The sequence below is a fragment of the Lolium perenne genome, chromosome 4 (assembly GCF_019359855.2).
Source record: "Lolium perenne isolate Kyuss_39 chromosome 4, Kyuss_2.0, whole genome shotgun sequence".
NCBI classification, from domain to species: Eukaryota; Viridiplantae; Streptophyta; class Magnoliopsida; order Poales; family Poaceae; genus Lolium; species Lolium perenne.
In genome coordinates this window covers 69,448,565-69,514,592 of record NC_067247.2, presented here as the reverse complement: position 1 = coordinate 69,514,592, position 66,028 = coordinate 69,448,565, and the positions used below count along the sequence as shown (strand labels likewise).

General features: G+C 44.8%; 2 protein-coding genes, 1 long non-coding RNA gene and 1 pseudogene across 3 annotated transcripts; 1 reads left to right on the top strand and 3 right to left on the bottom strand.

Moving 5' to 3' along the window:
• Positions 1-6,865: 6,865 nt before the first annotated feature.
• Positions 6,866-9,300, top strand: LOC127292906 (uncharacterized; annotated as a pseudogene).
• Positions 9,301-12,263: 2,963 nt separating this feature from the next.
• Positions 12,264-16,408, bottom strand: LOC127292904 (asparagine synthetase [glutamine-hydrolyzing] 2). Its single transcript, XM_051322431.2, has 4 exons — positions 16,094-16,408; positions 13,044-13,284; positions 12,838-12,958; positions 12,264-12,724 (listed from the first exon to the last, which is right to left on the bottom strand). Exons 1-4 carry the CDS (start codon positions 16,294-16,296, stop codon positions 12,537-12,539), a joined length of 753 nt encoding a protein of 250 aa, XP_051178391.1. The 5' UTR covers positions 16,297-16,408; the 3' UTR covers positions 12,264-12,536.
• A 16,044-nt stretch (positions 16,409-32,452) lies between these two features.
• On the bottom strand, positions 32,453-34,606 carry LOC139838987 (uncharacterized). Its single transcript, XM_071829007.1, has 2 exons — positions 34,045-34,606; positions 32,453-32,463 (listed from the first exon to the last, which is right to left on the bottom strand). The coding sequence occupies exons 1-2, from the start codon at positions 34,604-34,606 to the stop codon at positions 32,453-32,455; spliced, it is 573 nt and encodes a 190-aa protein (XP_071685108.1).
• Positions 34,607-35,287: 681 nt separating this feature from the next.
• On the bottom strand, positions 35,288-36,124 carry LOC127348424 (uncharacterized). The gene is made up of 2 exons (XR_007879781.2): positions 35,608-36,124; positions 35,288-35,508 (listed from the first exon to the last, which is right to left on the bottom strand). It is a non-coding gene; the product is annotated as an uncharacterized lncRNA (long non-coding RNA).
• Between the last annotated feature and the right edge of the window lie 29,904 nt (positions 36,125-66,028).

Here is a 66,028-nt window from a genome sequence, read left to right as displayed (position 1 = left end):
CGTACCGGTGGCTCCTCTCCCATGATCCGTGGGCCAAAACATTTTGGGCCAGGAGGACCCTCAGATTCGATCATTTCGGAAAGATGTACTCTGTCCAGCCTGTGCCTCGCATCCTGGTCTGGCAAACATCTTTCCCTGTGCGATCTCCCAAGGGGTTCCGGTAGACTCTTGTTCGCTCTACCTCGGAATCTCCCTCTCCGTATCTTTCCGGTTCCGCGGCTCTTGCCTGCCGGTACCTTGGTGGTGGCATCTCCTCATACGCTGCCCTTGCAGCTCTATAATTTTGCCCGGTCTCATGTCTACCGGCATGATTGTTTCCGGCATAGCCTCCTCTGGCGTAGCCTCGTTCTGCCCCTTGGCTTTTTCTACCGGCATCGTGTTGCCCGGCTTGTTGTTTTCCGGCAAGAACCGGATCGTACACAGTCATCTCGTCGTGCGTTCATCTCTTTTTCTCTTCTTCTGTCCGGATGGGGGGACGATGCCTGCCCATGGGACTTGCTTCCGGCATTCTTTGTTGAACGCGCGGATTTTGAGGCCGCGGCCTTGTTCAGCTTAGCCAGTTGCTCAGCATTCTGCTGCTCAATAGTTTCTAGCAGCTCTCTAACACGCTCTTGCTGTTTTGCCAAAGCATCTCCGGAAAGCGATTCACACAGCTCTACTGCAGCTTTAGCAACTTTTATAGTTTTATCCGGGCTGCTGTACTTAGGTTTTTCCACGATGCTAACAGATGCAGAGGTACTTTTGCCGGCAAGAATTTCTTTGCGCAAATCCTGATCTAGGTTGCGAGCTTTTAGCCGGTTCTCCGGTATCCTAGCAGCATGCGCGCTAACAGAAGGAAATCCATGGGCAGCGTTATACTCACGTAGGGTTAGGTTCAGCTCGCGCTGCGCCCGGACGATGTCCTTGCCGCTCTCGAGCACCTTCTGGCGTTGCGCCTCCAGCTCCGCCTGAGCCGCTGCCGGGTCGATGTTCTGCGCGATGGGGGTGGCGAGGACGTTCATCGCCGCTTGGAGCGGTGTTTCCAGTGGCGCGGATGACGCTCCCGCTGCGCCTGCGTCGCGCTCCAGCGGTGGCTTGGCCGCACGGGTCGAAGCCGCACGACCAGCACCTTCACCCACAACCTCTTTTCCTGCACCAACCACGCCGGTCATCATTACCTCGACGCTGCCGGCGGCGCGGCCAGCACAGAGCCATCTTGGCGGGTCCGGTGCCACCAGCACCGGCGAGAGGCGCTGGCGCACAGGGACGGTACCGAAGTAGACGCGGTGGCTGCCAAACTCGATGATGCGGCCGTTCTTGGGGAAGATGCCGCCGTTGGCGAAGCAGCCCGCGTTGTCGTTGATGAAGTCCATGGCGTAGATGCGCTGCACGAGCGCGGACACCGTACGCTCGCCGGAGATCTCGAGGATGCCCGCCCGAATGTGAACTCCTTCAAGCGCCACTTCATGCCCCACGGTGGGCGCCAACTGTCATCGTGGCGAACGAGCAGATGCCATAGGATGGCTTAGATTGGGGCCGAATGGACGCTAGAGGATTCGGGGGAGGGTTTGCGACTAGATGGGATGAACTTCCGGATGCTTTCCTCAAGAACGCAACCAAAGGCCGGTATGCAAGAAGAGAGACAAGAGGAAGAACTCTTTACTAGTTTGCAAGCTTCATTGATCTCAACATGGTTACAGGTGCTTGAATACAAGTTCCATCGTCTAATCCCTTCTGTGGACACGCGCCTGTATGAGGCAGTACCCCCTCTCCTTATATAGGGGAGAGGGTGGCTTACAGAACAAGGAAACCTAATGGCATCTTTGACTGGACAAACTACTTTACAAAGCTACTTTAACCACAGATGACGTTGGGGTCCTCTTTAATCAGGAACGCTGACGTCCTCCGGCTTCTTTCAGCGTCATCTCTCTCTTTGGCGCCAGGGCTCTGATTAAAGCCACTTTGCTTAGCTCATCCTTGTCGTCTTGCTCTGAAGAGAATCTTTGACCAGTCCTGCCGACAGGCCCTTCTCTCCGGTATCTTCTTTACCGGGTTCCGGCATACCCCCTTGGGGTTGCCGGCTTAGCTTCACTTAGCCCAAACTCCTACCTTTGTTTCCGGTAAGAACATTAAACCGGTATCTCGATGGCTCAAACCATCCGGTTTGGCATGCCTTTGGCATACCGGGGGTTATCCCCCCAACAGGGCTTATGTTATTTTTCCATTTTTTGTTCCTGCAAATGCACAATGTGTGTTGTAGCTTCTCCACTTGACACAGCAAAATGACATGACAGTAGACTAATGGTTTTGGATGGTATTGCAAAATGACATGCCAATTTTTACTATTTTATGCGATATGATCAATGCAATCTACTTTGTCGTAGCTTCACCGAGTAAGTATATCCTGCCACAACATGCAGTTTTCATATGCATACTTGTGCTGGTACTGCCAGTATGGCAATACTTTATTGTGGAGTATTGCTGATAAATGATACTACTTTGAAAGAGGGGAGAGAATCAAACAGGATGGCTTATCACAGAGCTCCTTTTGTCTGTTTGATGTTCTTAGGGAGAATCGAGATAATTATTATGTTCTCCCTTGATTTGATTTGATTGGCATCAGAATTCTCGAGCTTAGCGCTGTCAGATTTTGTTGGGATTTTAACTTGTATGGCAAGCTGTAGCATGTATTAGCCTTCTTTCTTTCCAAAGTTGCATCAATCACTTTGGCTTATATGGTACTTTTTCATCTCTGTTTTTACAGTCATTCAATACTTGGAAAGATCATTTGGAGCAGCTATTACAGTGAACCACAGTGAAATTACTAGCACAGTTCAGAAGCAAACTGCTCAACTGAAATCTCCTGCAAGAAGTAGCACGCCTCCAGATTCTGATTCAAATACTTGTGCAGCTGGATCTGAGATTCTTTCAGTTGGAAGTTTCTCAGATGATACACTGGAGTTTGAATCTTTTTACTCTACTCTGGATAGTGGAAATCACTTGGGTAGACCTATATCTTCTAAGAGCTCTAAGCTCCCAGGGTTCTGTTGGCCTGTGGTTGATCGTGATGTGTCGCACTGTGGTACGTACGTGCGAGGCGGTTGCTTGTCTGCCTGGAGTGGTGCAAGCTGGAGGTCGGTTTGCTCCTGAGCTTTGACTTACGAGGTCCCCAAACACAAACAGCCAACCCATTCTTATTTCCCCCAGTTTCGCCACTAGCCAGTCCGATCAACCTCCCGCAAGGTTGGGGACGCGGTGCCCTGCCAACCTGCCGGCGGCGCGCCCGATCCTCCGCTGCTCCGACTTCCAGTCTCAGCCCACGTCCCTACACCAAGACCCGGCCCCGAGCTTCCAGTGGCGCGTCCCTGGCCAGGAACTACAGCACGGCACCTCGCAGCCCCCATCGTCGGCAGGAGCACCACTAACGTTGTCTCCTCACTGGAGCTGCAGGTTAATCTCTTCATGTCTCATAATCTCTCCCTCTCACAGCATATCTGTTGACCCCACTTTTCCTCCCATTTTTCCTTGTTGCACACCGTAGTTGTTTGATGGAATGCTCCAAAGTACTTGCAGGCTTTAACAGTTCAACATCAATTGTGTTCTGAAAAAATACAAACTGTTTCAGAAGCAGTAAATGTTCTTCCACTTCAACAAAGTTAATTGAAGGAGATTTCCAACGAGTGATCAGTGTATTGTGTTGACAACTTAATATGATTATAAGTTGCAACAGACCAATAGAGGGACTAATGTGGAATGTAGGTAATTTTGTTTTTCACCCATGGTCTATGTTTGTCAGTCCACTACAATGAACCAGCATGTGTGGTACTGTAACCTGATTGCTATTTTAAAAAGGCTCAGAAACCCCAATGGTTTTGACCCAAATCTGCACATTCATAAAGAAAGAACATCTAGCTGACTGTAATAACTACACTCGAGACATACAAAATGAACTTGATGGAAAATTTTCACCAAATTGATTGAAATTTATCTATTTGTAACCTGATGGCGTATGGGCTGAGATGTCATTAGCAAAATAACAGTCCTTTTGTACTTTCTTTTAACTTAGTTTCACATATGCCGTAAATTATTCATTTAACCACAGTAATATTATTTGCAAAAACTATTCCTATTACAAACCGTTGCAGTTGGAAGATAATGTTGTAAACCAAGTTCTTCCTGCTATGTCAGAGCGATACCCAGTCCAGAATGGTCCTCCTTGAAACAAAGTTAAGGCCATGATTATTGAAACCCAACTAATTATATATAGCCCATATTTAGCTGCTAGAATATTGTTTACCATAATTTCATTGGTGGGATGGTGTTGATTTTGGGACGGCTTCGTTCCCGCTGGGGTTTTCAGATTAGGGAATGGTATCCGTTCTCCATGCACACAGAAGAGAAACCAGTCTCTTGGATAGGGTTTGTGTGTGCCAACGACGGCTAGAAATCGACTTGCCAACCGCTTCGACTACACTCTATCGGCAGGTCTTCGTCCCTTGGCCCAAGCCTAAACCCGCTATTGAGGTCTCAAGCTTGGATCCATCCAACACCGGGCCGCCACAAACCTACAGCAGGAGTCGGACCTCCTGTAGCACATCAGGAGGCTACACTAATCCGGCGAACCTGGAGGATGATGCAGTAGAAACCTGTGTGTATCTATTGCCATTTCTTCAGATCTACCTGTATGTGTAAGCATACCTGTAGCTTTATATACATATATATGCTTCGTAATGCGCATGCTCCCTTTTACAAATGTACAGATGCGTGGTGTTAGAATTAGGATTGATGATGCATGTTGGTAATTGCAGATGTATATTATGTGCATCAGTTGTATGCGGGATTGCAGGTATGTCTTCCTATGTGTGTGTATTTGGACCAGTTATTGTTGTTGTTTTATTCACTCTCATTCCTGTTGTGCATCGTCAATATTCCCGTTACATGGATTATATATTATATTATCCTGTAGCTTTCATGTATATGAAGCATGATCATGCTGCTTGCATATATGATCTATTTTCACGATATGATTTGCTAGATGTGAACAAGGTTGCATACATTGTAGGTATCCAAATATCGTTAGGAAAATATAGTCCCGTCTGATTAGGTGATAATTACTATTTGACATATGTACCATCGACACAAGTTATTTGGCATGGAGAAGACTTTGTACTTGTTTCACCTGTACAGTTCAAAGGTGAAAATGACAAGAATCGAGGAAGGAACTAGGGAGGCCGGCAATGGACATGAGCAGCATCGATGTGGTTGACAGCCTAGGCAATGGATTGATGGTCCTTTATGTTTATTGAACCTTTTGTGCCGTGTATGGTTTGATTGGGATTTACTTAGTCAGTTAATTTGCAATTCGTAGCAATTAGGCAGCAAACTTAATTAACTACAAGTTAGCACAAAGCAACGACATAGAAATGTTGAATCAAACCTTATGTTAGCTGACCAGCGGGCCGAAAGGTTATGAAGAACTTAAGTTCATTGAGAGGAAACTGATTAGTTTCATTTTTTAGTGTGTGGATTGAGCATACATGTGGCATTTGTTCACCGGTCTCTCTCATATATCCACAGGTTATTGAGTGGGAGGAACTGAATGGGCACTACGGTGCAGATGCATTTGTCATCTGACACATTGTTGGTGATGCCATACCAATTTACGTATATGGCATTTCATGGTGCCCCCTTCACCTTGGTATCTCTTTCTCGCACTACACTTCCTCATGTTGAGTTTGGCATGCTTTTTCTTCCCATTTATTAATTTATGGTGCTTACATGTGACCAGTAAATATCAAAAATGAATATTGTTGTTCTCTTTATCGATAGGATTAAAGAAGATTTCTTGATTAGAGGAAAGGTAAAAAAGAGGTTGTTGCTTCTCTTTGGTAAATGGTTGAGCCTGTTTGTAGGATTAGTACTGCCGGCGGTCACCGCCTGCTCGCAAACCCTAGCTAGGGTTTGCTTTTTTTTTAGTTTAAAGTCCATATAGGGCTTTCTTTTGTGTAAAATTTGCCCAAAATAGGGCTAAGTTTAATGACCAACTAGTTTAAATTTATGTTTTGTTGTTTTCCTTTTTTATTTTGATTTTTTGTTTATTTATTACATATGCGCTGCGTCCGTGCGTTGGGCGCAGCGCGCGACCCAAACGGACACACGGACGCGGGCCGTTGTCCGCGTGTCCGCTCGGCCACCCAAACGGCCCAAAACGGATGGCCCAGCGCGTCCGTTTGGGTCGCGCGGTTGGAGATGCCCTAAGGCACCTTTCTTGATTAGGGAAAAATAACTCATTTTCTCTCTTTGGTAAAATAGTAACACTAAGAGAAGTCCGAATTTTGAAAATGTTTCCTTGGATGAAAGTACATCAAAAGGCTTCAATAAGATTTATTACTGCAATAAACCCACCAAACTTGGAAAATTGATCAACCCTTAATAAAACTGCATAATAATTGCAGTACGAATGTAAACTGAGATCATTTTAAAGACCTTATTAATGTGTTTCTGCAGAAATAGAATTGCGCCAGTTTTAATTTACTTTGTGATATTACTTCCTCACAACAGAAATACAAATGTTCTGCCCTCAAATTTTTGAACCGGGAACCTCCTCACCATGCAGAAATCGTCCCCCACTTTGTATGTACCATGAAAAGGGAAATAGTTAGCTTGTCGCTGCATACTTCTGACTTTTGTATGGCATATTCGAGCCTTTCTGAAGATACGGCATGCAGTGCATCGGCTTCCATTGCTGGGCACCCGAGGTACATTTGGTTTTACTATACCCAACAATAGAAGAACATTTCTTAGAGCCTAACAAAAATTGGAGTATCTTTAAAGCATGCGATGCTATTGTTTATTGGCTAGCGGAGTATTTTGTATAGACATCTTTTGTTGATTCTATGTCGAGCGGCGCAGCAAAGCGTGCTGATCCATCTAACCAAAGGAAAAGACTTTTCAACGAATGGCGCACCTCACGACAGATAGCGCTACATTAGACACGTCGGCCACCGACATCGTTCACCACAGGAAAATCCTATTAGCCAGAGGTGTAGCAACGAAAAATTTAAACGACAATAGCAAAGAACGGCGCAGCAAAGCGCGCTGGGTCCATCTAGTATTAAATGAGTTCCACAGGCCATCAGCTGATCTTGCTGCCACTGCTGCTGATTTGAAAGTTAGACTACAGATTTACAAGGTCCAGCTTTTACTTCTCACAAGAAACATGAAGGTTGCCAAGAGAGAACTCAAAGTTCTAATGAACATGGCACCTGGTAGGGATTCTTCAACAAAGCTTCTCTTGAAGTCCCAGCTGGAGTATGGAGGAAATTATTGGAAGGCTGTGAAGCTGTTGAGCACACCCATTAATTGGACTGAACCAGTGATGCTAGCCATGTTCTACAACAATCTTGGTTGTATAACTCCACCAGCAGAGATCCTACCATACCTCAATATTGTTCTTCAGCAAAGCACTAAAGTATAGCTTAGTTCTTCGTTTGGAGAAACCATTGAAGCTGTCTGCATCATCACAAGACAAATCTTGTCTTGTTCATACAACTGTGGCATCCAGCATTTGATGTGTGGCAAACCACTGTTAGCAGCTCGTTGTTTTCATGAAGCCCTGCCACTCTTGCACCATCGACCCCTCTTTTGGCTCCGTTTTGCCTAGTGTAGCCTGTTTGCTCTAGAAAAGGGCCTCCTTACTGCAAGAGGTGCTACATCATGTAATGATGAGATTGAAATTCATGTTGTGGGGTCAGGGAAATGGCGACATTTAGTTATCAATCCGGTGAACTCAGCAAGTCATTATTCAGATTCTGGAAGTTCATATGAACATGGAAATTTGATATCACTTAGATTTGCTCGACAGTGTCTACTCAACACCCAACTATTAATGGAGCAGAAAAAAAATGGTGATTGCATCAGATGCAGAGGATTGCAACCAAGGAGTACAATGCCAGAAAAGTTCAGGCCAGAAGAACACAATCAGTGTGGAATCCAAAGTACCTTCTGGTCCAACAGCTAATGCAAATGGAGAACAAAAGGGAGCGGCGATCCTGAATGGCACTATGCAGATCTCTCTTGCTATGTATGATGATATCTGTAGGAAAGAGAACCTCAAAATTCGTCAAGCCATCCTGGGGGACCTGGCGTTCATCGAACTATGTCTTGAGAACTCCTTGAAAGCTTTGTCTACCTGATGCAGCTTCCAGCATGCTCGAGAATGTACCTATTCTTTGGCCATGTATATGCAGCTGAAGCATTGTGCGCGCTGAATATGCCAAAGGAGGCTGCTGAGCAGTTGACTGTTTATTTGAGAGATGGCAATGCTGTATTGATGTTGCGTTGCCCTACAGTCTTCAGAATCATGAAGGCATGTCCAATGGTATGCCCCAACTTACTTCCTCATAGGTCCAACTAGGATCGGGATGCCACCGTGCAGGCCAAAAGATGGTTCGGTTGAGGCAGTCGCTTCTTGCAGAGGAGGCATGATCCTCAAGAAAAAGGGAGGAGAAAAGAATGAGATTGATAGGAAAAGCGGGAGGGTGAAGGAAAAAGCTTGAACCAGATTGGACAGGCGTAGACAGCCGTGTACTGTATGCTCGCGTCACCAAGCTACTGCTGCTTTGGGCAGTGGTGATTCCGAGCGATGGCCTCAAAGGTTTGTACTGATGTGGCTGTACTGGAGCAACCGCTTGAGGTTGCTTCCTTTGTACGTGCCCTGAGAAGGCCCCTGTTGAGAAAGACAGAGATGGTGAAACACAGTCACTCCTACTGTCAGAAGACTCACCTCAAAAGAAACTCAGCATTCAGAGTCTCTCAAGCCCGAGGAAGCGTGTGGTATTGTGCATGTTGACCTAGGCATGACTGCCGCAGTGAGGGAGAGCTTGAGCAAGCCAGCTACATGGTGAGCCGTGGTTTCGCATTGTTGCCCAACAACCCTAGGGCATAGCTAGCATCCGTTTATGTGGACCTTCTGCAAGGGAAAGCGCAAGAAGCTATCGTCAAGCTGAGACGGTATAGAAACGTGAGATTTAGGACCGGTAGTGTTGCAACCAACAGAAGACTTAGCCTCCTTTCGCTGAATTTTCTATAGTTGATAATGGCCATTTCTTCAGTCGGGCCTTGACCCCATGTGGATGATCATCATGAAAGATCGTACTAATGTTCTTCCTGTGTACCATACATAAGAAAAAAAAAAGACTGTAGATCTCCCCCCGCTTCCCCATCATTATCTTTTCCAGGTTCACAGGCTGTAATTTGTTGAGGTTACTCCAGTTTTACTTTGCCGCTCTTTCCACCGAAGAGAGGTGAACTGATGGCATACCTTCCGATATTCGTTTATATTCAGAAAAAAAGGTTACAAATTTAGAATCTGAGACCTTCAGTATATTGAAGTATCAGTTGAACGCAGCTGTGTTTCCTGTTTCTGTCGAGATGGACATCGTTATATATATGGAGATTTATCTTCATCAACTCTAAATGGGCAAGCTACGGTGCGGTAAGAGGCGTATATGCTTTCAAATCTCTTGCAATATCTGAACGGGAGACGCATCCTTGTGGTATGTGTAGTGTTTACCGATGATGTCCGCTAATAAAGACACAATTTACTTTTGATTCAACACATTTACAGATCCTGCTACCTCCTCTGGAACCATAATAGTCTTAAGAGCTACTACCTCCTTTTCGATAAATAAAGCGCACACGTATTTGAACACGAACTTTGAAAAAGAAAAAATGAGCAACAAAATCTTGATTATATTGTATGTAATTAGTTTCATTTTCGTGTTGAAAAATATTTCCTAATGATATTAATTTTATACCAGCAGTTTTTATCTATTTTGGAGTATTTTTGGTAAAAGAAAAAACAAGGGAGACTTATTCATTTGAACAGAGGGAGTATAAACACGACGTCAACTTCTGCGCACACTGACGTGTGATGGGTGCCCCGTATCGAGTCGAGATAGGCCTGGGAGACAAAAATGGGCTGACGCCTGAGGATGCCTACCAGGCTTCCATCGTTGTGGCCCACGCGCCCTTCAAAGCATCTTAGGGCCGGGTCACAAGGGAAAAGTTGAATTGGCCATTTCCGACATGCCAGGTATCCCAGGGAACTCGCTGAGCACGCCCTAAATGTTGACCCGACAGCCAAACCAGTACAGCAATCAATGCGACGATTTTCTGAACCAAAGAGAAGAGCAATTGGCGAAGAAGTTAATCGACTCCGCAAGGCAGGATTTATTCGAGAGCTTAAGGAATCTGAGTGGGTGGCCAATCCCGTCATGGTGCCGAAGAAGGACACAACCGCCCTCCGCATGTGCATCGATTACACCAGCCTTAACAAGCACTGCCCGAAAGATCATTTCCCACTGCCTCGAATAGACTAGATAGTCGACTCCACGGCCGGGTGCGACCGTCTCTCTTTCCTCGATGCATACTCCGGGTACAATCAGATTAAGCCGAAGAAGGAAGATCAGGAGCTAACCGCGTTCATCACTCCACACGGTGTTTTTTGTTACAACGTCATGACCTTCGGGTTGAAAAATGCAGGAGCTACTTACCAACGCTGCATGCAAGCCTGCCTTGCGGAGCAGATTGGAAGAAACATTGAAGTTTGCATGCAAAGTCATGATATTCGTTTATATTCAGAAAAAAAGGTTACAAATTTAGAATCTGAGACCTTCATTATATTGAAGTATCAGTTGAACGCAGCTGTGTTTCCTGTTTCTGTCGAGATGGACATCGTTATATATATGGAGATTTATCTTCATCAACTCTAAATGGGCAAGCTACGGTGCGGTAAGAGGCGTATATGCTTTCAAATCTCTTGCAATATCTGAACGGGAGACGCATCCTTGTGGTATGTGTAGTGTTTACCGATGATGTCCGCTAATAAAGACACAATTTACTTTTGATTCAACACATTTACAGATCCTGCTACCTCCTCTGGAACCATAATAGTCTTAAGAGCTACTACCTCCTTTTCGATAAATAAAGCGCACACGTATTTGAACACGAACTTTGAAAAAGAAAAAATGAGCAACAAAATCTTGATTATATTGTATGTAATTAGTTTCATTTTCATGTTGAAAAATATTTCCTAATGATATTAATTTTATACCAGCAGTTTTTATCTATTTTGGAGTATTTTTGGTAAAAGAAAAAACAAGGGAGACTTATTCATTTGAACAGAGGGAGTATAAACACGACGTCAACTTCTGCGCACACTGACGTGTGATGGGTGGCCCGTATCGAGTCGAGATAGGCCTGGGAGACAAAAATGGGCTGACGCCTGAGGATGCCTACCAGGCTTCCATCGTTGTGGCCCACGCGCCCTTCAAAGCATCTTAGGGCCGGGTCACGAGGGAAAAGTTGAATTGGCCATTTCCGACGAGCCGCCCCAATACGTGTATTTTGGACAACACCGCTTGCGAGCCGGCACAAGATCTGGCGGTGCATAGAAAATGCGGCAGGAGAATTTCCGTCATTGGCAACAACCCGTCTAAAATTGCCTTCCTATTTAGCTCTACTCTCAATGCTGAGTTTCAAATCCACCATTTCCCCCGGTTCGAGGTCTTCCCACTTTCGAGATCCATGGCGATGGTGGGCGCTGCTTCACTAGCTTGACCAGGAGCTCGGTGGCGGTCTTCGCCTACGTGCCTTCTCCATCTTCTCCGAGTTGTGTTCTTTGAATACTCTTGATGTATGTAAGAAAGCTCTAACCCTGGATGTGGTAGATTAAATCCGTAAGCATGGATGTGCGTAGATCTGTAGTGATTGACTGATTTAGTTTATATGCAACCCTTCTAATGCTTACATAGGATGGATTTGTCTACTGCTTGATTGAGTTAGGTTCTAGCACTCCTTTTTCATGCTTAACATAGGATGGATTCATGATGGCCATGTAGGGCTTCAGTTCCATGGTTACAGTGTTGACAAATTTATAGGTTTTGAAAGTTTGCACCCTTCATTACTATAGGTGCCAGGTTTTGTTATTTTGGCACAGCCCTGATCTCGAGTTGAAATTTAGCACATTGATAGAACACAACATTATCTACATCTAGATTTATTTTTCAAACTTAAAAACGCTGTTTTTCAAAAAGATTAAAAAAACGAGCTACATATCTACATCTAGATTTATTTTTCAAACTTAAAAACGCTGTTTTTCAAAAAGATATAAAGAAAACGAGCTACATGTAGCTGGGGCTACATTTGTGGTTTCCGGTGTTGAACAACTCTATAAAACAGTAGCTGCAAGCCACCAATGCGACATGAAAAATAAACTGAACTAGTACCAAATGGAGCCGTCACTGAACTTTATTTACTGAAACATATATGTGGGACAGATAAATCTATACCACCCAGGTAGGATCAGAGTTTGTTCGAGTATCAGAAAACTTACAGCAGTATCATTACTCATCTGACCATACATTTATTGAAACAGCATTGTGTAAAGCGTCCGTAAACTGCTTAAAATAAAACGCCGTGAGGTCGCAGCAATTCAGTCTCAAGATTGACAGTTTACAACCAGGGAATGATAACAATGCAATTGGGTCATCGAACTAGTAGTGGTTAGACCAATCAGCGGCGCTGCCGACGCGAGGGATCCCCGAATCCTTCTTGGCCTCGCTGTCGACCTTGAAGGTGGAGCCGCACATCTGCCCCTGGCTGTCCACCCTTGGCACCGCTTTCAGCTCGTTTAGCGGGTGCTCGAAGCTCTGCAGCCCTCCAGAGGTGGTGTAGAAGCAGCCTGATGATCAATGAATCAAGGGGTCAAGATGCGGAGTACCTCAGCAAAATTCAGGAGATAAAAATAACAAACGAGATGAGCAATATGTTGCAGCTCTGTTCTTTGTGCTATACCTTTGGGGAATGGCGCGAATGAGTTCCCGCAGCCTGCCTTAAGAAGCTCAGTGTCATCAGAGAACACAAGGTGGTTTTCAGAGTCAACGCCCCAGAAGAAGGGGATACTGCCGTCAGCATCCTACATTCAAAATAACATTGCAACTCAAAACCATATTCTATAGGTTAAAAATTGCATCCTAGGAGATGAGAGATTATTTACTCACAGCAGCAACAAAGGTGGATTTCGACAGCGTGTCGTACAGGATGAAAGCGAACTTTCCACTGAGATCTCTCACGACCTGGCTTGCTGGGAGTGGGCCCCTGTCCCTGAGGGTTCTGTAGGCCTCGATCAGGATGGTAACCTCATTTGCTGTCTTGCTCAGACCATAGTGTTGCTTCAGGTTGCCAATGTTCTCAACATGTCCTTGGAACAGGCAAAATATGTCATTCACAGAACCGAACATCCTGGATACAAGCACAGAGCCAAACATACAGAGCCAGGTTAATATAATTCAGGTAACCAGATAGAAAAATAATTCTCAGGATCACTAATCAGGTAGAACAGAAATTAGATGTTACTGCCATTTGTTCGAGTTACCAAATGCCTAAAAAAACCCACACCATCATATAAAACACTTCTTCAAATACAACAAAATAATTTTGTTGGCGTGACAGCAATGTTCATTATGTTTTGGTCGCTCAGGATATCTTGTGCCGGGCTGGCTGGCAGCATATTAGCGTGCGTTTGGTTCCAGACCTAAGAAGGGATGGGATGGGATGATCCTAATTATGGATGCGTTTGGTTGTAAATGAAGAGGGATGGTACCATCCACGTAACAGAATATACTCCAAATATGCTGACTCAAGTGATCCCCTCAAATTGGCCGAACCTCCTCGTCCACGTTTTTTCTAATTTGTGGATGACTCCTAATCTCTCCCTAGCGCTAATCCGAGCTCATCGCCGCTGCCCCATCGGAGCTCTCCCTCGTCGACCCATCGGAGCTCACCGTCGTCGCCCCATCGGAGATCTCCCTTGTCGAGGCCGACCAGTAGCGCTCGTGGGAGAAGCAACTAGCGCCGGCCCCTTTCGTGGCGGCGTGGGAAGGCCTCCCTCCGGCGAGGCCCGCCAACTCGCGCGTCGTGGCGGCGTGGGTAGGCCGCCGTCGAGGCTCTCCATTCGCCTTGATTCCAGCATGGCGTAGGCCGCCGTCGAGGCCCTCCAAGTCTAACCTCCAGTCGTCAGGCCGCCACTCGCCGAACCACCGCCTCAAGCTCACTCGCCCGCCTCAACTCCGTGCCCGCCGGCTGATTTTATGGGAGCCCCGGCGGGCCGAGACCAGGGAGCCGACGGCGGCCGGGAATAGGAGAGCCGCCACGGGAAGCCGCAGGCCTCAAGCTCGCTCGCTCGCCTCAACTCCGTGCCCGCCGGCTGATTTTATGGGAGCCGCGGCGGGCCGAAACCAGGGAGCCGACGGCGGCCGGGAATAGGAGAGCCGCCACGGGAAGCCGCAGGCCTCAAGCTCGCCAGCCTGCCTCAACGTCTGCGGCAGCCGGCCGATTTGCGGGAGTCGTGGCCGGCCGAGAACAGGGAGCCGGCGGTGGCCAAGCCGCCACGAGAAGCCGCCGCTCCATATGCTTGTCCTTGCCCTCACCTTTCCTGCGTCTCTACGGTGTTGTTAGGTTTGTTGTTAACCATCTAAGCTGATTGCAGCTCGTCCTAACCGCGTCCTTGTTCTTCCGAACCAAACAAAAGCTGAAAACTGGACCATCCAAGATTCCTATCCTCGAAGTGTGGATGATCCCATCCCATCCCTACCAAGCCATCAACCAAACACACGCTTAGTCGACTAGAGGATGCTTAGTCGATTCATGTTGTTCTCCTTTTTTCGCTGGTTGATTCTTGTATCGACTTTACGCGATCCTTGAGATGTAATAAGTACTGAACAAAGACTACTGTTTTCTCAATAAAAGGCTGTGTGCATCACCACGATGCAGAAGCCGGGTTTTTCCCTTTTCAAAAAAAAAAAAAAGTATACTGTCAGCACGCATGACATTCAATTAAAAAGTTTGCTTCCTATCGAAAGAAAACTTGATCTTCACTTTGAGTTAGTTTAATGATGCTCAACTCCCAAGTTGGTCTATGCATTCATTGCACATGACATGTTACTTTCGAATTAAAAAGAACGTTGATCACCACCATCCCCGGGTTGGCATGTCCCCGGTATCAGATACTTCAATACCACTCTTTCTTTTCCTGTTGAATATCTAGACACGGATGCAAACATAGTGGGGGTAAAATAATGCTTCATCTAGACAACTGGTTTCACACAAGCCTCGCTCATAGCAAACTCCAGCTCCTCGCAAGAATTGGTTGACATTAGACGGCATAGTGCGGTGAAGTTTCAGCACTCGAGAAACAACACTAAGAACTCAGAAGAACTTGCAACTTAGAGCTAGAGGTAAGCTGCTAAAGCAAAATTGCAGTGAATGTGGGAACTCGTCATATGCCTTTGTCTAACTGAAAATATGCATTTCGCTGAACTGTTTTCTCTTGGTACCAGTAAACCCAGTTAAGATTAAATGAACCTACTAAAGTAGGAGTACTAATAATAGTTGCTCCAAGTTAGCCTGCTAGGTAGTCAAATGATCAAATAAAACTATCTTGTGACCATGAACAATATGCATCGAATGAAGGAAACACGTTCAAATAGTCGATGGCTAATTTCTGGCAGGATCTGAACAAAGGAAGTAGTAATTATTAACTCAGCGATCCATTCCGCTCATCATAGGCTCATAGCCGTCCTGTGTCGGAACATCTGTTACAGATCTGAGCATCTGGATCGAACAGTTTTAGCTAACATTTACGCCCACAAAAGCTCCGAATTAACTTCGTAGTAGGGTAGAGAATCTTGAGATTACGCCGCATAAAACGCATGGAAACAGCACGCAAAGCACCATTTGAGCATAAGCCGTACACACATCCATTTCCTGCTTACCGACGGAGGAAAGTGAATTTCCCCACGAATCGGAGCAACGGAAAGCGCCAAAACCAGTAGGCTCCTGAAAGCAACATCTCTGGCTGGGGCTGGCCCCGATCGAGAGACCAACCGAAGGGGCAGATCTTCCAACCGGAAACCTCCAAAGCCCCCAACCAAGCGATCGCGTCACCGCATCTCGCGCCGTATAGCCCGAACGCGTTACGACTTACGGACTAGTACAAGCAACGATGCGGCAGCAGAGCGGAGCACTAAGCTAGTCGAGAACGGAGCGTCACCTGGGGACGAGGGGGTTCTTGTTGGCCGAGGAGTAGGCGAGGGCGCCGGCGGAGCCGAGGCTGACGGTGACCGCGGCGTCGTTGGCGTCGGCGAAGCCCTTCATCAGCGCGCCCGCGCCGCCTCCCGCTGCTCCCCCGGCCGTCGGCGGGCTGCGGAGGCCCTCCGGGCACTTGGCCACCGCCTGGTCGAACACGGCCAGCATCTCGCCGCCGATCTCTCGCCTCTCTTTCCGCTGCTGCTGCTGTCCCCGTCTTCTTTGTCTGCGTGCTGTAGCTGCGATCTCAAGGTCACGGCAGGCGCTGAATGGCCACAAGCCCACGCAGGTCAACAGATATAGGCAGCTTTTCCGCGTTCCCGTTTTGCCCTTTGGTCGGTTGGTGCGAAGAATTTCAATGCTTTTTTTTTTTTGTGGTCACGGCTATTTTTGCCACTTTATCCAAAAGACAAAATTGAACTTTATCCATTTTCTCATGCGATGTAAACCACGGAAATTCAGGGGAAATCGGATAGGAGATTAATATGTCGCTGCCAACAGCTGCCATTTATCTGTAGATTATTTAGCTGTATTTTGGGCTACTTTGGTATGGATATATATACATCCTAGTCCCCGTGATCTTATCCGGTTTTGCGTTCATGGGCTGACGTGGAAAGCGTTGATGGTTTTGCCGGCTATCCCGCGGATCGGATTAGATTAATAAGTGAGAGGCAGTTAAGCTAACCAAGGAAGATTTGATTAGATTGAGTAAGGTAGAGCCATCCTTTTCATCAAAGATATAAAACACACGTCAGCGTGCACATTGCCAGATTCATCATCGTGGAGGACATCATCCTTTCATCGTGCTCTCGGGCCAGCAGGGTTGCCTAGATGCCCCACGCACTACGGACGTGGACTTTGGAGCAAAAATGATATATTCCCTCCGTTTCAAATGATTAACTCCCTCCGCAAACTGATATAAACTACTACAAAATTCCCGATACCTATTATGAATCAGAGGAAGTAGCTTTTTATATAGGCATAAATAGGCGAACTTACACGTATCTAAACTAAATCTCATCAACTAGAATAGTTGCGCAGCTGTCTTATTGCAAAAGTGCCAAATCACTTTGTTTCAATCCCACAAGTGGCATCGTGGGAGGACCAAATTCGCCAAAATGCATAACCCTGGTGCCATTCCCCATCCTCTCTTACATGATTCAATTTTCGATGTGGGACGTGAGTCCCCGTTGGGATTTTTTTTGTCACGGTGAACTATTGAAAGTGCCATGTGTGATTTTGGTAATTAATGATAATCTCTATGGACTAATGTTTGCATTGAGTTATATTTGTACGAGTTGTCCATAGGCAATGCTTGAACCATATGTTGGCTTCAAGGTTGCAATAAGAAGAAAATTGATGAAGGATATCAAGTGTCAAGTATGTCTTGAAGATGAAGTGAGCACTCAAAGTTAACTTCAAGACATCAACGAAATGAACTGCAAGTTCAAGATGAGCCAACTCGAAGAGATCATATGTTTGAAACTTGCCATGAAGAAATGAAGTGCAAGTTCAAGATGAGCCAACTCAAAGAGATCATATGCTTGAAGCTTGCCATCGATATGGTGATCATGGATATGTGAAGATGCGCGAAGAAGAAGCTCTCCCATAGTGGAGTATGGGGGAACATTTTGCATGACTTCATCAAGCAAGCACAATCAAGAAAGACGTTCCATCTTGTTGCGGTCAAGACCGTCATCATCAAGCTCAAGTGGAATGCACAAGGTTAAGGTTTGCTCTTGATAGGGTTTCTTTCTCACCGGTCTCATGGTGTAGTTGGATTAGTCGCGGTACTATCAAGAGGGCTCTCGAGTAAGTAACTCGATCGTATCCTTCGGAGAGCTCAAACCTTTGCATCCTTGCATCATCTTCCTTGGTTGTTATTTGGATCTTATCCATGTGATGTTTTAGAGTTTGTGCTTATTCTCATGACAAGATCTAGTTCATCGAAAATGGATTTCGCATAGATCACTTGTTGCGTTTTCGAGTTTGGTGATTTTCTCGGTTTCTCATATTGAGGAGTTGCACCTCTAAAAATAATAGAAAATCACCCCCACTAGTTTCCATATTTTCACTTTTTGTTGGGTAGCTCTTGTCGTCCTCTTTCCAACAAAATTGGTTTCACTCTATTCGGAGCTACCAATCTTAAGTTTTGGATTTTACAAGGAAGCAGGACAATTCTACCAGGCCGGATAATACGGGCCAGATATTTGCAAAATATCCGGCCCCTAAAAATCGGCTAAGGACTTTTTGGCGAGGCTCTCAGTACTCCCCTGGATCCAGGCCGGATTTTTGGCCGGACTTTTCCTGAGGGCCGGATAATCCGGGGTGGTCGGATAATCCGGCCCTTACTTAGGCCGGATTATCCACCCCCAAATATCCTCCAACGGCTCGTTTTTGGAGGGGGGTATAAATACCCCCTTCTTCCTCCTTGGGCAGAAGCTCCTCATACTCTCTCTCTCCTCCATTGTTGATCTTGAGAAGCTTGCCCTATCTCTCTATCCCTCCATGATTCTTGGCCCCTTTTGAGGGAAAAGAGAAAGGAGATCTAGATCCACACTTTGACCAAACCATATCATCTCTTTGTGAGTGAATCTTTGGGATCTAGATCTTGGAGAATTTTGTGTTCTCCTCTTTGTTCTTCCTCTCTTATTCCCCCAATAGTTTTTGTAACTTTTTTGGAATTTGAGAGAGAATGACTTGAGCATCTTTGTGGTGTTCTTGCCATTGCATTTGGTGCATAGGTTTGAGTTTTCCACGGTGGTTCGTGGAAGTGAAAGCAAGAAGGTTGTTACTCTTGGGTTCTTGGAACCCTAGAAGGATTCTAGGCCTTTGTGGCGATCTCTTGGGTGCCTCCAATTAAGTTGTGGATGTGTGCCCCAAGCTTTGTGTAAGGCCCGGTTTCCGCCTCGAAGGAAATTACTTAGTGGAACCGTGACCTAGACCTTTATGGCGAGGGTCACCGGAGAATAAGGTGAGGAGCCTTCGTGGCGCTCGGTGTGTGGTGTGACTCCCACATCTTGGGGTGAGGCCTTTGTGTCGTTGGTGTGCATCGAGCAACCACACCTCAAGGTGAGGCCATTTGTGGCGTTCAGGAGAGCTAAGCCATCGCACCTCTCCAACGGAGATTAGCACTCGCAAGAGTGTGAACTTCGGATTAAATCATCGTCTCCCGCGTGCCTCGGTTATCTCTATACCCGAGCTCTTTACTTATGCATTTTACTTTGTGATAGCCATCATGCTTGAAGTTATATATCTTGCTATCACATAGTTGCTTGTATTGCTTAGCATAAGTTGTTGGTGCACATAGGTGAACCATAGTATATAGGCTTTGGGCTTGACAAAGTAAACGCTAGTTTTATTTCGCATTTGTTAAGCCCATCTCGTAAAAGTTTTAAACCGCCTATTCACCCCCCACTCTAGACGATATCCGTGTCCTTTTACTATGTTTGATACAGCGTGGCCTTCATACACTTGAAAATAATATATATGCTTGGCCTATTCTGATGACATTATTTGTGGACATTTGATCTCCATCGTATATCCGCACATGTGTGTCTTCATCATACACTTCGGATCATGTTTGTTCTTGTCAATTCATAAATGAAATGATCAACATAAAAAAGTTAATGTAAGAATGCACCTGATACATATGAATGTGTACGCTACCTGGTATCATAGTAAAATGATATACAGTTAGATGATTTGAGACCCACAAAGACCTTTTTCCACTAATGGTTGTTAATATCTAATTGGAACACCCCTTGCTTCTTATGTGTAACCAAGATCTCTCTGTCTTCACATGCGTAGAGTATGTTGTGCAGACATCTTTCATCATCTGATCAAGGTGTATCGAACACTTAAATAGATGAGCACTTGTTGTTTAGCGACTCTGCGGCCTCCTAGTGACAGTAGAGATATCAAAGAGAAATGAACACAACTCGAGGGGCACGAGGAACCATTAACCTTAATGCATATATCATTGTGGTCTCACGACCTTAATTATTTATTTGGCCATGTTTCTATGGTAATAGGTGATAAGATAATAGTACCACTGATGTGGGCTAAGCCCCACGAATTTCGGTGGAATTTGTGAGGGGAGGTGGATGAACACGATGAATTCAATGAACACGGGGTGAAAATTAGGGATACACATAGACACACACACACACTTCCGATTGTCCTCGTTGGCCAGAAATATCAACTCGACGGAGTTTGAGGTAAAAGGCCTTACAGTAGAGTTCCCGCCAAAGAGATCGCCAAACCGAAGATAGAATCCTAGAATGGAGAAGAGACTTCCCAATTTATAGAACTACAAGCAAAATACCAAAAATGTAGAATTGCAAACAAAAGATCAACCAAGAAGTAGAGTTCTCCAAAGAGGAAAGATCCTTGATAGGGAGGGGTCTTGGATACAATAGATTCATAGATCTAATGGTGACAGGGTTTCCCTCAAGGGGGCAAGATCATAGCTCAAGTCAAATCTCAAATAAGGTCTAATCTCAGATCTGGACGACCATGGGGTATTTATAGTGATAGAGGGGCAAAGGGGTAAATTACATGGCAAAGAGCCAACTCGGCACAAGATTCGGGCCATTCCGGCGGTAAAACCGGCAACACCATCTGTGGGGTCGATATGATCTTCTTGTTCTGGCGCCAGAACCGGCAAGCCGGACTTGTCGATTCGGTGGACACCGGCGTGTGGCCCAGCGTGTCGGTTTACTTCCGTTAGGCTTTCCCGCAGCATCACGCATTTGGCCGCTTTTCCCTTTTCATTCCGGCACCAGGCCTGACATTAACGCGGCGTACCATTTCAACGATTCCATCAACATCTTCGGCGTTAGACATTTCTGCGCTTGGAGGTTCTTCTTCTTCGAAGGCTTGGCTTCCATTCTGTGCTTCTTGTGTGATGTACCTAATTACACAAAGTGTATTTGCCTGAGGTAGCAATCCATCCAAAGGATTATCAAGATCACACAAGGAGAGGAACAAATTCACATCTTGTTGTATTTCATTGGCTTGGGCTCGACTCATCGGTCCACTTGGGAGGACTTGGGTCTTGAGGTGGAGGATCACAAAGACCACCCCCGTATCATCTCCCCCCGAGGAACAAATTCACATCTTGTTGTATTTCATTGGCTTGGGCTCGACTCATCGGTCCACTTGGGAGGACTTGGGTCTTGAGGTGGAGGAGCACAAAGACCACCCCCGTATCATCTCCTCCCTCCTCCTTGGGAAAGAGTCTTCCTCGACTCTAAGTTCGCTTCATCTCCATGATAGGATGAGAGATCTGACACATTGAATGTGTTGCTCACCAAGTACTTTGAAGTTGGCACGTCGATGACATATGCGTTGTTTTTGATGCACTTGAGGAATTTCAAGGGATTGTTGCCACACGGCTTGAGCTTTGAGTTTTGTTCTTGCTGGAACTGGTCCTTGCGAAGGTGTATCCACAATAGGTCTCCTTCTCCAAAGATCATCGCCTTTTTCTTGGTGTTGATTCCGGTAACTTGGTGAAGTACTTGTTGCTCGATGGTTGCTCTTGTATCTCACGTAGTATCTTCATGTATTGGCTCGTTTTTCGATGTTAATGTTTACTTGCTCGTGTAGTGGAAGTGGTGGTATGGCAATCGCCGTTGGCGGTTCGAAACCATAGATGACCATAATAGGGCTTCTAAAAGTTGTGGAGTTCCTGGCGCAGTTGTAGGCGAACTCCGCATGCGGAATGCAACCTTCCCAAGACCTCAAGTTCTTCTTAACAAGGACTCGGGGTAGCTCGGATAAGCTTTGGTTGACGACCTTCGTTTGTCCATTTGTTTAAGGATCTGATGAAGATGAAAACAATAGCTTGACGCCAAACTTGGCCACGAGGGTCTTCCAAAGGTAACTTATGAATTTGACATCTCGATCCGAGACAATGCTTCTTGGTACACCATGGAGTCTCAGAATTTCCCTAAAAAACAACGTATGAACATGTGAAGCATCATTGACTCAACATATCAATAAGGATTTTAGTACAATAAATTACAAAGTTCATGTATGCACATCAGTTGTTGCTCTTGTTCATCAAGTACTTCTGGTTCAGGGAGAATACGCTCTTGTTCTCTATCACAAAGAAGGTCTTGGTCACGGTGGATACGTTCTTGTTAAAGTCGATGACGTTCTCATTCTTGTTGGAGACGCTCTCTTGTACAAGTCGATGACGTTCTTGCTCCGCTTGTTGAGGTTGTTGTTGAAGAACTTGATCATCCACATTATACTGATATTTGTCTTCATTGGACCAACGAGCTCGGAGCCTTGAACTATGAGAACGTGAAGATCTTGAATGGTGGCTTCGATTGTCTCGCTAGTTGATGGCTTGAATTATGGTGTCCATCTTCTCTTTCAAGTTCTTCAGTATCTCGGCCTTGTTTTTCTGTCGCCTTCAAGTCTTTTTTATTATGTGTCGATTTTTGTTTTCAAGGCTTTTGGTGTCTTGGCCTTGTTTGTCAATCTTTGCATTTATGCGTTGGTGGAATTTCTTGAGTTCTTGTACTTGGACATTGAGGTCCTGACTTTGCACCTGAGCTCCCTCTTCATAACGAATGACGATATCTTCCATCGCCATTGCTTCTAATTTGAACTAGGATGATGGTTTTGATTTTAGGTTCAGTGGGCTGAACAAAGGTGGAAGATCATATATAATGATGAACCGAACCTAAAATTTGTGGGGTGTAGAGAGAAAAGAAATTTGATGTGGACCCGCGGCAACGCATGGGCACTCAACTAGTTCTCTATAAGATTTAACACATAGTGCTTCACAAGCTAAAAAAATTTCGATGATCCGTCGATATTCACATGTTTCAGATCACAATATTAGTTGATTCATATATACTTGCTAATATCTAATAATTTTAAACAACGTTCTCAAACTTCTTGTTCAGTATATCCTACATAATTTTTTTGGGGGCAATTTAACATGAGGAATTCATATTTTTCCTAGTGAAAATGACTATTTATTCCTATAAGGTCATCCCTGCATCGCCAAATTTACTCACAGGGTCTTCAGAGGTCCGGAGGTCTTAACTCCGAGAGTGTTTTGCGCATCATAGTGAGGCTAAGGTGGACAAGAAGATAAGGATCCGAATTAATATGGTGGATTCCTTCGGCACACGCATGGTGGCCTCCATCAACTTAGAAATATTTAATGAAACAACATGTGCCAACACAAGGTAGTTTTGCTAGACTATTATAAATAAATTGATCAATAAATTTACGAAACATAGTATTAGCGTAGACAATCGGTCTAAGAAACTGATGCAACGGATTTTGAGATTGAGGAAGTCACTATATATGTCTCGCTGTCGTTGGAAACGTCTCTTCCCACCGAAAAATATTCCGCATTTATGATACACCAAAGTATCAAACATGTGATCTAAACTATAGTGCGCTAGGGTTATCACTGTCCTGCTAACTATCTAAGCACAAGTTGGTTCTCGATTCCCAAGTTTACATTAACACCATCTTGTCTTTTAGGTGAAGACCGTCATCTCTTGTTGTGCTGCTCGCCGGTTGGCCACTATTTTCATCCATTGTGAAATTTGGGAATGATTGCTACTAGAAGGGTAGTGAAACTATCAATGGTGGGTTCTTGGCTTCTTGCAAATGCAGTCAAGGGCCGGGAACCTTCGGCGTAGCCTGTTTTGGCCGTCAGCGTATAGCTCCTCGGCGACTACCTCCTTCGACGGAGCAACTATTGCCATCGGCATACTAATTAAAAAATTCAAATTTCCTTTTTCCAAAAAGTAAAATAAAATAAAAAAATCGAAGACAAATTTTTTTTTTGATATACCGACGGCAAAACCCTCGGCATAGAGTTTTAAAAAAATTTAAATTTTAATTTGTTTTACACTATTTCTTTTCTTTTCTTTTTTTTACTTGTTTCTCTTTCATCCAATACACTTTTAACTCTAAGTACACTTAATGTTAGGTCAAATTACAATCGTGATTAAACTTCTCAGTCGCTCACCCATTTTCACACTACCCCAGTCTCAGCACGCTTAACTTCTTGGTTCCATGATGAGCTTACATTAAAAAAATTGACACATTGCTAATTATAATAGCATATCAACCCTATTAACCCTTGGACCGTGATGTCACACCTCTTTCTTTTTGAATTCCAAACAATTACTTAAGTAAACAACAATGAATATATAAGTAATAATAATATTGAATTCAAATAGCAATAAAATAATTTTATTTTTTGGTCTTTTTTCTATTTAATATGGAATAATTAATATCTTTAAATCGGAAAATCAAAATTCCACAAATAATATGTCTAAATCGATCAGCAAAATAAGAGAAATCTAAATATAACATCCATATCATCATTAGAACCTAAAAATTAGAGGAATATCCAAATATGACGTCCAGTTTTCCATGTGGCCAAAACAGCCCCCTCGGGAGATGCGAAATGGCCGTACCGGGCGCGCTGGTACACCGTTCGCCAACACGCTAAACAGACAAAATTTAGCACATAAAGTGACGTGTTATAGACCTACGGAATTTATTGAGCGACGGAAAGTGTACCCCTAGTTCAAATCCGGACAGTTTCCAGCGAATTCGGCGGGACACCACAGGAAGCCGCAGGGATTCACAAATAGCTAGCGCGCACATATGGCATGTGATATGTGGTGAGAAGGCGCTGTCCTACCACTACGCGGAGGTCTCGCGTAATACTAAAATGTGTCACATGTAGCTGCTTCAAAAAAACCCGTTTTGGCACCCCGAAAATAAAAAAAAACCATCGCCCATGGGTCGGATTAGAAATCCGCTCCCGGGGCCTTTCTTCCCAGCCCAGGGACCACGGACGTGCCAAATATGGTCTCGTTCCGACAAAATTTGCGGTGTCACAAGCCGTTTCCTACTCATTTCCCCTAAAAGCCATAGAACTCCGGACGTGTGATAACCCACAAGTATTGGGGATCGCAACAGTCTTCGAGGGAAGTAAAACCCAATTTATTGATTCGACACAAGGGGAGCCAAAGAATATTTGTAAGCCTTAACAACGGAGTTGTCAATTCAGCTGCACCTGGAAACAGACTTGCTCGCAAGAGTTTATCAGTAACAACAGTTTTATAGCAGTAGCAGTAGTGAAATATAAGCAGCAGTGTAATAAAGATAGCAGTAGTGATTATAGTAAACAGCAGGATTAAAATACTGTAGGCATAGGGATGTATGAACGGGCGCTGCATGGATAAGAGAACTCATGTAATAATCAAGGCAGGGCATTTGCAGATAATAATAAAACAGTATCCAAGTACTAAACAACCATAGGCATGTGTTCCGTATATAGTCGTACGTGCTCGCAATGAGAAACTTGCACAACATCTTTTGTCCTACCAGCCGGTGGCAGCCGGGCCTCTAGGGAAACTACTGGTAATTAAGGTATTCCTTTTAATAGAGTACCGGAGCAAAGCATTAACACTCCATGAACACATGTGATCCTCATATCACAGCCTTCCCCTCCGGTTGTCCCAATTTCTGTCACTTTGGGGTGTCGGGTTCCAGACAGCAATATGTGTATACAACTTGCAGATAAGATCATAAAACAAAGAATATCATCATGAATCAATGACATGTTCAGATCTGAAATCATGGCACTCGGGTCCTAGTGACCAGCATTAAGCGTAACAAGTTGCAACAATATCATAAAAGTACCAACTACGGATACTAGGCACTATGCCCTAACAATCTTATGGCTATTACATGAACAATCTCATCCAATCCCTACCATCCCCTTCAGCCTACAGCGGGGAAATTACTCATACATGGATGGGGGAAGCATGGATGGTTGATGGAGAGGCGTCGGTGGTGATGATGGCGATGATCTCCTCCAATTCCCCATCCCGGCAGGGTGCCAGAACGGAGTTTCCGATCCCGAGATGGAGTTTCGCGATGGCGGCGGAGTTCTGGATGTCTTCTGGCAAATTGGTCGAACCCCCGTGCGTTTTTAGGTCAAGGGCTTTAAGTAGTCCAGAGGGGAGCGTCAGGGGATAGCCGAGGCGACGCCACCATAGGGCGGCGCGGCCCAGGGGCCCACCGCACCGCCAGGTGGTGTGGGCGCCTCGTGGCCCCCTCCGTCTCGTCTTCTGGCTCCGTAAGTCTTCTGTGAAAATAGACCCATTGCAATTATTTCCGGAGATTTTCCTGAAAGTTGATTTTCTGCACAAAAATAAGACACCAGGGAAATTCTGCTGAAAACAACGTTAATCCGTGTTAGTTGTACCCAGAGTACACAAATTAGAGGCAAAACAATAGCAAAAGTGTTCGGGAAAATGGATACGTTTTGGACGTATCAACTCCCCCCAAGCTTAGCTTATTGCTTGTCCTCAAGCAATTCAGTTAACAATTGAGTGCGATAAAAGAACTTTCACGAACACATTTGCTCATATGATGTAAATATTCTCATTATATGGATGAGTACTTAGGCAATTCATAATAAGATAAATGCAAATAAAGTCATCTAATAGTTATGTCAATCACGCAAAAGATACCAACAAACTAATAATAAGCATCATGAATCGTGTCTATCAGCAGGATTGTAATGTTCATAAAAAGATATGATAAAATGGCATCTCGCTTGCCGTATTTGTACAGCAAAACATAAATGCCCAGGCACCTCTGAATTCCATGGAAAGACTAGAAGTAGAGATTATCAAAGATAAAAGCATCAAAGTTATACCACAGTTAATCATATTCTGGGACAAGCATATTATACTAAGAATGACAATTATGCTCTCAAGAAGATGCTCAAAGAAAGGATGGTGACTCAACATAAAAGTAAAAGATTGACCCTTCGCAGAGGGAAGCAGGGATTAACATGTGCTAGAGCTTTTCATTTTATAAACAGAAGTAAAATTGTTTTGAGAGGTGTTTGTTGTTGTCAACGAATGGTAGTGGGCACTCTAACTACCTCGTCAACCAGACTTTCAAGAGCGGCTCCCATGAAGGACGTTATCTCTACCAGTAAGGTAAATCATCCCTCTTCTCTTTTGTTTACACATGTAGTTTAGTTTCATTATGGATGACACTCCCCCCAACCTTTGCTTACACAAGCCATGGCTAACCGAATCCTCGGGTGCCTTCCAACATTCACATACCATGGAGGAGTGTCTATTTGCAAATTAAGTTGCTTACTGATAAATCAGGGCAAAACATGTGAAGAGAATTATTGATGAAAGTGAATTAATTTGGGGTTGGGCACCCCGTTGCTAGCTCTTTTTGCAAAATTATTGGATAAGCGGATGTGCCACTAGTCCATTGGTGAAAGTCTGCCAGAAGTAAATGACAAGGTTGAAAGATAAAACACCACGTACTTCCTCATGAGCTACAAAACATTGACACAAATTAACAAGTACTTTGAAGGTTTTAAAGGTAGCACATGAAAATTTACTTGGAATGGTTTGAAATGCCATGCATAGGTATTTATGGTGGACACTTTGGAATAACTTGGTTTTCAGGGGTTTGGAAGAACGAGCAGCATTTCCGCTCAGTACAAGTGAAAGCTAGCAATAGACTGGGAAGCGACAATCAAGAGAGCAATAACTGTCATAATCATGCTTGCGACAAAATAAATTAACTGAGGCATAAAAGTGATACAAAAACTCTGAGGCAAAGTAAATTATCGAGGCTTAATTGACTCCTGTCAGTCATATGCATGCGTGAGCATGTGCCAAGTCGATTCAAATGAATTATTCAGAGGAGGACACAACAATATCATACCTATCTATGAATAAAACAATGCAAGCAAATATTTATGACATGCTACTCATATTAATAAATTGGAGCTAAACATGAGAGATCATGAACTACTAGACTTTCATTAAATGACATATACCTCACATGAACCAACTAAGCATGCTCACATGGATGAGTATATGTACAAAAATGAAAACAAATAGAGTTCATACCAGCCTCTCACCACAGTCGAGTTGTCGTAGATCGTCATTATTGCCTTTCACTTGTGTCACTTGAATAATATGGAATGAAAACCGAGCTCCAACCACCGAAGATCTCTGAACTCCATAGTGAACTTTACAAAACCGAAGAAGAACAACAAATATTTTTGGTGTTTTCGAATTGGAAACAAGAACGAAAGTAAAATCTTTTTGGATTTTCTTATAGCAAACCAACAATAGTAAATAAAGCAAAATAGGAACAAGAAACCAAATAAACAAATGGTAAAGAGAAACAACACAAATATTTTTGGTTTTTTTGTGTTTTAGGAAAGAAACAAAACAAAAACAAGAGAATGAAAACTAAAAGAGTCACATAAACACAGAGTAGCAGAAATCCGTCAAACTTGACAACAGTACAATAATCACTAGATGGCACGCGCGCTTCGCCGTGCCGCCTGCTTGGCGTTGTCATATGTGGTAGCTGGTACTGTACATCTCTGGTCTGGTCTAGTTTATGCATTCTCCAAGTTTTGCAGCAATATTATCTCCCATACAAATTATTATGACCAGCCACTCAAGGAGTACATTTACCCACAACAATATACCAGCTATAAAATAGGAAGTTCGTCTCAATGTTTTTGATAAGCGGCTGCAATGAATCACTCACATGACCTGACAATTTTAGAAGAAATGCCAACAGCCGTCGGAGTCAGCCCCAGAGAGTAGTGCAATATATTATGAAATTCGGCTTATCTGATACAAGTTTTTCCACCAAGTGATTGGTCCAACATCAAAGAGTTTGCTGCTAGCTTGACACTGCAGTGCGGAAGCTTGACACTGTCAGCTAAACCAGTCTTAGAACGTGTACCTGACTTTTTTTTTACCAAGAAATTGTACCTGAAATTAGTATAAGAGGCCCGAAAATGGAGCAATTATATAATTATGCTCATATGAAAAAAATTGACCTTATGTTTAAAAAGCAGTTTGACATTTGTTAAAGATAGTTTCCTAGTAGCCTACATACATCTTTGGAAAGCTTGTTGTAAGATCATGCTTTGATATAGTATCATAGACCCAAAAAGAGAAGAAAAGAAGTACTTCTAGAATTATGCTGATATGAACAATTTAACATTTATGTTAACAAAGCAGTTTAACATTCATGATGTGCAAGTGGATATTTGGGAAGCTTAATGTATGATCACATTGTGATCCTAAAAAGAATACAAAATTTGTCTCTATACTCTAGCAAATCTAGATCAATTTCAAAATCTGGTGTAATTAGTAGTGACTTGGTATCAGTGCATCCTTCGATGCATACTGGGGAGACTAAAGATCAAAAAAATGAATTAGGACAACAGATGAGCATGCAACTCATGTAACGATTTGGACCCTAAGGTCCGAAAGAGATAGACATCATTCTTCCCCAATTCTTCGGCATCCAACATTTTATTGAAATTCCTAGGAAAGATATTATCCTTTATGTTAGATCTGAGAGCAGAACAAAGAATAGAATCTAGAAAGCGACATCCTTTGAGTGAAATATAAAGTTCAAACTACATTATCAGAATTGCAAAGAAGAACAGAAGGCATTCAGGGGTTATATAGGTTAATTCTTACCATGCAAATGCACTCCATAACTCTAAATAACTAACCTAGCAATTCAAGTGTCCTAATTAACTGGCTATATTAAGCATCTTACATGTGGATGGCAGAAGAAAATCCCATTGGTAATGTTAATATTGTGTATAAAATTTAAATGGACTGCTATCATGAAGAAGTTGCACTAACTATATACATGTGCACTATCGAAATGGGACTTGGCTGGGATAAGAATGTATAAGATGTCAACAGCTACTACATGAATGATATTCTTTATCCTGTCAAATACATTCAGGAATATAAGATCATAATTTATGCCAGACACAAATACTCAATGGCCCTATACACATAATCAAACCAATAAAATGGCATATTCTTGTTAACTTCAGTACAGTAAGCAACATACATGCCGAAGTAACAAAATATTTGATTACAATAGTGCAGCAAATGTGCTACGTGCAGGAATATGAGAATTTAGACCGTAAGATGTGTCACCATGAACCTGAGCAGAACACATAGATCTATACTCTTTATTCACTCCTTTGCAATATGGATAGTCGAGACCCCGAGAACAAAAAGTAAGAGAGAAATCCTAGAGAGAGAAAAACTAAGATTAATGGAAGACCGTTCAGAACAATGGCTAACACCAAACATACATTCAAGTAAGAAATCTTCTCCAAGATATTCACTCACTCGCTGGACCAGTGTAAGAAAGAAACATTCATGGAAGGAAGAGAATGGACATATTGCTGAATTTCTTGGAGAAGTCTAGACAACGAACATAATTTTTCTAGAAAAAAGCGGAACAAAACAAATTATGTTGTTCCTTGGATAGAAAAATACCTGAACATATGCATCTGATAAAAAAGTAAAACATGTAGGTCGCATATATGTGTCAACAGTAAGAAAAAAATAGCATCCTACTACCTAGCAACCATCTGAGTTTTTTACTTGTCTGTGTTGTCAACCTACACCATTAAAAAAAACCTCACTGTATTCAATAACCAACCAAACAATATATACAATTATACACTAAAAGACTTGTTCACTTGGCAGGTAGCCAGGTACCTACATGATCAACTATGGCAGTTGCATATGATGTGCTGTAAATCATGATTCTGAATTACAAAATGTGTACCACACTGTTAGCACTTGGTACTATTTCTATACAAGTGACTTTGCAGTATTAATATTGACATGTCTTGAGGAAATGGTGGCACCTTGGAGGGTTCGTCTTCTGGATAAACTTCTGGTACTTATTACACGAAGAAGAACTTGCCTCTCCATATGCCAATTCTGCTCCATCGAGAAATAAATATTCGAAATTCCTGAATTCCAACGCCATGAAAATGCGCCACATAAATCCAAATTAAACCAACATGTGAGGAAACAGTGTGTTGTACACAGAATTAACGAACACAAAATCAAGTTCCCTTTCCGATTTCCACTCGCAAGCATCAGACTTAAAATTGTGCCCGTGAAAAAACAAAAACTCAATGCGAAAAGAAGTCAGTTATGCAAGAACGGTCCACAAATTGTTATCTTTATTTCAAGAAAGATAGAAAAAATTAAAGAAGGCACCATTATGAATTTTCTAGCTTAACAGAGCCTACTGCGAATCCAAAAAAAAAATTGTTTTGTGAGGATAAGATCATAAGCAACATATTCGTAAACCCTATTCTAGTTTCCACCAAAATACATAGCTTTTAGAATTCACTCGCAACCTTTAATTCCCTAATTATGAGAGAGGATCTGAACGAACCAGGACATTGTTGCAAGACTCGAAATATTTGTTGTTGAAATACAATTGAATTTCTCAAACCCAGCAAAGAGAGGGTAACATGACTCAAAAATACTAAGTGGGCAGCATTTCTAAGTAGGGCTACATAATTTAAAATTGAATAGAACTATGTACTGAAAACTAACCGAATGATTAGAAACTCTCGTTACATGGAACAAAAATCGGTTAGGATGGTTAAAGTGATGCTGAAATTAGAAGGATCCCTCACATATACCTATGTCACTATGTGCGCAAAATTTATAGACTCAACAATTATTCTATAGATATGAAATGAAGAAATTGCATACATTAGAACTTGGTTTCGTACAAAATGACTGATGTATGTATATACCAGCTCCACTCTCACCTTGGAGCGCCTGGTCTGTCCTCCCTGCGCAGCCCCATCGAGCCGCAGCCCGAGCCACGGCATGCTAGCCAGGGGCTCCCTGCTTAGACCCGGCAGTGGAGGAGTCGAAAATACCAGCCAGTCCACCATGGGAGAGGCTCGGCTCTCCGACTTTCCCACCTTCGTTGTCCCAAGGAGCAAACACCACCAGCACCTTCAAGCAGTAGTGGCGGCAGACAACAACACACCAAGACGCCCGGCGGAATAGCGCCCAGCCCCCGCTCAAAACGGGAGCGACCCAGGATGCCGCCGAAGAAAAAAAAGGAGCCAAAAAAGCAGGAAGAACCTCACCCACCTACCTAAGATCAATTCACGCCGCGGTCATCCAGGGGTCGCAAGCCATCAGAGACACAGTTCTTTCAGGCGCTGCACAAATAACCTGGCTTACGGTTTATCAGGCCTGATGAGAAAGCAATGAACTTAAATCCAAATGTGCATCTTACAAATCATCCTAGACCAAGACAACCACACTGAATTTATCAGGTGCACTCCACATTAAGAGACGCGCCAGCTCTTCAAACAGAACGTAGAGGCTCATCAGCTCACGTTGCAATCTGCTGAATAGCAAACTAATGTACCTTGCGGAGATTTTGTGTAGATCTAGACAAATGCTGTGCAAAAATACTGGGGCTAAATACAGAACAGGAACAACACCAGGAACCAAGAAATCTCTTCTCAGAGACACACCATGCTCATTCACAGCTCAACAACAACAACAACAACAACCAAGTCTTTCAGTCCCAAACAAGTTGGGTAGGCTAGGGTTGAAACCCATAAGATCTCGAAGCCAAGTCATGGTTCCGGAACGTGGATAGCTAACTTCCACGCACCCCTATCCATGGCTAAATCTTTGTCGATATTCCAAACCTTCAGGTCTCTCTTAACGGACTCCTCCCATGTCAAGTTTGGTCTACCACGACCCCTCTTAACATTCTCATCACGCTTTATCCGTCCGCTATGCACTGGCGCTTCCGGAGGCCTCCGTTGGATATGTCCAAACCATCTGAGACGATGTTGGACCAGCTTCTCTTCAATCGGTGCTACCCCAACTCTCTCCCGTATATCGTCGTTCCGTACCCGATCCTTTCTTGTGTGGCCACATATCCATCTCAACATGCGTATCTCTGCTACACTTAACTGTTGGATATGTCGTCTCTTCGTTGGCCAACACTCAGCGCCATACAACATCGCAGGTCGGATAACTGTCCTATAAAACCCGACTTTTAGCTTTTGTGGCACTCTCTTGTCACAGAGTACGCCAGAAGCTTGGCGCCACTTCATCCAACCAGCCTTGATTCGGTGGCCCACATCTTCATCGATATCGCCATCCTTCTGCAACATGGACCCCAAATATCGAAAAGTGTCTCTCTCCGGTACCACCTGCCCATCAAGGCTAACCTCTCCCTCCTCGTGCCTAATAGAACTGAAACTGCACCTCATGTATTCAGTTTTAGTTCTACTAAGCCTAAAACCTTTCGATTCGAGAGTTCGCCTCCACAACTCTAACTTTCTATTAACCCCCGTTCGGCTATCATCGACTAGCACCACATCATCCGCAAAGAGCATACACCATGGGATGTCTCCTTGTATATCCCTTGTGACCTCATCCATCACCAAATCAAAAAGATAAGGGCTCAAAGCTGACCCTTGGTGTAGCCCTATTCTAATTGGAAAGTCATCAGTGTCGCCATCGCTTGTTCGAACACTTGTCACAACATTATCATACATATCCTTGATGAGGGTAATGTACTTTATTGGGACTTTGTGTTTCTCCAAGGCCCACCACATGACACTCCGAGGTATCTTATCATAGGCCTTCTCCAAATCAATGAACACCATATGAAGGTCCTTCTTTTGCTCCCTGTATCTCTCCATCAGCTATCGTACCAAGAAGATGGCTTCCATGGTAGACCTCCCAGGCATGAAACCAAATTGGTTTTTGGTCACGCTTGTCAACCTTCTTAAGCGGTGCTCAATGACTCTCTCCCACAGCTTCATAGTATGGCTCATCAGCTTGATTCCACGGTAATTAGTACAACTTTGAACATCCCCCTTGTTCTTGAAGATTGGTACTAAAATACTCCGCCTCCATTCTTCGGGCATCTTGTTTGACCGAAAAATGAGGTTGAAAAGCTTAGTTAGCCATACTATCGCTACGTCTCCAAGGCCTCTCAACGCCTCGATGGGGATACCATCAGGACCCATCGCCTTGCCGCCTTTCATCCTCCTTAACGCCTCCTTAACCTCAGACTCCTGGATACGTCGCACAAAGCACATGCTGGTATCATCAAAGGAGTCGTCTAGCTCAATGGTAGAGCTCTCAGCCTCTCCATTGTAAAGGTTGTCAAAGTACTCCCGCCATCTACGCTTGATCCCCTCATCCTTCACAAGAAGCTGATCATCTCCGTCCTTGATGGATTTGACTTCGTTGACATCCCTCGTCTTCCTCTCCCTAAACTTGGCCATCTTATAGATGTCCCTTTCGCCTTCCTTCGTGTTTAAACGTTGGTAGAGGTCCTCATACGCCCGACCCCTTGCTTCACTCACCGCCCGCTTTGCAGCCTTCTTCGCCACCTTGTACTTCTCCATGTTAGCTGCACTCCTGTCCAGATATAGGCATCTGAAACAGTCATTTTTCTCCCTAATAACCTTCTGGACCTCATCGTTCCACCACCAGGTATCCTTAGCTTCCCTTCTACTTCCCTTAGTCACCCCAAACTCCTCTACAGCGACCTTCCGCAAGCAGGTCGCCATACTCGTCCACATCATGTTTGCATCGCCTCCTTCCTCCCAAGGGCCCTCCTTAATAACCCTCTCCCTGAAAGCCTGGGATGCCTCACCCTTGAGCTTCCACCACTTTGTTCTAGCGACTTTGGCGTGCTTACCCCGCTGGACACGGATCCTAAAGCAAAAGTCAGCAACCACCAGCTTATGTTGAGGGACAACACTCTCTCCAGGTATCACCTTACAATCAATGCAGGCGCGTCTGTCTTCTCTTCTAGAGAGGACAAAATCAATCTGGCTAGAGTGTAGACCACTACTGAACGTCACTAGATGGGATTCTCTCTTCCTAAAGAGGGTGTTAGCTACGACCATGTCATAGGCTAGAGCGAAGCTTAGGACATCTTCTCCTTCTTGGTTCCTGATGCCATAGCCAAAGCCCCCATGCACCCTTTCAAAACCTGTGTTAGATGTACCCACATGGCCATTGAGGTCTCCTCCTATGAAGAGCTTCTCACCAATAGGTACCCTCCTAACCAAGTCCTCCAGGCCTTCCCAGAACTCCCTCTTGGTGCTCTCATTGTGGCCTACTTGTGGGGCATACGCGCTGATAACATTGAGGACTAAGTCCCCAACAACCAGCTTGAAAAGGATCATCCGGTCCCCTTGCCTCTTGACGTCCACAACTCCATCCCTTGCTCATTCACAGCCTCATGGCACAAAAATCTAGAAGTTCATTGAAGTCTGCCGAAAACTCTGGAAAATGGAAGAACAGACTTCCAAGGGAGAAATTGTTCAAAATCCATCAGAACTCTTGCAAAATCTGTAGCTGAGCTTGGGGAATTGGGGGATTGGCGAGACGGGGGGCCTCCTGCTTGAAATTGCCGGGCCTTGTCATCGTCGGTCATGAGGGTCCGCATCAGGTCGATCATCTCCTGCTCATGGAGACAGGCAACACCACCAGGTCAGAGACCTAGAAGAGGAAAAAGGTAGAGGGGAATCGCGGTTTCTGGAGGGGATCTGAGTTCATTAACCTAACTCAAGGTCGAGGCGGTGCTGGACGTCGGCAAGGGTGTTTCTGGCGGCAAGAAGCGCCACGAACACGCCGTTCACTGCTGCTCGTCATGGCCACTTCCCCGATCTGGCGCAATTTGGTTTGAGCCGCCATTGACGCGACCTCGAGCTTGCGCCACCGTCATGGTCGCGACTGCCTCTCTTGATTTTTCCGGGCGGCGTGGATCTTCACTTCAGGCCGGTGCTACACCAAATCGTACTACGGAAACAACTATGGTTCTCTAGGAAGGCGTTGCAAGCTGTTTGGCGTGAAAGAGGAGGGCCACGAAGAGGAGCGATTACCTGAGCCCTGGGGAAAACCAGCCGGCCGCGCCAGCCGAATGAACATGCGAAGAAGATCCCACCAAAGAAGCAGCCCGTCCAGACCTAAATCGCGGAAACAAAAGACGTGATTAGCACGGGAATAGGCAAGATTCGCCATTAAAAAGAAAGAAAACGGCAGATCGAAGAGCAAAGGCACCGCGAATCGGCCGGAATCGAGACGAAATCTTGCACGCGAAGAGGAATGAACACGGTCGGTCAAACCCCCACCCACGCCGACGGAGAAGATAAACCAGGCCCAAGCATAACACGCGGCAACCATGCACAGAACCGGGCCAGGCCCAAATGGAGGCCATACACCGACAATAGGCCCTACAGCACCGTCCAAACGCTGAGGAAGCTGGGATTGCAACAGCCTTAACTCTTTTTAAAGAATTTTTTACGAAAATCTTTCGCTGTTCAACTCGAAAAGTGCTCAACTAATGAAAGTTAGATAATAACCTGGGGAACACGCACAAAAATTGGCTTCTCAAAATAACATTCTGGCTATTTTTAGGATTTTTTTAGTATCAGTCCAGAATCTGTTTTTAGACAGCACTTCCCCAAATATCATCTTCCTCATATTAGAGGCAACCATAAGAAGCGAAACAAGTATGTACAAATATCCGGCAATTGTAATATGCAATGAATGAGTGATGCCGGCATACCTCCCCCCAAGCTTAGGCTTTTGGCCTAAGTGGAGATCAACCCCAGCGAGGGTCAGGGTTCCACGCTGATGGATCATACATGGCGTGGTTGTAATAGGATCCCTGTGCAGAAGAAAAGGATGAAGGCTCCTCATGCGCAAAATGCTGATGTGAAGAGCTTGCTGCGTCGGATGACAAGTCGAGGGGTTCCTCAGCCTCCTCCAGGCCGTCCCCCGCGTGATGGCTGCACCCCTCTATGTAGGTATCAAGTTCATCTTCTGTGACCGACCAACTTTTCCTGGAATCAAGGTTAAACAAAGCAGGTGCAGGCAATTCAACTAGCCTTTCAGATTTAATTACTCTCCACTTTTTCTTGAAAAAGGTTATCTCATAGGACAGGTTATTCAAATTAGACCAATTAGAAACAAAGTCATGTTTTATCATGGAAACAATATCAAGTATCTCTATAGAGAGCTAAACATCAAGAGAATGAGGTTCTACACCATGCATAGCTAGCAAACGAGAGGCAATGAGACCTCCACAAATTCCTCCTTTATCACGGTTAGTAGCAAGCCTAAAAGCTATCAAAGCACCCAAATTATAAGTTCTATCAAGTTGCAATGCAGCAGCTAAGAAAACCAAGTCATGGATGGATAACTTATTTGCATTCTTTCTAGCAAGAACACACTTTGTGATAAAGTAAGCAAAATAGCGAATAGATGGCAGTTGAATACTACGAATTTTACCACTCTCATCTGAGAAGCTTCTCCCTCGACAGATCATCTCGTATAGATTCAAAAGTTGCCGTGGCAGCCCCCTAATCTTCTCACATGATCCCCATTGTGGCACTTTAATAGCTGCACAAAAATCATCAAAGGGCAAGTTGATAGTTTTATTGTAGATTTTATATCGAACCATGGGGTTAGGTTGGGACCAATGGAATTCAAAATCCTGCACCACTGACATGGTCAGTTTTGCATATTGGTAAGGTTCACCAACAACAAAATCTTCTAACCCTGCATTAGAAATTAGATTTTGAACATCCTGAAAAATTCCTGCACTCTTCATGAAATCGGTGCACGGGTAGTAGGAGGGGTATACTCCCTCTTCACGGTGGACTCTCATAACTTCATGGACCTCCAATTCATGTTGGTTGAGTTGGTGTCTATTCCACTCCATTTTCTGAAATTTTTCAACAATCATTATAAAAGTTGATTTTGAGACATATAAATGAGGGAAACTACTATAAGAACTTGATAGAGTACTAAACATGCATCAAAACTAATTTTTACAACTTAGAACAAGCATGCAAACTCACTTAACATGTCACCTACAGCAGCAAAATACTCAAGATATACTCAACCAAACAAAATTCTATTTGGATAATCGGAGGAGTCACATACCGGAGAACAAATACCCCAAATCTCAGCAGCAAAGATGGGCTGAGCAAGGAAATCGAAAATCTCGAGCAAGAACAGCAAGAAACTCGGGTTTGAACAATGGTGATGTGTTTTCCCGTGAAAGAGAGTGGAGTGGTAGGTGGATGAGTAAGTGGAGGGCCAGGTGGGGCCCTCACCACAGGGTGGCGCGCCCCCCTTGCCGGCCGTGCCGGCACATGGGGTGCAGCCCTGGGGTGCCCCACTGGTCAGCCCCAGACACTCCCAGGTTGCATTTTGAAAAATAGGACCAGCGGTATAATTTTTGTAAATTTTTGAAAACTTCGAAAAATGCACATTTCTGGGTGTTAAAATAACTATTATAGGGCAGAAAAAGATTTTCAAACTTCTAAACAACTAAAGCATCTTGCAAAACAAGTAGTACTACAGAAAGTGAACAAGTGTGGAGAAACAAAGAAATGTTGTTTAGCTCTTCTATGCATATAAAATGTACTTGTTAACAAGGTTGATCAAGTCTTGCCACCAAATAAATTTTACATGACATAAGAAGAAATAAACCTCAAATCAATCATGTTACCTTATATTGTATTGATATGGATCCAATCATAATATTTTGATATCCTTGTTTAGGCTCATGTATAGGACAATCAATAACTCCCACTTTGATAGTTCTCAAATTAGAAATTTTATTAACTCCATATACTTTATCAATCCTCTTGGGAAAATAAACAGTATGCTCCTTGTCATCAACACTGAAAGTAACTTTTCCTTTATTGCAATCAATAACAGCCCCTGCAGTGTTAAGAAAAGGTCTTCCAAGAATAATAGACATATTATCATCTTCAGGCATTTCCAACACAACAAAATCAGTTAATATTAAGCAATCATTAGTAACTTGAACAGGAACATCCTCGCATATACCAACAGGAACAGCAGTAGATTTATCAGCCATTTGCAAAGATATATCAGTTGGTATCAACTTATCTAAATAAAGTCTCTTGTAAAGAGAAAAAGGCATAACACTAACTCCTGCTCCCAAATCACATAGAGCAGTTCTAACATAATTATTCTTGATGGAACAAGGAATAGTCGGTATACCTGGGTCTCCCAGCTTCTTTGGAACCTTGCCATTGAAAGAGTAATTAGCAAGCATAGTGGAAATCTCCTCATTAGGAATCTTCCTTTTATTAGAGACAATATCTTTCATATACTTTGAATAAGGAGGCAATTTAATAGCATCAGTTAAAGGGATTTGCAAGAACAAAGGTTTCATCCAATCACAAAATTTATTATAGTGTTCTTCCTCCTTTGATTTTAGTTTCTTAACAGGAAAAGGCATTTGCTTTTGAACCCAAGGTTCTCTTTCATTACCATGTTTCTTAGAAACAAAATCTTCTTTAGTATACTTTTTATTTTTAGCATGCTTTTCAGGTTCATCTTCAACCTCTTCTTTATCAGAAACATCATTCTTATCATTATCTTTATCATGTTCATTACCACTTTCAGTTTCAGCATCAGAAATAGAAATACTATTAGGATCATTAACAGGCTCAGAGGATTCTACAATAGTGTTATGTTTCTTCTTATTTTTCTTAGAAGGAGCACTAGTTTCTTTAGTTTGTTGAGAATCTTGTTCAACTCTTTTGGGATGCCCCTCGGGATATAGAGGATCCTGAGTAGAAACACCACCTCCAGTTGTTACTTCATAAGCATGTTTTTCTTTAGAAGTATTTTTTAACAAGTCGTTTTGCACTTTAGTGAGTTGATCAATTTGAGTTGAACCATATGAAAATGTTTAACAAGCATCTTAACATCATTGGAGGTTCTCTCCACAATATCATGCAATTTACTAATAGCGTGAGAATTTTCCATTAGATGATTCTCTACTCTCATATTAAAATTATCTTGCTTAACAATATAATTATCAAACTCATCTAAACATTGATCAAGAGGTTTTGAGTAAGGAATACCTTCTTTATCAAAGCGTTGAAGAGAATGTACCTCAATCGTGGATGAAGGGGGAGTTATCTTACAGAAATCTTCTATGGGGGGTAAATTCTTCACATCTTCAGATTTAATACCTTTCTCCTTAAGAGATTTCTTGGCTTCCCTCATATCTTCATCATTTAATTTAATCATACCCCTCTTCTTCAATATTGATGTTGGGGTTGGTTCAGGTGTAGTCCAATCATCATGATTTTGGCTTATTCTAGCCATTAATTCTTCAGCATCGTCTGGAGTTCTTTTCCTGAAAACACAAACATCACAACTATCCAGGTATGCCCTAGACTCAATGGTTAGTCCACTATAAAATATATCAAGTAAGTCATGCTTTTCCAAATCATGTCCAGGCCGAGCTCTAAGAAGAGAGCAAAACCTTGCCCAAGCTTCAGGCAATTTCTCTCCATCTTCCTGGTCAAAACTATAAATTTTCTGCAAAGCAATATGTTGAGCACTAGCAGGAAAATATTTCCGAAAGAATACATCAAGCAAACCATTTGGACTATCAATAGAATCAGGAGGAAAACTATTATACCAAGTTTTAGCATCATCCTTTAATGAGAAAGGAAAAAATTTAGCAACAAAATAAGTACGCTTCTTGATATCATCAAAAAACAAGCTACTCAAAGTAGAAAGCTTATTCATGTGCTCTACAACACTTTCTTTTTCAGTACCACAAAAAAGTTGTTTTCTCAACAATAGATATATGAGATAAATCAAGAGAAAAATCATAATCCTTATCCTTAATGTTTATAGGAGATGTGGCAAATTTAGGATCAGGAGACAGTTTATATCTAATAGCACGTTGTGCAAGAAGCTTTTTAATGTTACTTGCATCAGTAGTAGCATTACATTTATCAATAAAATCATCATCAAGTTCCACATAATCTTCATCAAGATCATCACTAGAGTATTCAACAAACTCAGGTGAATTAACACGTGTAACAGTATTTTCATTAGGAATTTTAGTATTTTCAATTTGTCTAGACCTAGCAATTGTAGCATCTAGAAAAGGACCTAATGAACCATTATCATCAAGCACAGTAGAAGCATCATCAAAATTATAAGAGGAATTTTCAGATTCAGCAGAAGTACCAGCATGTGAAGCTTGTGGTGGTGAAACAAGTTGACTTATCACAGATGGTGAATCAAGAGCAGCAGAGGTACTCAGAGTTGTACCTTTTCTTGTAGTGGATGGTAATATGGCGACTTTAGTATCGCGAGGTTTACCCATGATGGAGGATTTGCAGCGAACAATATCAATTCAGGTGAACTTGCAAATAAAGCTATGCTACCCGACAACGGCGCCAGAAAATAGTCTTGATAACCCACAAGTATAGGGGATCGCAACAGTCTTCGAGGGAAGTAAAATCGAATTTATTGATTCGACACAAGGGGAGCCAAAGAATATTTGTAAGCCTTAACAGCGGAGTTGTCAATTCAGCTGCACCTGGAAACATACTTGCTCGCAAGAGTTTATCAGTAGCAACTGTTTTATAGCAGTAGCAGTAGTGAAATATAAGCGGTAGTGTAATAAAGACAGCAGTAGTGATTATAGTAAACAACAGGATTAAAATACTGTAGGCACAGGGATGGATGAACGGGCGCTGCATGGATAAGAGAACTCATGTAATAATCAAGGCAGGGCATTTGCAGATAATAATAACACAGTATCCAAGTACTAAACAACCATAGGCATGTGTTCCGTATATAGTCGTACGTTCTCGCAATGAGAAACTTGCACAACATCTTTGTCCTACCAGCCGATGGCAGCCGGGCCTCTAGGGAAACTACTGGTAATTAAGGTACTCCTATTAATAGAGTACCGGAGCAAAGCATTAACACTCCGTGAACACATGTGATCCTCATATCACAGCCTTCCCCTCCGGTTGTCCCAATTTCTGTCACTTTGGGGCCTCGGGTTCCGGACAACAATATGTGTATACAACTTGCAGGTAAGATCATAAAACAATGAATATCATCATGAATCAATAACATGTTCAGATCTGAAATCATGGCACTCGGGCCCTAGTGACAAGCATTAAGCATAACAAGTGGCAACAATATCATAAAAGTACCAACTACGGATACTAGGCACTATGCCCTAACAATCTTATGGCTATTACATGAACAATCTCATCCAAGCCCTACCATCCCCTTCAGCCTACAGCAGGGGAATTACTCACACATGGATGGGGGAAGCATGGATGGTTGATGGAGAGGCGTCGGTGGTGATGATGGCGATGATCTCCTCCAATTCCCTGTCCCGGCAGGGTGCCAGAACGGAGTTTCTGATCCCGAGACGGAGTTTCGCGATGGCGGCGGAGTTCTGGATGTCTTCTGGCAAATTGGTCGAACCCCCGTGCGTTTTTAGGTCAAGGGCTTTAAGTAGTCTAGAGGGGAGCGTTGGGGGCTGGCCGAGGCGACGCCACCATAGGGCGGTGCTGTCCAGGTCTGGCGCGTGGTTGACGAGGGAGGAAATCCCTGTTGTGTAGCTTTCTGGTCCCCGGCAACGGCGCCAGAAAATAGCTTGATGTCTACGCGTGCTTCTATTCCTGTAGACAGTGTTGGGCCTCCAAGAGCAGAGGTTTATAGAACAGCAGCAAGTTTCCCTTAAGTGGATCACCCAAGGTTTATCGAACTCAGGGAGGAAGAGGTCAAAGATATCCCTCTCAAGCAACCCTGCAATCACGATACAAGAAGTCTCTTGTGTCGCCAACACACCTAATACACTTGTCAGATGTACAGGTGCACTAGTTCAGCGAAGAGATAGTGAAATACAGGTGGTATGAATGTATATGAGCAGTAGTAACGGCACCAGAAAAGTGCTTGCTGGCGTGCAGTTGATGTGGGAGATATTGCAGGAAGTAGAGATGCAGTAAAACAGTAAACAAGCGATGATTGCAGTATTTGGAAACAAGGCCTAGGGATCATACTTTCACTAGTGGACACTCTCAACATTGATCACATAATAAAACCACTCTACACTCTCTTGTTGGATGATGAACACCACTAATTGTGTAGGGCTACAAGAGCACCTCAATGCCGGAGTTAACAAGCTCCACAACATTCGATATTCATATTTAAATAACCTTAGAGTGCATGATAGATCAACACAATTATACCAAGTACTAACATAGCATGCACACTGTCACTTTCATACTATGAAAGGAGGAATAGATCACATTAATACCATCATAGTAATAGTTAACTTCATAATCTACAAGAGATCACAATCATAAACTACGCCAAGTACTACATGATGCACACACTGTCACCATTACATCATGGAGGAGGAATAGAGTACTTTAATAACATCACTAGAGTAGGACATAGATGAATAGTGATACAAAACTCATATGAATCTCAATCATGTAAGGCAGCTCATGAGATCATTGTATTGAAGTACATAGGAGAGAGATTAACCACATAGCTACCGGTACAACCCTTAGCCTCGATGGAGAACTACTCCCTCCTCATGGGAGACAACAGCGTTGATGGAGATGGCGGTGGTGTCGATGGAGAAGCCTTCCGGGGGCACTTCCCCGTCCCGGTGGCGTGCCGGAACAGAGACTCCTGTCCCCCAGATCTTGGCTTCGCGATGGCGGCGGCTCTGGAAGGTTTCTCGTACCGTGGCTTATTCGTATCGAAGTTTTAGGTCAGGTACCTTTAAATAGGCGAAGATGCAGAGTTGGAGGGCTGACGAGGCGACGACACAATAGGGGGGGCACGGCCCACCCCTTGGCCGCGCCGCCTACATGTGTGGGGCCCACAGGGCCCTCCTCTGGTGACTCTCGGGTGTTCTGGAAGCTTCGTGGAATTCTAAGATGTGGGCGTTGATTTCGTCCAATTCCGAGAATATTTCCTTACTAGGATTTCTGAAACCAAAAACAGCAGAAAACAAGAACTGGCACTTCGGCATCTCGTCAATAGGTTAGTTCCGGAAAATGCATAATAATGACATAAAGTGTGAACAAAACATGTAAGTATTGTCATAAAACAAGCATGGAACATAAGAAATTATCGATACGTCGGAGACGTATCAGCATCCCCAAGCTTAGTTCCTACTCGTCCCGAGTAGGTAAACGATAACAAAGATAATTTCTGAAGTGACATGCTACCAACATAATCTTAATCATACTATTGCAAAGTATATAAGATGAATGCAGCGATTCAAAGCAATGGTAAAGACAATGATTAAACAACTGAATCATATAGCAAAGACTTTTCATGAATAGTACTTTCAAGACAAGCATTAATAAGTCTTGCATAAGAGTTAACTCATAAAGCAATATTTTCAAAGTAAAGCATTGGAGCAACACAAAGGAAGATTAAGTTTCAGCGGTTGCTTTCAACTTGTAACATGTATATCTCATGGATAGTTGTCAACATAAAGTAATATAACAAGTGCAATATGCAAGTATGTAGGAATCAATGCACAGTTAACACAAGTGTTTGCTTCTAAGATGGAAGGAAGTAGGTAAACTGACTCAACATAAAAGTAAAAGAATGGCCCTTCGCAGAGGGAAGCAGGGATAAATCATGTGCTAGAGCTTTTCAAGTTTTAAAATCATATAGAGAGCATAAAAGTAAAATTTTGAGAGGTGTTTGTTGTTGTCAACGAATGGTAGTGGGTACTCTAACCCCTTGCCAGACAGACTTTCAAAGAGCGGCTCCCATGCAGGACGTTATCTCTACCAGCAAGGCAGATCATCCCTCTTCTCTTTTGTTTACACATGTACTTTAGTTTTTATTTATGGGTGACACTCCTCCCAACCTTTGCTTACACAAGCCATGGCTAACCGAATCCTCGGGTGCCTTCCAACAATCTCATACCATGGAGGAGTGTCTATTTGCAAAATTAAGTTGCTTACTGATGAATCAGAGCAAAACATGTGAAGAGAATTATTAATGAAGTTAATTAATTGGGGGCTGGGAACCCCATTGCCAGCTCTCTTTGCAAAATTATTGGATAAGCGGATGAAGCCACTAGTCCATTGGTGAAAGTTGCCCAACAAGATTGAAAGATAAAACACCACATACTTCCTCATGAGCTATAAAACATTGACACAAATTAAGAAGCATTTTGAATTGTTTAAAGGTAGCACACGAAGTATTTACTTGGAATGGCAGAAAATACCATGTAGTAGGTAGGTATGGTGGACACAAATGGCATAGTTTTTGGCTCAAGGATTTTGGATGTACGAGAAGTATTCCCTCTCAGTACAAGGCTTAGGCTAGCAAGGTTATTTGAAGCAAACACAAGTATGAACCGGTAGAGCAAAACTTGCATAAGAGCATATTACAAGCATTATAAGACTCTATACTGTCTTCCTTGTTGTTCAAACACCTTACTAGAAAATATTTAGACTCTAGAGAGACCAGTCAGGCAAACCAAATTTTAACAAGCTCTACAGTGTTTCTTCACTAATAGGTACAAAGTATATGATGCAAGAGCTTAATCATGAGCACAACAATTGCCAAGTATCAAATTATTCAAGACATTATACCATTTACCACATGTAGCATTTTCTGTTTCCAACCATATAACAATGAACGAAGCAGTTTCAACCTTCGCCATGAACATTAAAAGCTAAGAACATATATGTTCATATGAACCAGTGGAGCGTGTCTCTCTCCCAGACAAGCATGCATTTATTCAAACAAAAACAAAAATAGAAACAAACAGACGCTCCAAGTAAAGTACATAAGATGTGACCGAATAAAAATATAGTTTCAAGAGAAGTGACCTGATAAGTTGTTGATGAAGAAGGGGATGCCTTGGGCATCCCCAAGCTTAGACGCTTGAGTCTTCTTGAAATATGCAGGCATGAACCATGGGGGCATCCCCAAGCTTAGACTTTTCACTCTTCTTGATCGTATTATATCATCCTCCTCTCTTGACCCTTGAAAACTTCCTCCACACCAAACTCGAAACAAACTCATTAGAGGGTTAGTGCATAATCAAAAACTCACATGTTCAGAGGTGACACAATTATTTTTAACACTTCTGGACATTGCACAAAGCTACTGGAAGTTAATGGAACAAAGAAATCCATCCAACACAGCAAAAGAGGCAGTGCGAAATAAAAGGCAGAATTTGTCAAAACAGAACAGTCCGTAAAGACGCATTTTTCCGGGGCACCAGACTTGCTCAAATGAGAAAACTCAAAACTAATGAAAGTTGCGTACATATCTGAGGATCACGCACGTAAATTGGCATAATTTGCTGAGTTACCTACAGTGAAGTTTACCCAAATTCGTGACAGCAAGAAATCTGTTTCTGCGCAGTAATCCAAATCTAGTATGAACTTTTGATTAGAGACTTTACTTGGCACAACAATGCAATAAAATAAAGATAAGGAGAGGTTGCTACAGTAGTAACAACTTCCAAGACACAAATATAAAACAAAAGAACTGTAGCAAAATAAACACATGGGTTATCTCTCAAGAAGTTCTTTCTTTATAGCCATTAAGATGGGCTCAGCAGTTTTAATGATGCACTCGCAAGAAATAGTATTTGAAGCAAAAGAGAGCATCAAGAGGCAAATTCAAAACAAATTTAAGCCTAACATGCTTCCTATGAAAGGGAATCTTGTAAATAAATAAGTTATGTAGGCATAATGCAACAAGCATAAAAAGACTAGACAAGTGCAACTTCAAGCTTTTAAGCATATAGAGAGGTGTTTTAGTAACAGGAAAACTTCTACAACCATATTTTCCTCTCTCATAATAATATCCAGTAGTATCATGAGCAAACTCAACAATATAACTATCACATAAAGCATTCTTATCATCAGTCTCATGCATAAAAGTATTACTACTCCCAACATAAGCATAGTCATTCTTATTAATTGTAGTGGGAGCAAATTCAACAAAGTAGCTATCATCAAATATAGGAGGCATATTGTAATCATAATCAAATTTATCCTCCATAGTAGGTGGCACCAAAATACTACTATCATTATAATCATCATAAATAGGAGGCAAAGTATCATCAAAGTAAATTTTCTCCTCAATGCTTGGGGGACTAAAAATATCATGCTCATCAAAACCAGCTTCCCCAAGCTTAGAATTTTCCATATCATTAGCAACAATGGTGTTCAAAGCGTTCATACTAATATCATTACTACTAGCATGCAAATAAGGTTCCATAGGTTTTTTAATTTCCGCATTAAACCATCCATGTCTTAAATGAGGAAATAGAATAAGAAGCTCATTGTTGTCCATTATGCCTAACTAGTGTAAAGAAGAAACAAAAAGATGCAATTGCAGGATCTAAAGGAAATAGCTTCGAGCACTTACAACGGTACCAGAAAAGTGTTTGGTTACCTGGGACCGGAGTGTGAGTTCCTTTTACCTTTCCTCCCCGGCAACGGCGCCAGAAAAGTGCTTGTTGTCCAGGTCTGGCGCGTGGTTGACGAGGGAGGAAATCCCTGTTGTGTAGCTTTCTGGTCCCCGGCAACGGCGCCAGAAAATAGCTTGATGTCTACGCGCGCTTCTATTCCTGTAGACAATGTTGGGCCTCCGAGAGCAGAGATTTGTAGAACAGCAGCAAGTTTCCCTTAAGTAGATCACCCAAGGTTTATCGAACTCAGGGAGAAAGAGGTCAAAGATATCCCTCTCAAGCAACCCTGCAATCACGATACAAGAAGTCTCTTGTGTCCCCAACACACCTAATACACTTGTCAGATGTATGGGTGCACTAGTTCGGCGAAGAGATAGTGAAATACAGGTGGTATGAATGTATATGAGCAGTAGTAACGGCACCAGAAAAGTGCTTGCTGGCGTGCAGTTGATGTGGGAGATATTGCAGGAAGTAGAGATGCAGTAAAACAGTAAACAAGCGACGATTGCAGTATTTGGAAACAAGGCCTAGGGATCATACTTTCACTAGTGGACACTCTCAACATTGATCACATAATAAAACCACTCTACACTCTCTTGTTGGATGATGAACACCACTAATTGTGTAGGGCTACAAGAGCACCTCAATGCCGGAGTTAACAAGCTCCACAACATTCGATATTCATATTTAAATAACCTTAGAGTGCATGATAGATCAACACAATTATACCAAGTACTAACATAGCATGCACACTGTCACCTTGATACTATGAAAGGAGGAATAGATCACATTAATACCATCATAGTAATAGTTAACTTCATAATCTATAAGAGATCACAATCATAAACTACGCCAAGTACTACATGATGCACACACTGTCACCATTACATCATGGAGGAGGAATAGAGTACTTTAATAACTTCACTAGAGTAGCACATAGATGAATAGTGATACAAAACTCATATGAATCTCAATCATGTAAGGCAGCTCATGAGATCATTGTATTGAAGTACATAGGAGAGAGATTAACCACATAGCTACCGGTACAGCCCTTAGTCTCGATGGAGAACTACTCCCTCCTCATGGGAGACAGCAGCGTTGATGGAGATGGCGGTGGTGTCGATGGAGAAGCCTTCCGGGGGCACTTCCCCGTCCCGGCGGCGTGCCGGAACAGAGACTCCTGTCCCCCAGATCTTGGCTTCGCGATGGCGGCGGCTCTGGAAGGTTTCTCGTACCGTGGCTTATTCGTATCGAAGTTTTAGGTCAGGGACCTTTAAATAGGCGAAGAGGCGGAGTCGGAGGGCTGACGAGGCGACGACACAATAGGGGGGCGCGGCCCACCCCTTGGCCGCGCCGCCTACATGTGTGGGGCCCACAGGGCCCTCCTCTGGTGACTCTCGGGTGTTCTGGAAGCTTCGTGGAATTCTAAGATGCTGGGCGTTGATTTCGTCCAATTCCGAGAATATTTCCTTACTAGGATTTCTGAAACCAAAAACAGCAGAAAACAGGAACTGGCACTTCGGCATCTCGTCAATAGGTTAGTTCCGGAAAATGCATAATAATGACATAAAGTGTGAACAAAACATGTAAGTATTGTCATAAAACAAGCATGGAACATAAGAAATTATCGATACGTCGGAGACGTATCAGGCGGCGCGGCCCAGGGGCCCACCGCGCCGCCAGGTGGTGTGGGCGCCTCGTGGCCCCCCTCCGTCTCGTCTTCTGGCTCCGTAAGTCTTCTGTGAAAATAGGCCCATTGCAATTATTTCCGGGAATTTTCCTGAAAGTTGTTTTTCTGCACAAAAATAAGACACCAGGGCAATTCTGCTGAAAACATCGTTAATCCGTGTTAGTTGTATCCAAAGTACACAAATTAGAGGCAAAACAATAGCAAAAGTGTTCGGGAAAGTGGATACGTTTTGGACGTATCAACGTGATAACCCTGTTTGTGAAGGGTTTCCAAAATAATTGCCGTATCCTAATTCCGATTTTTGGAGTGGTTACTAGGACAAATAAAATGACGCCATGCGGCTCCGCGGGATTTTCCGACTTCGTTTAAATTGCCATCTGGCTAAAACGGGCCCCCACGGAGATGCAGTATGGCCGTACCGGGCGCGCTGTTGCACTCGTTCACCATCGCGCTAAACGGAAAATATTTAGTAGACAAAGTGATGTGTCGTAAACCTAAAAAGATTTTCCCGGAATTTATTGAGCGAAGGAAAGTGTAGACCGAGTTTAAATCCGATCAATTTCCAGCTGATTCAGCGGGACACCGCAGGAAGCCACATGGATTCCCAGATAGCTAGGGTGCTCATATGGCATGTGATATGTGGTGCGAAGGCGGTGTCCTACCACTACGCGGAGGTCTCACGCAATACTAAAATGTGCCCCATGTAGCTGCTTCACAAAAAATCCTGTTTTGGCACCCCGAAAATGAAAAACCATCGCCCATGGGTCGGATTGGAAATCCGCTCCTGGAGCCTTGCTTCTCATCCCAGGGACCACGCACGTGCCAAATATGGCCTCATTTCAACAAACTATGCGGTGTCACAGGCCGTTCCTACTCATTTGCCCTAAAATCCATAGAACTCCGGACGTGATAGCCCTGTTTGTGAAGGGTTTTCCAAAATAATTGCCGTATCCTAATCCCGACTTTTGGAGTGATTACTAGGACACATAAAATGCACAATGCAGCTCCGCGGGATTTTCTGACTTCGTTTAAAGTGCCATCTGGCCAAAACGGGCCCCCACAAAGATGCGATATGCCGTACCGGGTGCGCAGGTGCACCCGTTCACCATCACGCTAAATGGAAAACATTTAGCACATAAAGTGATGTGTCGTAGACCTAAAAACATTTTTCCCGGAATTTATTGAGCGACAGAAAGTGTAGCCCTAGTTCAAATCCGGTCAGTTTCCAGTGGATTCGGCGGGACACCGCAGGAAGCCACATGGATTCCAAGATATCTAGCGCGCACATGCATATGGCATGTGATATGTGGTACGAAGGCGGTGTCCTACCACTAAGAGGAGGCCTCGCGCAATACTAGAATGCGCCCATGTAGCTGCTTCACAAAAAAAAACCTGTTTTGGCACCCCGAAAATGAAAAAACCATCGTACATGGGTCGGACTGGAAATCCGCTCCCGGGGCCTTGCTTCCCATCCCAGGGACCACGCACATGCCAAATATGGCCTCGTTTCGACAAACTATGCAGTGTCACGAGCCGTTTCCTACTCATTTCCCCTAAAAGTCATAGAACTCCGGACTTGATAGCCCCGTTCGTGAAGGATTTTCCAAAATAATTGCCGTATCCCAATTTCGTCTTTGGAGTGGTTACTAGGACACATAAAATGACGCCATGCGGCTCTGCGGGATTTTCTGACTTCATTTAAATTGCCATCTGGCCAAAACGGAACCCGATCGAGGACATATAAGAAAGTGTTTGAATTGTTACTATGTTAACATGGTACTGTACATGATTCAAATATGCATGATTTTGATATAAACGGATAGAGGATGTTTTTCGAAATATTTTGATACCTTATACGCATTTTTCTGACATCATATGAATTAGTTAAGATTTTTACAAAATTAGTCAAATTTGAAAAATGGCCTACGCCGAGGGTGGCCGTCGGCGTAGCCCTGTCTACGCCTAGGACCAAAGATATACCGAGGGCTACCATCGTAGACTTGCTACGCCGACGGCAACGCTACGGCGAGGGTCTGACCAGCAGGTTGGCCATACGCTGCCCCGACTTTTGGGAGGCCTCCCATTCCTACTGACCGTACTCACCGCGGTTTTTTTTTTTTTGAAAACATCAGAAGATTTTATTTATCTCAGCAACATTTTACAGATAGAAGTGTGAAAGGATTCACACTAGCCATAGAGAGTACATCTCTGCAGAAACATTGTGTTTTGATGGAGGAGAGACATCTAAATGCTAGAGAAGTAGATTGAAGTCTGAGACCTAGTCTAGCTTGATGATGAGCCTTGAAATTGAAACATCTGGTTATATGGGCTACTCTGCTTGGATGAAAGGCATATGTTGCTAGAATATCAGCCAAAATGGGTCTGATGACCCAATGTCCTGGAGCATTGAGAACTGAGGTAGCTTTTGTTGCTGATTCTAGTGTGGAGCAATCTGTGAAGAATTGTGGTTCTTCAATGTGTAGAAGATCTGCTAATTTGGCGGCTAGCAGTGACATGGGCATACCCTTCGGATACCCATTATTAGTATACCTGGATCGGCTCGGACCAATATGGAGAAGGCCCAACAAGGCAACCCGAAAAAGTAGTCGACTAGGACTCTTGTAAAACCCTAGGCTGGTTGCATATATAAAGCTAGCCAGGGCACCCGAAATAGGAGGGAGAACAGATAGACAGAATATAGACAACATAGCTCCGCTACGGCGGCACCCTGTAAACTTACTTATGGTCTTATACTGGATTGCTAGCAGCACGTAGGGATCCTCCACCGAGGGGACCCGAAGCTGGGTACATCGTGTGCCTAATCTCGTCCCCGGAATCTCCATCGTCGCTCTCTCCCGAAACCCAAGTCTACAATAGGTAGGCATTGGCGAGGTGATCCCTCGTCAATTGGCGCCGTCCGTGGGAAATCGCGGCGACTGGATTTTGTGATCCGGGCGGGATCTCTCATTATCGACAACATCTGGATCACATCTAGTCGGCAGCGTCATCATCAACTATGGCGACCACTTCGTGGAGGCCTCGACAAAAATCGTCGGTTTCACGTAAATTCAGCTTGACTACTCGTGTTGGTTCTTCACTTTAATAGGTAGCAGTTAGCCGCCGGTCAAGCTCCCAAGGTAAATCAAGGAACGACAAGCCAAGGACAGCAGCAACCATCGCGTCGCATCGCGTCACGCATCTGACATGCCCTTCACGCCAAGCAGCATAGCGTGCCTATGATTTAACATCTCTCTATCTCTCTTCATTAAAGAAGCTTGTTGATTAACAATTTTTATTTTAATCTGACCCATGCGTACATGTTACATGTATCTGTTATTTGGAGGATTGATCCAGGAACATGGCCAAACGGTTTGCAGACTGCACTGAAAGGATGGATCATATGTGGAGCTCTTGGCCATTGAATCTGGCATGCAAGGTGCCGACGATATGTAAAAAGCCTGAAAACATCGGATACCAAAGATAGCGAGTCGGGCCGTTAGCCGAATAAAATTCGACTTCGCCATCTGATATAAAAACCAGGTGATATATTTCCAATTACGCAAAATTAATTTTGTCAAATATTCTACGGCTCGTACTATTATTTACGCACAGTTTTTGCGCCGTAATATAACTACAGATCGAAACAAGTTTCGACGACTTTGCCGCGTACAGTCGCATGCTAGGGGGCTCGCCCACCGCGAACTCGACGATTCTCTCCTCTATGCCGACTACTTCCACCGTATCAAATATTTTCGGCTAAATGACGCACGGCTCCGCTGCATCAAGTACATCCGCTTCGTCGACTCCATCTTCCGGACGACCTACTTCCACCTCGACCTCGCCGCATCCAACAATAAAGCTAAGTGTTCATCTTCCAATAGTCAATTATTATTCATTTTTCGCCACACCCGAATACTTGGGGGCTGCAACATTGCATCATTACAGCAAATTTACCCGACATCCGGGGCCGCGCCATTACTTCGTTACCACAAATATACTCGGTTATTTGATTCATCTTATAAGATTCATCTATATGAATATTACCGGCTTACTCTTATACAACATTACCCGAGGCGTTTCGGGTCACTGGATTTATCATCGAGGATTATTACTGGATTTATTTTCTTCGGCGGATTCATCTTCTATATTATTGGATTCTTCGGTTCAATAGATTAATCTTCTATGATTATTACTGGAACTATTTTATTCGGATCAATGGATTCATCCTCTATGATATCGGCGAATTCATCTTCTATGGTTATTACTGGATTTTTCGGGTTAATGGATTCATCCTCTACGATATCGGCGGATTCATCTTCAATATATGCTTCATATTTACTGGCGTAATCTTCAATATGGATTCATCTCAAATACTTCATTCATCTTCATGGACTCATATTATATCATTGACAATGGCTTCATCTTAAATGGCTTCACCTTATATGACGTCGCAACTCCGTCAACTTCTTTCGACATCATGGCTAAACACTCGGGGGCTCGACCATGACTTCGCCTCGGGTCGGAACTGCGACACAACATCTAAGCAACAATCATGATATCACCTCATTAGCGCTTAGGGGCTCGGCTATTTCTCCATCAATAATTTGGTGACATCTACTTTCATTATTTTATGGTTTCTACTTCGGCTCGGTTTTTTCGCTGCACTCGAAGACCTCATCGCGCATCGACTTCGTCGTGTCCAAAAAGCTAAGTGTTCTTTTATTTTGCACAAAGTTGATTATCGTTTACTTTCGCCGCACCCGATACTCGGGGGCTGCGCGGCATATATTCACTTTACATATCATCGAATCTAAGCATCTGACACCGCATGCGAAAAAGAGAGTCAAGGGAAAGATAGAAAAAGTTTGTTTATTTGTGCAGGAGAAAGCCGACGAAATTGTCTACAAGAGAGAACCTAACGAAATTGTCCAAAGGGAGAACTCGACGAAATTGTCTTAAGAAAGAACAGGTCCCGAAGAATTATCTTCAAGAAGGTCCCGAAGAATTATCCTCAAGGAGGTCCCGAAGAATTATCTTCAAGGAGAACCCGAAGAATTGTCCTCAAAGAGGACCCGAAGAAATTTTTCTGAAGGAGGAACTCGACGAAATTATCATCAAGGAGGAACCAAAAAAAAAGTGATGGACAAATCTTCGGGTCCATTGACTCGTCATACTCTTCCGAGCAAGAGCATCGGTGATGAACCCGACAATATAGAAGAATCCAATATATTCGGCTGTCTCATCACGCCCGAGAAAAATATAGAAGAACCCGCAAAATGGGTCATTGCATCAGCCAAACAAAGCACTCGACAAAATATTCTCAGAGCGCTAAAAGTCGCGAATAATCTCTGAATGCCGCAAAACTCTGCGAAGGCAAGACCCCGGATCCGTTCCGAGCGGCGTGGCACCGTCTCTGACGTCGGTTCGCTACTTTTATCCGTATCAACAGATACGAAGAAAAATCCTAACGGACGCGTTAGGTACCCGATAAAACATGACTGGGACTCGACAGAATGGTAAGACCTTAAGCGGCACCTGTCGAGTTAACACCAGTATCCCGGGATCATGTCCAGGGACGTGATCTTGAAGTAGGTTTTTGCGGATTGCCACTAGAGCAGTTAACTAGTACCTAATCCGTCAGATGAACTAGCCCCAATTACCATTATCCCTGTACACTATAGATATCGATGTCAAATAAAAATAGCAACGGCCTGGATTCGATAAAAAGAGGGGCTGCGCCAAGTTGTTTATCGAGTAGTACAACTTGAGCCTATGCCTAGGTGCAAGCATCTGCTCATAGGCTCGGCGTCTACTCTTATCGAGAGTATTGTTCACCCTCCCGATAAGATACAAGAAAAATGAAAAAATGTGGAGTCAATTACAAGCAAGTTGAGCCTACACCCAAGTGCAAACACTTGGCTGTAGCCTCGGGGGCTACTCCCATCGGGAGCGCTGGTCGCGCACCCGATAGAAAGATAACTTCGACAGCATCTACGACAATCAAGGTTTGTAGACTCAACTCGATTCTACGACTCGAGTGGAGCCTACTCCCATCGGGAGCACATGGATTTCATCAAGTCCTCCAGAAATATAGTTAAGTTCTTCATCGAGTAGTACAACTTGAGTCTATGCCCAAGTGCAAGCACTTGCCCATAGACTCGGGGGCTACTCCCATCGGGAGCGCTGCCGCGCACCCGATAATTTCAAGAATCGTCGACATCATCTACGCTACACATGATCTACGACATGGACCTCGCCTTGTATTTCTTCAACTTCGGAGATGGTTATGCTTGGAGTTTCTACGCAAGTCTTTGACTTCCCTATAAACTCGGGGGCTACTGACATGGGCATACCCTTCGGATACCCATTATTAGTATACCTGGATCGGCTCGGCCCAATATGGAGAAGGCACAACAAGGCAACCCGAAGAAGTAGTCGACTAGGACTCTTGTAAAACCCTAGGCTGGTTGCATATATAAAGCTAGCCAGGGCACCCGAAATAGGAGGGAGAACAGATAGACAGAATATAGACAGCATAGCTCCGCTACGGCGGCACCCTGTAAACATACTTATGGTCTTATACTGGATTGCTAGCAGCACGTAGGGATCCTCCACCGAGGGGACCCGAAGCTGGGTACATCGTGTGCCTAATCTCGTCCCCGGAATCTCCATCGTCGCTCTCTCCCGAAACCCAAGTCTACAATAGGTAGGCATTGGCGAGGTGATCCCTCGTCAAGCAGCAATCCAAAAGCTTCTGCCTGAAGAGGAGAATGAGCTGCCGGAGATAAGGCAGCTAAATGTATCTGCTGGCAATGTTGGTTATTCTGGGTTTGAATGACAATGTCTATGCCCGCAGGAGTAGGTTCTTGATTGTCCGCACTCTTCCAGGCAGCATCACAACAGATGATATTACCTGCAAGAGAAAAAGGGTCCCGTTGTGGCTCCAAGCCCTGTTCCACCAAAACGACACGTCGACTACCCTGTTTGAAATCATTGTCCTCGAGTTTCAATCCCTGCAATATTGCATTAGTTGCATGATAAACTTGAAGAGGATTAGTATTTCTTTTGTTAAAAAGTACATCATTCCTCGCCTTCCAAAGACACCACAAGAAGGTATATAAAGTAGAAATATTAATTTGTGGATGGCCAGAAGAGAGTAAAGCCTGGATCATCTGGGAGACCGAGCGATGGTTTTCAGCTAGAATCTCAGTTCGGATAAACCAAGGAGCGGAAAACCAGGCCGCTTTCGAAAAAGCACAAAGAAAGAGCATATGCATCTCATCTTCCACACCACCACACCTGCTACAATCTTCTTTGATGTGCTTCGAAAATTTGCTAGCTCTCTTACCTATGGGTAGGGCTCGACGCAGTAGTCGCCAAGCAAAAGTCTGGACCCTCGGCGCCATTTGCTTCTCTTGCCATACCTGATTGAGAAGGTTGACAATATGTGGAGGTACAACTTTTGGTCTCTGATTAGCAGGCAAAGCAAGATTATTAAAACAATGCTTATATGCACTTTTGGAAGAACATACACCTGAAGGAGTTAGTTTCCAAACAAGAGTATCTTTGCCTTCAGAATTAATAATGGGAGTCTCAAGAATAGCAGTAGCAGTCATTCCATTTTTTCTGGTTCGGAATCCAAAGGTCCTTAACTGTGGCAGGATAAACAAAGAGGCCTGGCTGAATTATAAGATTATCATATATATGTTGCCACATGGAGAACCACGGGGCACTCCAAATAGAACTACTGACATCCACAATCTGATTGAACGATACTGAAATTAAGAGAGGTCTCACCTTGAGAATGGCTGTCCAAAAAGCAGATTTTGCAATTTTCGTTTTTGCTCTCCAAATGGATGTGTCACTGTGATACTTTGCCTTAAGTATGAGTGCCAAGTGGCTTTGTGGTTCCTTTGCTAATCTCCAGGCTGCAGAAAGAATCAGTCCTTGATTTATAGCTTGCATATTTCTAACACCAATTCCTCCTATTTTCTTTTCAACACAAATATCCGCCCATGCCCTAAGACACAGGTTTCTTGTAGTTTGCTCCTCCTTGATACCTGTCCACCAGAAATTCCTAATAATAGCTGTGAGTTTTGTTAAGAATTTCTTTGAGAAGAGAATATTTGACATATAGTAGACTGGGACTGAGGAAAAGACAGCTTTTATGAGGGTTAGTCTTGCTGCGTGTGACAATCTATTAGCTTTGTAGGCACTTAGTTTTGATTTGAATTTGTCGTAGACGAAGTTGTAAGCCCTTGATCTGTCTTTCGCTGGAAGAATGAGAGGGTGTCCCAAATGTATGGTGTTGTTGTCAATGTCCGGGACTGGGAAAATTTGCTTGATGCCTTGTCTAACCTGCAAGTTAACTTTTTTACTAAATATTATACCTGATTTGTTCCAATTTGGAAGCTGACCTGATTGATGACAAAATTGTTGCAAGACATGGGATATGGCATTTGCTTCCTGCTCATTAGCTTTTCCACATACCAAAAGATCATCTGCGAACATAAGCGAATGAATAGGAGGACAATTCGGTCCAAGTGAAATACCAGTGAGGTGATTTGCCTCAAGTGCATCCTGTAGTGCGATAGAAAGCTCATTTACGGCAAGGACAAAAAGAGAAGGAGACAATGGACATCCTTGCCTTATGCCTCTGGTACTTTTGAAATGGGCAAAGGATTGGCCGTTAATAATAACTGAAAACGTTGGAGAAGAAATGCATGCATAGATTAAATTTATGAAATGCTCATGGAACCCTTTACGTGCAAGGGCAGACACAATGAAATTCCATTCTAATCTGTCAAAAGCTTTGGCTAAATCTATTTTTACCATGAAATCAGTACCATCCCAAGAATTAAGAGAGAAGGAGTGGGTGATTTCTTGAGCTACAATGATATTATTACTAATACGCCTAACTTCGATAAAAGCTTGTTGTGAGGGATGAATGTAATCTGGTAAGTGAGATTTCAACCTATTCGCCAAGGATTTAGCAATTATTTTGTAAACCACGTTACAAAGGCTGATGGGTCTGAAGTCCGAAGGAACATAGCAAACCAACTTTTTTGGAATGAGTGCAATTTGAGTTTCATTTAGACGAGGAGGAAGGATACCCGTGATGTAGAAATTTCTTACGAGATTAGTAACGTCTTCTCCAATCCAACTCCAGGCCGAGATGTAAAACCCCACATTGAAACCATTGGGTCCCGGGGAAGCATTCTTTCTCATGGCTTTGAGAATTTGCCAAACTTCTTGCTTGTCCGGAATCGAGTTTGTAAAATCCTGCGCATCTTGGGTATGAGAGGTATTCAAGAACGGACTGCCATTGTTAGTAAAAGAGGAGTGGAAAATATTTTTGAAATAATTAACAAATTCATGTGCAATGTCTTCAGGATCAAAAATATTATTTCCACGAGCATCTTTAATGGATACAATACGATTTCATCTCTTGCGCTTTTGAACGGCATTATGAAAAAAAGAAGTGTTCCTGTCTCCTTGAGTTGCCCAATGTTTTTTTGCTCGTTGCCTGTAGAATTCAGTAAGTTTTGTCATGTTTTCTTCATATTGAGCTATAAGTTTTACCTCGAGAGCATGATCTTGCTCTTGTATAGGTTGCATCTGGATGGAGTTGATTTGTTGTTGTAGCGTGTCAAGCTGATGTTGAATCGGCTTTTTCTTCTTGCACCATTTCTTTAGAGTACCTGCAAGATTAGTCGTTCTAGAATGGAAAGGTTTATTAGCAGACAAATCCCAAGCAGTTTTTGCAACATTTTGGAAATCTTCTTCCATAGTCCACCAATTCTCAAACTTAAACTTTAGCTTCGGTCTGCGGTATTGAGATTCAGTTAGCAGAAGAATAGGAGCATGATCTCCAAACATGATAGGAAGATTAAAAACATTTGTATTCGGATACAATTCACACCATTCGGTGTTAGCAAGACAACTGTCAAGTCTTTCAAAAACAGGAGTAGAAGAGAAACGCTTGTTTGTCCAAGTATAAGCAGGACCGCTGAAACCAAGATCAAGAAAACCACATTCCTTAACATAACCATTAAAAGTACGCATACGGTAGTGATTTATATTAGCAGAGGTGGTGTCCTGATCACACATGATGTCATTGAAATCTCCTATACAAACTCCTGGCTTTCCCAGATTGTCATGCACAAAATTGAAAATATGGTTCCAGATAACCCTAGTCTGGCGATGATGAGGATCTCCATAAATACAAACCAGCGCAAACTCAATTCTAGTAGCTATATTTATAACCATGGCTAAAATAACATGATGATTAGAGAACTTGACATCAACTTGAACTTCATCGGTCCACAGAAGCCAAAGACCACCCGAAAGGCCATTAGAAGGTACAACATAACTATCAGCAATGTTAAAGTGATTATTAAGCTGTACTGAGGTGCATTTAGAAGATCTAGTTTCAGACACAAAAATTAGCTGTGCTCCTGTTGACGACATCAAATTGGCAAGGTACCCCATTTTACTAGAACTATGAAGATTCTTGCCCTTACCTTGACAATTCCATCCGATCATCTTCATGGCACCTTGCAGGCTGACGCCGCTTCCCCATCGAACTGCTTGCTGTATCATGTGACGATCTCCTGTAGTAGAACCATGTTGCTGCTTCCCATTGGTAAAGACTTCATAACCTCCTCTTCTTGCAGGCGTTTGGCAGGAATCTAAAGCAGAGTCAGGAGGTCGGCTTCCCCCACCATGGCGACAATGGAAGGAACGCTGGTGCCCAGCCATGGGCGTTCTTGTTCTCTCCCAAAGACCTCCCTCCACCACTTGCTCGTCCTGAGGGAGCTCAGATCGAGGCCTATAGATGTTGGAACCCTCCCAGCAACAAAGCTGATTGAGTGCCCTTACTGACGAAAATCTTTGGAACACGGGATGAGGCCATAGCCGGAGGGGAAATTCGGTTGGTTGCCTAGAGATTGGTTGGAAAACAACTGAATCTTGCTTGCTCTGGTCGGATGGCTTGGGTTCCTTAGGTCGCTCAGGATTATGAGATGGAATTGGAGAGGAAGCACATGGGGAGAGAGTGGGACGGGGCAGGGGAAAAACTGAGGATGCGAAGGAGAGGAGAGGGTCACTGGTGAAGGAAGGAGGCATGGGGGAGGAGGAGAGAGAGACGGGATCGGAGGGGGAAGGAGGCAAAGAAGGTTCTAGAATCGGCATCACGCCAGTCGCCATAGAGGTATACCTTATCCAAACATCAGGGCTTGCAGAGGTTTGACTCGTACTCACCGCGGTTGGAGGAGCTATGTACGTACATGGCGCGTTCGGCGGAGAGGCGCCTGTTCCCGTGCCCTGCGCCATGCCAAGTTAGGGTCGGACTCGTGTTGGTACTTGGTACGTGTTTGACTAGGTAAGTTAGTCAAGTTAGGCTCGGATTCGTGTTGGTACGTGTTTGTGCGCGAGTCTATATAAGCAAGCAAGGGCATGCATACCTGATACCTACCGTCAGTTGACAAGAGAAACGAAAAGAAGAAGGAGACGATGGCCGCGGAAACGCTCCCCGATAACGCCATCCTGGAGATCCTCGCGCGCGTGCCGGAAGTGCCCGCGCTCCTCCGCTGCGCCGCCACCTGCAGGCGGTGGCACGCCCTGGTAGCCGACCGCTCCTTCCTCCGCCGCCGCTGGCCGGACACCGCGTACTCCCTCCTTGGCACATTCGCCCCCAAGAAGTTGAACCGCGGAGACGAGGCCTCCTTCCTCCCGGGTCCGACTCCGAGCTCGGCCGGCGACCGCTTGCTCAGCTCTTTCGTCTCCGACGTCGGCAGCCTCCCCGCCGACTACGTGTGGCCGCTGGCGTCGCACGACGGCCTCGTCCTGTTAAGTCTCATCAACCAGAGCCCCGGGGCCGAGAAGATCGATGGCGTTCAGCTGGCCGTGTGCAGTCTGCTCGCCGGCACATGCGACGTGATACCCCCTTTCAAACGGTATACATACTGCAAGGGCCACGCCGTTCTTTCTTTTTTTCTTGAGAGGGGCCACGCCGTTCTGAGAAGTGCGGACTGCCGGCAATCTTTCAAAGTGCTAATGATCGAAGGTCACGACGAGAGGGGCTACGGCCTCCACACCTTCGTGGCTGGCCAGCCGAGCTGGAACGCGCCTACCTTGCACCGATGCAGGGAAGCGGTGGGCTCCCTCATGCACAGCGATGCCGTCGTGTGCCAGGGAAGGGCGAACTGGCTCTTTTGTGCGTCCTCCACCTTCCACATCCTTCACGTCGACGCCGACACCGGCCGCGTCTGTTGGATTAATCCTCCACATATGTCCTCTGTCACTTTGCATCTTCGATTAATCAAGCTGTTCTCGCTGTTGTCAACGATAGTCTGAACTCTGTCAGTTAACTTGTATCCCGTAGGAAATAAGATAGGGACTGGATCGTGAGCCTGTTTGCGATTTGGTCCTATTAGTTGGTTTGTTTCTTTCTGTTAGATGCTAGCCGTCACAAGTGGATCGTGGGATGGCATGATCATCACGCCTGTGACGGTGCTACCGCTCAGACCGGGAGGACGTGGGATGGCACGTCCGTTAGCCTCGCTCTTGAGCTGGTTTTTCGCTTTCAGTTGTAATTCCCTTTTTAAGTGGTTAAGGAAGACAGAAAAGCTGCAAGACTGACGCAGCACAAAAACTCCGTTGTGATCTTCGTGTTCGATCGTGATCTAAGAGAGAGCGAGAGCGTGTGTGAGTTCAGTTTGACAACGACATTTGGTATCAGGCCGGATGTCGAAGACACCGTCGGAGAAGGCCAAAGCGGCACACGTCGAGGGGAGCGGCTCCACGCCGCCGGCGGATAAACGCCGTCCCTCCGTGTCGCCCACTCGCCGGCGAGGACGCAGCTTGGTGCGCGGACGTGAGGTCGTCGTGCGCGAGCGCGTGGTGCGCGAAAGCTCCGGCAACGCGCAGTACCCCACTCTGACCCGCTCCAACTATGCAGAGTGGGCGATGGTGATGCGCGTGCAACTGCAAGCCGCGCACCTCTGGGACATCATCGAGTATGGCGCAGACGAGGACGGCGATGATCGAGCGGCCCTGGCCGCGCTGCTAAGGGCAGTGCCACCGGAGCTGGTGCGGACCCTCGCCGTGAAGGATTGCGCCAAGACCGCATGGGAAACCATCAAAACCATGCGTTTGGGCTGCGAGCGCGTCCGCGAGGCGAAGGCGCAGACCAGGCGGCGCGAGTGGGAAGAACTCCGGTTCAAGCCCAACGAGTCGATCGAGGATTTTTCGATCCGACTCACCGCCATCATCAACGACCTCGAGCTCCTTGGCGATCCGGTTGAGGAGTACCGTGCGGTGCTCAAATACCTGCGGGTGGTGCCGAAAAAGTACCGCCCGATGGTGATGGCCATCGAGCAGACCGTCGATCTGCGGACACTCACGATCGAGGAGGTGACCGGCCGTCTGATCACGGCCGAGGAGAGCTACGATCTCGACGACGTCGGCGATGGCGTCGGGAAGCTCCTGCTCACGGAGGAGGAGTGGGCGGCTCGACAACGCCAGAGCGCGCCCGGCAGCGGCAGCAGCGGCAAGCCCGCGCACAAGTCCAAGCCTCATGACACCGGCTCCTCCGGCAACGGCGGAGGTGGCGGCGGTGGCACTGCCGCCGGTAACGGCGAGCGGCGCAAAGGAAATTGCCGCTACTGCGGAAAAGCCGGCCACTGGGCGAAAGAATGCCGCAAAGCCAAGCGGGATCGCGAGCAGCAGGCCAATCTGGTTCAGGCTGAGGAGCATCAGGCGCCTGTGATGATGATGGCCGTGGTCACCGAGACGGTGGCCGTGGCGCCGCAGGCAGTATACCTGAATGAAGAAAAGGTAATTCATGCATCTAGGACTGATGGCTTGTGGTATTTCGACACAGGCGCGAGCAGCCATACGACAGGGCAGAAGTTCGTATTCTCGTCCCTGGATGAAACGGTGCACGGCATCGTGAGGTTTGGGGACGGATCGGTCGTCAGCATCTGCGGCAAAGGCTCCGTCGTCTTCCGCGGACAGTCCGGTGACCAGCGCGTGCTCGCCGATGTGTACTACATTCCCAGTCTCAGGAGTAACATCATCTCCGTGGGACAGCTTGACGAGGGAGGGTACAAGATCGGGATCACGGACGGCATCATGACGATTCACGATCCAGTGCGCAAACTGCTGGCGCGAGTGAAGCGCACCGGCAACCGCCTGTACACCGGCGTCCTCACACACGACGCCCCGGTGTGTCTCCTGTCCAAGACTGAAGACATGTCATGGAGATGGCATGCCAGGTTCGGCCACTTGCACTTCCGTGCCTTGCACACTCTGTCCAGGCGGGACATGGTGCGTGGTATGCCAGAGGTCAAGCGCGTCGAAGAATATTGCGACGGGTGCGCGCTCGGCAAGCAACATCGCTCGCCGTTCCCCGCTGCATCCCCATACCGAGCACAGCGAGGGCTCGAGCTCGTCCACACCGACCTCTGCGGCCCCACCACTCCAACGACGCCGGGCGGGAACAACTACTTCTTGCTCGTCGTCGATGATTTCAGCCGCTACATGTGGCTGGAAGTCATCAAAGCCAAGAGCGACGCATACCGAACCTTCTGCAAGATCAAAGCTGCAGCAGAAGCCGTCGGCGACTGTCGGCTCCGCGCGTTTCGGTCGGACCGTGGAGGGGAGTTCAATTCTGGTGACTTCCGTCAGCTATGCGACACGAGCGGCATCAGGCACTTCACAACAGCCCCCTACTCCCCTCAGCAGAATGGCGTCGTCGAAAGACGGAATCAAACTGTTGTGGAGATGGCGCGCTGTCTGTTGAAGAGTATGCACGTGCCGTCGCGGTTTTGGGGTGAAGCAGTGCGCACCGCGGTCTACATACTGAACCGTTCTCCAACGCGTGCCCTCGACGGCGTCACGCCGTACGAACAGTGGCATGGCAAGAAGCCGAGCGTGCATCATATGCGTGTGTTTGGCTGTGTGGCGCATGTCAAGAGGATCGGCCCCGGCATCAACAAACTGACTGATCGCTCAACCATGATGGTATTCATTGGCTATGAGGAGAGCTCAAAGTGCTATCGTGTATATGATCCGTCAGCTGATAAACTGCAGGCATCCCGTGACATCGTCTTTGAAGAATCTAGGCCTTGGTCATGGGAGGAGGCGAGTGTGGCTGCTGAGCCACATGCCTCGTTCACCATCACATACACTCTGGAAGATGGCACTCTGGAGCTGGACTCAGGCGCTGGAGCTGTACGTGCATCTGTCGTGCGTCCAACGACACCGGTGCTCGGTACACCAGCTACGTCAAGTTCGTCCACGATTCCGATCAGGCCCACGTCTTCACCTCCTAGCCTCAACAACAACGAGGCCGAGTCATCGTCAGCTTCTGAGACACCGGCTGGCATCCGCTGGGCCACGCCGCTCGCCGACGACGACACCCTCGACGACGACGGCGCGCCCATACGGTACCGTCGCCTCTCGTGCATCTATGGTGACACGGAGGACAAGGCTGTCATGGAAGCGAGTCAGCAGTGTCTGCTCACTACGGAGGAGCCTCGTACAGTTGATGAGGCCATCGGCGACGAGGCATGGCGAAATGCCATGGATGAGGAGATGGCGTCCATCAAGGAGAACGCCACGTGGGAGCTGTCGACACTCCCGCACAACCACAAGGCAATTGGCCTCAAGTGGGTGTACAAGGTCAAACGCGACCCCGCCGGCGTCATAGTGAAGCACAAGGCACGCCTCGTCGCAAAGGGCTATGCTCAGCGGCAGGGGGTGGACTTCGAGGAGGTCTATGCACCGGTGGCCAGGATGGAGACCGTGCGTCTCCTGCTCGCTCTCGCAGCTCACTCCGGCTGGGAAGTACACCACATGGACGTGAAAAGTGCGTTCCTCAATGGCGTGCTCGGTGAAGAGGTGTACGTGAGCCAGCCGCCGGGATATGTCATCGCCGGCAAGGAAAGTGCAGTACTGAAGCTGAAGAAGGCATTGTACGGGCTGCGTCAGGCACCACGAGCTTGGTATTCAAAACTGGATACCTCTCTGGTTTCTCTCGGATTCACTCGCTGTCCAATGGAACACGCAGTGTATCGGCGAGGGGACAGCAATTCTTACCTGCTTGTGGGGGTGTATGTCGATGACTTAATCATCACCGGCACTGACGTGAAGGACATTGCAGCATTCAAGAAGCAGATGCAGCAACTGTTCAAGATGAGTGACCTAGGACTTCTCTCCTATTATCTAGGTATTGAAGTCACCCAAGAAAATGGGCAGATTACTCTGTGCCAAAAGAGCTACGCCGAAAAAATCCTTGAGGTTGCTGGGCTGAGCAATTGCAACAGCAGCAAAACCCCAATGGAATGTCGTCTGCAGCTAAAGAAGGAAGATGGCAGCGGTGCAGCAGACAAGACACTGTATAGGAGTGTTATTGGCAGCCTCAGATACCTGGTAAATACCAGGCCGGACATTGCTCTGTCAGTGGGAGTAGCGAGCAGGTTCATGGAGAACCCTACAGCAACTCACTGGGCTACAGTCAAACAGATATTGAGGTATGTGCAAGGAACACTGTCTCTGGGTTGCAGTTTCAGAAAGGGAGAAGGAGTGCCAGTGCTTTTGGGTTACAGTGACAGTGATCACGCTGGTGATGTAAATGACCGCAAGAGCACATCAGGAATCATCTTCTTCCTTGGAGGCAACATTGTGTCTTGGAGCTCACAGAAGCAGAAGGCGGTAGCTAAATCATCCTGTGAAGCAGAATACATGGCGGCATCAGATGCGTCATGTCAGGGGGTGTGGCTTGGTCGACTCATTGGAGACTTGATCGGATGCACACCTGCCAAATTCAAGCTTCTGGTGGACAACAAAGCTGCAATCGCTCTGTGCAAGAACCCCGTGCATCATGATCGGAGTAAGCACATTGATACCAGATTTCATCTCATCAGGTCACATGTTGAGGAAGGGAAGGTGGACGTCGATCATGTGCGCACAGAGGAGCAGCTGGCCGACATT

What these genes read in the sequence shown, in the direction of transcription:
- LOC139838987 (XM_071829007.1), bottom strand. Translation starts at nt 34,606, where the DNA reads ATGGCGACCTGCTTGCGGAAGGTCGCTGTAGAGGAGTTTGGGGTGACT.
- LOC127292904 (XM_051322431.2), bottom strand. Translation starts at nt 16,296, where the DNA reads ATGCTGGCCGTGTTCGACCAGGCGGTGGCCAAGTGCCCGGAGGGCCTC. An exon ending in AAGAACCCCCTCGTCCCCAG is followed by an intron (nt 13,285 to 16,093) that starts GTGACGCTCCGT and finishes GCTTGTATCCAG; the next exon opens with GATGTTCGGTTCTGTGAATG. An exon ending in AATCCACCTTTGTTGCTGCT is followed by an intron (nt 12,959 to 13,043) that starts GTGAGTAAATAA and finishes TTTTGAATGTAG; the next exon opens with GATGCTGACGGCAGTATCCC.